This window comes from Hemiscyllium ocellatum, chromosome 11 (genome assembly GCF_020745735.1).
Source record: "Hemiscyllium ocellatum isolate sHemOce1 chromosome 11, sHemOce1.pat.X.cur, whole genome shotgun sequence".
In the NCBI taxonomy this organism is placed as follows: domain Eukaryota; kingdom Metazoa; phylum Chordata; class Chondrichthyes; order Orectolobiformes; family Hemiscylliidae; genus Hemiscyllium; species Hemiscyllium ocellatum.
Genome location: NC_083411.1, coordinates 44,781,198 through 44,853,286, shown reverse-complemented (window position 1 = coordinate 44,853,286; position 72,089 = coordinate 44,781,198).

Below are 72,089 nucleotides of genomic sequence, written 5' to 3'. Positions count from 1 at the left end.
ACAGTATGACATTGTGGGCAGTGGCAGGACTCCATGCAGCTCAGTATGACATGATGGGCAATGCCAGGATTCCATGTAGCTCAATATTACACGGGGAGCAGTGGCAGGATTCCTTTTAACTCAGTATGACATGGTCTGCAGTGGCAGGATTCCATTTAATTCAGTATGACATGGTGGGCAATGGCAGGATTCCATTCAGCTAAGTATGACATGGGGGGCAGTTGCAGGATTCGATGTAGCTCAATATTACACGGGGAGCAGTGGCAGGATTTCCTTTTCGCTCTGTATGACATGGTGGGCAGTGGCAGGATTCCATTTAATTCAGTATGACATGGTGGGCAATGGCAGGATTCCATTCAGCTCAGTATGACATGGTGGGCAGTTGCAGGATTCGATGTAGCTCAGTATGACATGGTCGGCAGTGGCAGGATTCCATGTAGCTCAGTATGACATGGTCGGCAGTGGCAGGACTCCATTTACCTCAGCATGACATGGTGGGCAGTGGCAGAAATCCATGTTGCTCAGTATGACATGGTGGGCCGTGGCAGGATGCCATTTAACACAGTACAACATGGTAGGCATTGGCAGGATTCCATTTAGCTCGGTATGACATGGTGGGCAATGGCAGGATTCCATTTAGCTCGAAATGACATGGTGCGCAGTCCCCTGATTCCTTGTTGCTCAGTATGACATGGTGGGCAGTCCGATGATTCTTTGTTGCCCATTATGACATGTTGGGCAGTGGCAGGATACCATGTAGCTCAGTATGTTATGGTGGGCAGTGGCAGGATACCATGTAGCTCAGTGTGACATGGTGGGCAGTAGCAGGATTACAGTTAGCTCTGTACGACCTGGTGAGCAGTGGCAGGATTGCATGTAGCACAGCACGACATGTTGGGCAGTGGCAGGACTCCATGCAGCTCAGTATGACTTGTTGGCTGTGGCAGGATTCCATTTTCCTGGTATGACATGGTGTTCCGTGGCAGGATTCCATTTAGCTCAGTATGACATGGTGGGCAGTGGCAGGAGTCGCTGTAGTTCAGTATGATATGGTGGGCAGTGGCAGGAGTCGATGTAGTTCAGTATGACATGGTGGGCAGTGGCAGGATTCCATTACGTTGGTATCACATGGTGGGCAATGGCGGTATTCCATGTACCAAAGTATGAAATGGTGGGTGGTGGCAGGATTACATTTAGCTCAGAATGACATGATGGGCAGTGCCATGATTCCATGTAGCTCAGTATGACATGGTGGGCAGTTGCTGGATTCCATGTTGCTCAGTATGACATGGTGGGCAGTGGCAGGACTCCGTTTAGCTCAGTGTGACATGGTGGGCAGTGGCAGGATTCTATTTAGCTCGCTATGACGTGGTGGGCAATGGCAGGATTCCACTTAACTCAGTATGACATGGTGGGCAGTGGCTGGAGTCGATGTCGTTCAGTATGATATGGTGGGCAGTGGCAGGTTTCCATTAAGTTTGTATGACATTTTGGGCAATGGCAGGATTCCATGTACCACAATATGAAATGGTGGGTGGTGGCAGGCTTACATTTAGCTCAGTATGACATGGTGGGCAGTGGCAGTATACCAGTTAGCTCAGTATGTTATGGTGTGCAGTGGCAGGATGCCATGTAGCTCAGTATGACATGGTGGGCAGTAGCAGGATTACAGTTAGCTCGGAATGACATGGTGGGCAATGGCAGGAATCCACTTAGCTCAGTCTGACATGGTGGGCAGTAGCAGGATCACAGTTAGCTCGGAATTTCATGGTGGGCAGTGGCAGAATTCCATTTCACTTAGTATGACATGGTGTGCAGGGGCAGGATTCCACTTAGCTCAGTGTGACATGGTGGGCAGTGGCAGGATTCCATTTAATTCAGTATGACATGGTGGGCAATGGCAGGATTCCATTCAGCTCAGTATGACATGGTGGGCAGTGGCAGGATTCCATGTAGCTCAGTATGACATGGTCGGCAGTGGCAGGACTCCATTTACCTCAGCATGACATGGTGGGCAGTGGCAGAAATCCATGTTGCTCAGTATGACATGGTGGGCCGTGGCAGGATGCCATTTAACACAGTACAACATGGTAGGCATTGGCAGGATTCCATTTAGCTCGGTATGACATGGTGGGCAATGGCAGGATTCCATTTAGCTCGAAATGACATGGTGCGCAGTCCCCTGATTCCTTGTTGCTCAGTATGACATGGTGGGCAGTCCGATGATTCTTTGTTGCCCATTATGACATGTTGGGCAGTGGCAGGATACCATGTAGCTCAGTATGTTATGGTGGGCAGTGGCAGGATACCATGTAGCTCAGTGTGACATGGTGGGCAGTAGCAGGATTACAGTTAGCTCTGTACGACCTGGTGAGCAGTGGCAGGATTGCATGTAGCACAGCACGACATGTTGGGCAGTGGCAGGACTCCATGCAGCTCAGTATGACATGTTGGCTGTGGCAGGATTCCATTTTCCTGGTATGACATGGTGTTCCGTGGCAGGATTCCATTTAGCTCAGTATGACATGGTGGGCAGTGGCAGGAGTCGCTGTAGTTCAGTATGATATGGTGGGCAGTGGCAGGAGTCGATGTAGTTCAGTATGACATGGTGGGCAGTGGCAGGATTCCATTACGTTGGTATCACATGGTGGGCAATGGCGGTATTCCATGTACCAAAGTATGAAATGGTGGGTGGTGGCAGGATTACATTTAGCTCAGAATGACATGATGGGCAGTGCCATGATTCCATGTAGCTCAGTATGACATGGTGGGCAGTGGCAGGATTACATTTACCTCGGTATGACGTGGTGGGCTGTGGCAGGATTCCATTTTCCTGGTATGACATGGTGTTCCGTGGCAGGATTCCATGTTGCTCAGTATGACATGGTGGGCAGTGGCAGGATTCCATGTAGCATAGTACGACATTGTGGGCAGTGGCAGGACTCCGTGCAACTCAGTATGACATGATGGGCAATGCCAGGATTCCGTGTAGCTCAATATTACACGGGGGGCAGTGGCAGGATTCCCTTTTAGATCAGTATGACATGGTGGGCAGTGACAGGATTCCATTTAGCTCAGTCTGACATGGTGGGCAGTAGCAGGATCACAGTTAGCTCGGAATGACATGGTGGGCAGTGGCAGAATTCCATTTCACTTAGTATGACTTGGTGTGCAGTGGCAGGATTCCACTTAGCTCAGTGTGACATGGTGGGCAGTGGCAGGATTCCATTAAGTTGGTATGACATTTCAGGCAATGGCAGGATTCCATGTATCACAGTATGAAATGGTGGGCAGTGGCAGGATTACATTTAGCTCAGTCTAATATGGTGGGCAGTGGCAGGATTCCATTTTGCTCAGTCTAATATGGTGGGCAGTGGCAGGATACCATGTAGCTCAGTATGTTATGGTGGGCAGTGGCAGGATGCCATGTAGCTCAGTATGACATGGTGGGCGGTAGCAGGATTACAGTTAGCTCGGAATGACATGGTGGGCAATGGCAGGAATCCACTTAGCTCAGTCTGACATGGTGGGCAGCAGGACGATTTCAGTTAGCATAGTATGACATGGTGGGCAGTGGCAGGATTCCATTCAGCTCAGTCTGACATGGTGGACAGTAGCAGGATCACAGTTAGCTCGGTATGACATGGTGGGCAGTGGCAGAATTCCATTTTCCTGGTATGACATGGTGTTCCGTGGCAGGATTCCATTTAGCTCAGTATGACATGGTGGGCAGTGGCAGGATTCCATGTAGCACAGTACGACATTGTGGGCAGTGGCAGGACTCGATGTTGCTCAATATTACATGGGGGCAATGGCAGGATTCCCTTTTAGCTCAGTATGACATGGTGGGCAGTGGCAGGAAACAATGTTGCTCAGTATGACATGGTGTGCCGTGGCAGGATGTCATTTAACGCAGTACGACATTGTAGGCAATAGCAGGATTCCATTTAGCTCGGTACGACATGGTGGGCAATGGCAGCATTACATGTAGCTTAGTATGACATGGTGGGCAGTTTCAGGATACCATGTAGCTCTGTGTGACAAGGTGGGCAGTGGCAGGATTCTATTTAGCTCGCTATGACATGGTGGGCAATGGCAGGATTCCACTTAACTCAGTATGACATGGTGGGCAGTGGCAGAATTCCACTTAGCTCAGTCTGACTTGGTGGGCAGCAGTAGGATTTCAGTTGGCAGAGTATGACATGGTGGGCAGTGGCAAGATTCCACTTAGCTCAGTGTGACATGGTGGGCAGTAGCAGGATTACAGTTAGCTCTGTATGACCTGGTGAGCAGTGGCAGGATTCCATGGAGCACAGTATGACATGTTGGGCAGTGGCAGGACTCCATGCAGCTCAGTATGACATGGTGGGCAGTGGCAGGATTACATTTCCCTCGGTATGACATGGTGGGCTGTGGCAAGATTCCATTTAGCTCAGTATGACATGGTGGGCAGTGGCAGGAATGCATTTTCCTGGTATGACATGGTGTTCCGTGGCAAGATTCCATGTAGCACAGTGTGACATTGTGGGAAGTGGCAGGACTCCATGCAGCTCAGTATGACATGATGGGCAATGCCAGGATTCCATGTAGCTCAATATTACACGGGGAGCAGAGGCAGGATTTCCTTTTAACTCAGTATGACATGGTCTGCAGTGGCAGGATTCCATTTAATTCAGTATGACATGGTGGGCAATGGCAGGATTCGATGTAGCTCAATATGACATGGTGGGCAGTGGCAGGATTCCATGTAGCTCAATATTACACGGGGAGCAGTGGCAGGATTTCCTTTTAGCTCAATATGACATGGTGGGCAGTGGCAGGATTCCATTTAATTCTGTATGACATGGTGGGCAGTGGCAGGATTCCATTCAGCTCAGTATGACATGGTGGGCAGTTGCAGGATTCGATGTAGCTCAGTATGACATTGTGGGCAGTGGCAGGACTCGATGTTGCTCAATATTACATGGGGGCAATGGCAGGATTCCCTTTTAGCTCAGTATGACATGGTGGGCAGTGGCAGGATTCCATTTACCTCAGTATGACATGGTGGGCAGTGGCAGGAAACAATGTTGCTCAGTATGACATGGTGTGCCGTGGCAGGATGTCATTTAACGCAGTACGACATGGTAGGCAATAGCAGGATTCCATTTAGCTCGGTACGACATGGTGGGCAATGGCAGCATTACATGTAGCTTAGTATGAACATTGTGGGCAGTTTCAGGATACCATGTAGCTCAGTGTGACAAGGTGGGCAGTGGCAGGATTCTATTTAGCTCGCTATGACATGGTGGGCAATGGCAGGATTCCACTTAACTCAGTATGACATGGTGGGCAGTGGCAGGATTCCACTTAGCTCAGTCTGAATTGGTGGGCAGCAGTAGGATTTCAGTTGGCAGAGTATGACATGGTGGACAGTGGCAAGATTCCACTTAGCTCAGTGTGACATGGTGGGCAGTAGCAGGATTACAGTTAGCTCTGTATGACCTGGTGAGCAGTGGCAGGATTCCATGGAGCACAGTATGACATGTTGGGCAGTGGCAGGACTCCATGCAGCTCAGTATGACATGGTGGGCAGTGGCAGGATTACATTTCCCTCGGTATGACATGGTGGGCTGTGGCAAGATTCCATTTAGCTCAGTATGACATGGTGGGCAGTGGCAGGAATGCATTTTCCTGGTATGACATGGTGTTCCGTGGCAAGATTCCATGTAGCACAGTGTGACATTGTGGGAAGTGGCAGGACTCCATGCAGCTCAGTATGACATGATGGGCAATGCCAGGATTCCATGTAGCTCAATATTACACGGGGAGCAGAGGCAGGATTTCCTTTTAACTCAGTATGACATGGTCTGCAGTGGCAGGATTCCATTTAATTCACTATGACATGGTGGGCAGTGGCAGGATTCCATGTAGCTCAATATTACACGGGGAGCAGTGGCAGGATTTCCTTTTAGCTCAATATGACATGGTGGGCAGTGGCAGGATTCCATTTAATTCTGTATGACATGGTGGGCAGTGGCAGGATTCCATTCAGCTCAGTATGACATGGTGGGCAGTTGCAGGATTCGATGTAGCTCAGTATGACATGGTGGGCAGTGGCAGGATTCCATTTACCTCAGCATGACATGGTGGGCAGTGGCAGGAATCCATGTTGCTCAGTATGACATGGTGGGCCGTGGCAGGATGCCATTTAACACAGTACGACATGGTAGGCATTGGCAGGATTCCATTTAGCTCGGTATGACATGGTGGGCAGTCCCATGATTCCTTGTTGCCCATTATGACATGGTGGGCAGTGGCAGGATACCATGTAGCTCAGTATGTTATGGTGGGCAGTGGCAGGATACCATGTAGCTCAGTGTGACATGGTGGGCACTAGCAGGATTACAGTTAGCTCTGTACGACCTGGTGAGCAGTGGCAGGATTGCATGTAGCTCAGCACGACATGTTGGGCAGTGGCAGGACACCATGCAGCTCAGTATGACATGGTGGGCAGTGGCAGGAATACATTTACCTCGGTATGACATGGTGGGCTGTGGCAGGATTCCATTTTCCTGGTATGACATGGTGTTCCCTGGCAGGATTCCATTTAGCACAGTATGACATGGTGGGCAGTGGCTGGAGTCAATGTAGTTCAGTATGATATGGTGGGCAGTGGCAGGAGTCGATGTAGTTCAGTATGACATGGTGGGCAGTGGCAGGATTCCATTAAGTTGGTATGACATGGTGGGCAATGGCGGTATTCCATGTACCAAAGTATGAAATGGTGGGTGGTGGCAGGATTACATTTAGCTCAGTATGACATGGTGGGCAGTGCCATGATTCCATTTAGCTCAGTATGACATGGTGGGCAGTGGAAGGATACCATGTAGCTCAGTATGTTATGGTGGGCAGTGGCAGGATACCATGTAGCTCAGTATGACATGGTGGGCAGTAGCAGGATTACAGTTAGCTCGGAATGACATGGTTGGCAGTAGCAGGATTACAGTTAGCTCTGCATGACCTGGTGAGCAATGGCAGAATTCCATGTAGCACAGGATGACATGTTGGGCAGTGGCAGGACTCCATGCAGCTCAGTATGACATGGTGGGCAGTGGCAGGATTACATTTCCCTCGGTATGACATGGTGGGCTGTGGCAGGATTCCATTTTCCTGGTATGACATGGTGTTCCGTGGCAGGATTCCATTTAGCTCAGTATGACATGGTGGACAGTGGGAGGATTCCATGTAGCTCAATATTACATGGTAGGCAGTGGCAGGATTCCATTTAATTCAGTATGACATGGTGGGCAATGGCAGGATTCCATTCAGCTCAGTATGACATGGTGGGCCATGGCAGGATGACATTTAACGCAGTACGACATGGTAGGCAATGGCAGGATTCCATTTAGCAAGGTATGACATGGTGGGCAAGTGCAGGATTACATTTAGCTCAGTATGACATGGTGGGCAGTGGCAGGATTCCATTTAGCTCAATATGACATGGTGGGCAATGGCAGGATTCCATGTCGCTCAGTGTGAGATGGTGGGCAGTTGCTGGATTTGATCTAGATCAGTATGACATGGTGGGCAGCAGCAGGATACCATGTAGCTCAGTATGACATGGTGGGCAGTGGCAGGATTCCATAGTGCTCAGTATGTCATTATGTGCTGTGGCAGGACACCGTTAAGCTCAGTCTGACTTGGTGGGTAGTGGCAGTACACAATGTTGCTTAGTATGACATGGTGGGCACTGGCAGGACTCCTTTTAGCTCAGTATGACATGGTAGGCAATGGCAGGATTATGTTTAGCTCAGTATGACATGGTGGGCAGTGGAAGGACCCAATTAGCTCAACATGACATGGTGGGCAATGGCAGGATTCCATGTCACTCAGTGTGACATGGTGGGCAGTTGCTGGATTTGATGTAGCTCAGTATGACAGGTGGGCAATGGCAGGATTCCATTTTGCTCAGTATGACACGGTGGGCAGTGGCAGGATTCCATTATGTTGGTATGACATGGTGGGCAATGGCGGTATTCCATGTACCACAGTATGAAATGGTGGGTGGTGGCAGGATTACATTTAGCTCAGTATGACATGGTGGGCAGTGCCATGATTCCATGTAGCTCAGTATGACATGGTGGGCAATGGCAGGATTCCACTTAGCTCGGAATGACATGGTGGGCAGTCCCAAGATTCCTTGTTGCTCATTATGAGATGGTGGGCAGTGGCAGGATTCCATTTCACTCAGTATGACATGGTGGGCAGTGGCAGGATACCATGTAGCTCAGTGTGACATGGTGGGCAGTAGTAGGATTACAGTTAGCTCTGTATGACCTGGTGAGCAGTGGCAGGGTTCCATGTAGCACAGCATGATATGTTGGGCAGTGGCAGGACTCCATGCAGCTCAGTATGACATGGTGGGCAGTGGCAGGATTACATTTACCTCGGCATGACATGGTGGGTTGTGGCAGGATTCCATTTTCCTGGTATGACATGGTGTTCCATGGCAGGACTCCATGCAGCTCAGTATGACATAATGGGCAATGCCAGGATTCCATGTAGCGCAATATTACTTGGGGGGCAGTGTCTGAATTCCCTTTTAGCTCAGTATGACATGGTGGGAAGTGGCAGGATCCCATTCAGCTCAGTATGACATGGTGGGCAGTGGCAGGAATCCATGTAGCTCAGTATGACATGTTGGGCATTGCCATGATTCCATTTTGCTCAGTCTGACATGGTGGGCAGTGCCATGATTCCATGTAGCTCTGTATGACACGGTGGGCAATGGCAGGATTCCATTTACCTCGGTATGACATGGTGGGCTGTGGCAAGATTCCATTTTCCTCGTATGACATGGTGTTCCGTGGCAGGATTGCATTTAGCTCAGTATGACATGGTGTGCAGTGGCAGGATTCCATGTAGAACAGTACGACATTGTGGGCAGTGGCAGGACTCGGTGTTGCTCAATATTACATGGGGGGCAATGGCAGGATTCCCTTTTAGCTCAGTATGACATGGTGGGCACTGGCAGGACTCCATTTACCTCAGTATAACATGGTGGGCAGTGGCAGGAATCGATGTAGCTCAGTATGATATGGTGTGCCGTGGCAGGATGCCATTTAACGCAGTACGACATGGTAGGCAATGGCAGGATTCCATTTAGCTCGGTATGACATGGTGTTCAATGGCAGCATTACATGTAGCTTAGTATGACATGGTGGGCAGTGGCAGGACTCTGTTTAGCTCAGTATGACATGGTGGACAGTTGCTGGATTCCATGTTGCTCAGTATGACATGGTGGGCAGCGGCAGGACTCTGTTTAGCTCAGTGTGACATGGTGGGCAGTGGCATGATTCTATTTAGCTCGCTATGACGTGGTGGGCAATGGCAGGATTCCACTTAACTCAGTATGACATGGTGGGCAGTGGCTGGAGTCGATGTCTTTCAGTATGATATGTTGGGCAGTGGCAGGTTTCCATTAAGTTTGTACGACATTTTGGGCAATGGCAGGATTCCATGTACTACAATATGAAATGGTGGGTGGTGGCAGGATTACATTTAACTCGGTACGATATGGTGTGCAGTGGCACTATACCAGGTAGCTCAGTATGTTATGGTGGGCAGTGGCAGGATGCCATGTAGCTCAGTATGACATGGTGAGCAGTAGCAGGATTACAGTTAGCTCGGAATGACATGGTGGGCAATGGCAGGAATCCACTTAGCTCAGTCTGACATGGTGGGCAGCAGGAGGATTTCAGTTAGCATAGTAGGACATGGTGGGCAGTGGCAGGATTCCATTCAGCTCAGTGTGACATGGTGGGCAGTAGCAGGATCACAGTTAGCTCGGAATGACATGGTGGGCAGTGGCAGAATTCCATTTCACTTAGTATGACTTGGTGTGCAGTGACAGGATTCCACTTAGCGCAGTGTGACATGATGGGCAGTGGCAGGATTCCATAAGTTGGTATGACAGTTTGGGCAATGGCAGGATTCCATGTACCACAGTATGAAATGGTGGGCAGTGGCAGGACTCCATTCAGCTCAGTCTGACATGGTGGGCAGTAGCAGGATCACAGTTAGCTCGGAATGACATGGTGGGCAATGGCAGGATTCCATTCAGCTCAGTCTGACATGGTGGGCAGTGGCAGGATCACAGTTAGCTCAGAATGACATGGTGGGCAGTGGCAGAATTCCATTTAACTTAGTATGACATGGTGTGCAGTGGCAGGATTCCACTTAGCTCAGTGTGACATGGTGGGCAGTAGCAGGATTACAGTTAGCTCTGTATGACCTGGTGAGCAATGGCAGGATTCCATGGAGCACAGTATGACATGTTGGGCAGTGGCAGGACTCCATGCAGCTCCGTATGACATGGTGGGCAGTGGCAGGATTCCATTTACCTCGGTATGACATGGTGGGCTGTGGCAAGATTCCATTTTCCTGGTATGACATGGTGTTCTGTGGCAGGATTCCATTTAGCTCAGTATGACATGGTGGGCAGTCGCAGGATTCCATGTAGCACAGTACGACATTGTGGGCAGTGGCAGGACTCGATGTTGCTCAATATTACATGGGGGGCAATGGCAGGATTCCCTTTTAGCTCAGTATGACATGGTGGGCAGTGGCAGGAAACAATGTTGCTCAGTATGACATGGTGTGCCGTGGCAGGATGTCATTTAACGCAGTACGACATGGTAGGCAATGGCAGGATTCCATTTAGCTCGGTACGACATGGTGGGCAATGGCAGCATTACACGTAGCTTAGTATGACATTGTGGGCAGTTTCAGGATACCATGTAGCTCAGTGTGACATGGTGGGCAGTGGCAGGATTCTATTTAGCTCGCTATGACATGGTGGGCAATGGCAGGATTCCACTTAACTCAGTATGACATGGTGGGCAGTGGCAGGATTCCACTTAGCTCAGTCTGACGTGGTGGGCAGCAGTAGGATTTCAGTTGGCAGAGTATGACATGGTGGACAGTGGCAAGATTCCACTTAGCTCAGTGTGACATGGTGGGCAGTAGCAGGATTACAGTTAGCTCTGTATGACCTGGTGAGCAGTGGCAGGATTCCATGTAGCACAGTATGACATGTTGGGCAGTGGCAGGACTCCATGCAGCTCAGTATGCCATGGTGGGCAGTGGCAGGATTACATTTACCTCGGTGTGACGTGGTGGGCTGTGGCAGGATTCCATTTTCCTGGTATGACATGGTGTTCCGTGGCAGGATTCCATTTAGCTCAGTATGACATGGTGGGCAGTGGCAGGATTCCATATAGCATCGTACGACATTGTGGGCAATGCCAGGATTCCGTGTAGCTCACTATTACACAGGGGGGGGAAGTGGCAGGATTACCTTTTAGCTCAGTATGACATGGTGGGCAGTGGCAGGATTCCATGTCGCTCAGTGTGGCATGGTGGGCAGTAGCAGGATCACAGTTAGCTCGGAATGACATGGTGGGCAGTGGCAGAATTCTATTTAACTTGATATGACATGATGTGCAGTGGCAGGATTCCACTTAGCTCAGTGTGACATGGTGGGCAGTAGCAGGATTACAGTTAGCTTTGCATGACCTGGTGAGCAATGGCAGGACTCCATGTAGCACAGGATGACATGTTGGGCAGTGGCAGGACTCCATCCAGCTCAGTATGACATGGTGGGCAGTGGCAGGATTACATTTACCTCGGTATGACATGGTGGGCAGTAGCAGAATTCCATGTCGCTCTGTGTGACATGGTGGGCAGTTGCTGGATTTGTTGTAGCTCAGTCTGACATGGTGGGCAGTGGCAGGATCACAGTTAGCTCAGAATGACATGGTGGGCAGTGGCAGAATTCCTTTTAACTTAGTATGACATGGTGTGCAGTGGCAGGATTCCACTTAGCTCAGTATGACATGGTGGGCAGTGGCAGGATTCCATGTAGCACAGTATGACATTGTGGGCAGTGGCAGGGCTCCATGCAACTCAGTATGACATGTTGGGCAGTGCCAGGATTCCATGTAGCTCAATATTACATGGGGGGCAGTGGCAGGATTCCCATTTAGCTCAGTATGACATGGTGGGCAATGGCAGGATTCCATTCAGCTCAGTATGACATGGTGGGCAGTTGCAGGATTCGATGTAGCTCTGTATGACATTGTGGGCAGTGGCAGGACTCCATGCAACTCAGTATGACATGGTGGGCAGTGGCAGGATGCCATTTAACGCAGTACGACATGGTAGGCAATGGCAGGATTCCATTTAGCTCGGTATGACATGGTGGGCATTAGCAGGATTACAGTTAGCGCAGTGTGACCTGGTGAGCAGTGGCAGGACTCCATGTAGCACAGTATGATGTTGGGGGCAGTCGCAGGACTCCATTCAGCTCAGTATGACATGGTGGGCAGTGGCAGGATTCCATGTTGCTCAATATTACATGGGGGGCAGTGGCAGGATTCCATTTAGCTCAGTATGATATGGTGTGCAATGGCAGGATTCCATTTAGCTCAGTATGGCATGGTGTACAATGGCAGGATTCCCTTCAGCTCAGTCTGACACGGTGGGCAGTGGCAAGATTCCATTTAGCTCAGTATGACATGGTGGGCAGTGGCAGGATTCCATGTTGCTCAGTATGACATGATGGGCAGTGGCAGGATTCCATGTTGCTCAGTATGACATGGTGGGCAGTGGCAGGATTCCATGTACCACAGTTTGAAATGGTGGGTGGTGGCAGGATTCCATTTAGCTTGGTAGGACATTGTGGACAGTGGCAGGATTGCATTTAGCTTGGTATGATATGTTGGGCTGTGGCATGATTCCATTGAGCTCAGCATGACATGGTGGGCAGTGGCAGGATTACATTTACCTCGGTATGACATGGTGGGCAGTGGCAGGATTCCATTTAGCTCAGTATGACATGGTGGGCAGTGGCAGGATTCCATGTTGCTCACTGTGACATGGTGGGCAGTGGCAGGATGCCATTTAACGCAGTACGACATGGTAGGCAATGGCAGGATTCCATTTAGTTTGGTATGACATGGTGGGCAAATGCAGGATTACATTTAGCTCAGTATGACATGGTGGGCAATGGTAGGATTCCATGTCGCTCAGTGTGACATGGTGGGCAGTTGCTGGATTTGATGTAGATCAGTATGACATGGTGGGCAGCAGCAGGATACCATGTAGCTCAGTATGACATGGTGAGCAGCAGCAGGATTCCATCCAGCTCAGTCTGACATGGTGGGCAGTAGCAGGATCACAGTTAGCTCAGAATGACATGGTGGGCAGTGGCAGAATTCCTTTTAACTTAGTATGACATGGTGTGCAGTGGCAGGATTCCACTTAGCTCAGTGTGACATGGTGGGCAGTAGCAGGATTACAGTTAGCTCTCTATGACATGGTGGGCAGTGCCATGATTCCATGTAGCTCAGTATGACATGGTGGGCAATGGCATGATTCCATTTCGCTCAGTCTGACATTGTGGGGAGTGGCAGGGCTCCATGCAACTCAGTATGACATGAAGGGCAGTGCCAGGATTCCATGTAGTTCAATATTACATGGGGGGCAGTGGCAGGATTCCCTTTTAGCTCAGTATGACATGGTGGGCAATGGCAGGATTCCATTCAGCTCAGTATGACATGGTGGGCAGTTGCAGGATTCGATGTAGCTCTGTATGACATGGTGGGCAGTGGCAGGATTCCATGTAGTTCAGTATGACATGGTGGGCAGTGGCAGGACTCCATTTAGCTCGGTATGACATGGTGGGCAGTGGCAGGAATCCATGTAGCTCATTATGACATGGTGGGCACTAGCAGGATTACAGTTAGCTCGGAATGACATGGTGGGCAGTGGCAGAATTCTATTTAACTTGATATGACATGATGGGCAGTGGCAGGATTCCACTTAACTCAGTGTGACATTTTGGGCAGTAGCAGGATTACAGTTAGCTTTGCATGACCTGGTGAGCAATGGCAGGATTCCATGTAGCACAGGATGACATGTTGGGCAGTGGCAGGACTCCATCCAGCTCAGTATGACATGGTGGGCAGTGGCAGGATTCCATTTTCCTGGTGTGACATGGTGTTCCGTGGCAGGATTCCATTTAGCTCATGTATGACATGGTGAGCAGTAGCAGAATTCCATGTAGCACAGTACGACATTGTGGGCAGTGGCAGGACTCCATGCAGCTCAGTATGACATGGTGGGCTGTGGCAGGATTCCATTTAGCTCAATATGACATGGTGGGCAATGGCAGGATTCCATGTCGCTCAATGTGACATGGTGGGCAGTTGCTGGATTTGTTGTAGCTCAGTATGACATGGTGGGCAGCAGCAGGATACCATGTAGCTCAGTATGACATGGTGAGCAGTAGCAGGATTCCATTCAGCTCAGTCTGACATGGTGGGCAGTAGCAGGATCACGGTTAGCTCAGAATGACATGGTGGGCAGTGGCAGAATTCCTTTTAACTTAGTATGACATGGTGTGCAGTGGCAGGATTCCACTTAGCTCAGTATGACATGGTGGGCAGTGGCAAGATTCCATGTAGCACAGTACGACATTGTGGGCAGTGGCAGGGCTCCATGCAACTCAGTATGACATGTTGGGCAGTGCCAGGATTCCATGCAGCTCACTATTACATGGGGGGCAGTGGCAGGATTCCCTTTTAGCTCAGTATGACATGGTGGGCAATGGCAGGATTCCATTCAGCTCAGTATGACATGGTGGGCAGTTGCAGGATTCAATGTAGCTCTGTATGACATGGTTGGCAGTGGCAGGATTCCATGTAGTTCATTATGACATGGTGGGCAGTGGCAGGACTCCATTTAGCTCGGTATGACATGGTGGGCAGTGGCAGGAATCCATTTAACTCAGAATGACATGGTGGGCAATGGCAGGATTCCATGTCGCTCAGTGTGGCATGGTGGGCAGTAGCAGGATCACAGTTAGCTCGGAATGACATGATGGGCAGTGGCAGAATTCTATTTAACTTGATATGACATGATGTGCAGTGGCAGGATTCCACTTAGCTCAGTGTGACATGGTGGGCAGTAGCAGGATTACAGTTAGCTTTGCATGACCTGGTGAGCAATGGCAGGATTCCATGTAGCACAGGATGACATGTTGGGCAGTGGCAGGACTCCATTCAGCTCAGTATGACATGGTGGGCAGTGGCAGGATTACATTTACCTCGTTATGACATGGTGGGCAGTGGCAGGATTACATTTACCTCGTTATGACATGGTGTTCCGTGGCAGGATTCCATTTAGCTCAGTATGACATGGTGGGCAGTAGCAGAATTCCATGTAGCACAGTACGGCATTGTGGGCAGTGGCAGGACTCCATTTAGCTCAGTATGACATGGTGGGCAATGGCAGGATTCCATGTCGCTCAGTGTGACATGGTGGGCAGTTGCTGGATTTGTTGTAGCTCAGTATGACATGGTGGGCAGCAGCAGGATACCATGTAGCTCAGTATGACATGGTGAGCAGTAGCAGGATTCCATTCAGCTCAGTGTGACATGGTGTGCAGTAGCAGGATCACAGTTAGCTCAGAATGACATGGTGGGCAGTGGCAGAATTCCTTTTAACTTAGTATGACATGGTGTGCAGTGGCAGGATTCCACTTAGCTCAGTATGACCTGGTGGGCAGTGGCAGGATTCCATGTAGCACAGTACGACATTGTGGGCAGTGGCAGGGCTCCATGCAACTCAGTATGACATGTTGGGCAGTGCCAGGATTCCATGTAGCTCAATATTACATGGTGGGCAGTAGCAGAATTCCATGTAGCACAGGATGACATGTTGGGCAGTGGCAGGACTCCATCCAGCTCAGTATGACATGGTGGGCAGTGGCAGGATTCCATTTAGCTCAATATGACATGGTGGGCAATGGCAGGATTCCATGTCGCTCAGTGTGACATGGTGGGCAGTTGCTGGATTTGTTGTAGCTCAGTATGACATGGTGGGCAGCAGCAGGATACCATGTAGCTCAGTATGACATGGTGAGCAGTAGCAGGATTCCATTCAGCTCAGTCTGACATGGTGGGCAGTAGCAGGATCACAGTTAGCTCAGAATGACATGGTGGGCAGTGGCAGAATTCCTTTTAACTTAGTATGACATGGTGTGCAGTGGCAGGATTCCACTTAGCTCAGTATGACATGGTGGGCAGTGGCAGGATTCCATGTAGCACAGTACGACATTGTGGGCAGTGGCAGGGCTCCATGCAACTCAGTATGACATGTTGGGCAGTGCCAGGATTCCATGTAGCTCAATATTACATGGTGGGCAGTAGCAGGATCACAGTTAGCTCAGAATGACATGGTGGGCAGTGACAGAATTCCTTTTAACTTAGTATGACATGGTGTGCAGTGGCAGGATTCCACTTAGCTCAGTGTGACATGGTGGGCAGTAGCAGGATTACAGTTAGCTCTCTATGACATGGTGGGCAGTGCCATGATTCCATGTAGCTCAGTATGACATGGTGGGCAATGGCATGATTCCATTTCGCTCAGTATGACATTGTGGGCAGTGGCAGGGCTCCATGCAACTCAGTATGACATGATGGGCAGTGCCAGGATTCCATGTAGCTCAATATTACATGGGGGGGCAGTGGCAGGATTCCCTTTTACCTCATTATGACATGGTGGGCAATGGCAGGATTCCATTCAGCTCAGTATGACATGGTGGGCAGTTGCAGGATTCGATGTAGCTCTGTATGACATGGTGGGCTGTGGCAGGATTCCATGTAGTTCAGTATGACATGGTGGGCAGTGGCAGGACTCCATTTAGCTCGGTATGACATGGTGGGCAGTGGCAGGAATCCATGTAGCTCATTATGACATGGTGGGCACTAGCAGGATTACAGTTAGCTCGGAATGACATGGTGGGCAGTGGCAGAATTCTATTTAACTTGATATGACATGATGTGCAGTGGCAGGATTCCACTTAACTCAGTGTGACATTTTGGGCAGTAGCAGGATTACAGTTAGCTTTGCATGACCTGGTGAGCAATGGCAGGATTCCATGTAGCACAGGATGACATGTTGGGCAGTGGCAGGACTCCATCCAGCTCAGTATGACATGGTGGGCAGTGGCAGGATTCCATTTTCCTGGTGTGACATGGTGTTCCGTGGCAGGATTCCATTTAGCTCAGTATGACATGGTGGGCAGTAGCAGAATTCCATGTAGCACAGTACGACATTGTGGGCAGTGGCAGGACTCCATGCAGCTCAATATGACATGGTGGGCAATGGCAGGATTCCATGTCGCTCAATGTGACATGGTGGGCAGTTGCTGGATTTGTTGTAGCTCAGTATGACATGGTGGGCAGCAGCAGGATACCATGTAGCTCAGTATGACATGGTGAGCAGTAGCAGGATTCCATTCAGCTCAGTCTGACATGGTGGGCAGTAGCAGGATCACGGTTAGCTCAGAATGACAAGGTGGGCAGTGGCAGAATTCCACTTAGCTCAGTATGACATGGTTGGCAGTGGCAAGATTCCATGTAGCACAGTACGACATTGTGGGCAGTGGCAGGGCTCCATGCAACTCAGTATGACATGTTGGGCAGTGCCAGGATTCCATGCAGCTCAATATTACATGGGGGGCAGTGGCAGGATTCCCTTTTAGCTCAGTATGACATGGTGGGCAATGGCAGGATTCCAATCAGCTCAGTATGACATGGTGGGCAGTTGCAGGATTCAATGTAGCTCTGTATGACATGGTGGGCAGTGGCAGGATTCCATGTAGTTCAGTATGACATGGTGGGCAGTGGCAGGACTCCATTTAGCTCGGTATGACATGGTGGGCAGTGGCAGGAATCCATTTAACTCAGAATGACATGGTGGGCAATGGCAGGATTCCATGTCGCTCAGTGTGGCATGGTGGGCAGTAGCAGGATCACAGTTAGCTCGGAATGACATGGTGGGCAGTGGCAGAATTCTATTTAACTTGATATGACATGATGTGCAGTGGCAGGATTCCACTTAGCTCAGTGTGACATGGTGGGCAGTAGCAGGATTACAGTTAGCTTTGCATGACCTGGTGAGCAATGGCAGGATTCCATGTAGCACAGGATGACATGTTGGGCAGTGGCAGGACTCCATCCAGCTCAGTATGACATGGTGCGCAGTGGCAGGATTACATTTACCTCGTTATGACATGGTGGGCAGTGGCAGGATTACATTTACCTCGGTATGACATGGTGTTCCGTGGCAGGATTCCATTTAGCTCAGTATGACATGGTGGGCAGTAGCAGAATTCCATGTAGCACAGTACGACATTGTGGGCAGTGGCAGGACTCCATTTAGCTCAGTGTGACATGGTGGGCAGTGGCAGGATTCCATGTCGCTCAGTGTGACATGGTGGGCAGTTGCTGGATTTGTTGTAGCTCAGTATGACATGGTGGGCAGCAGCAGGATACCATGTAGCTCAGTATGACATGGTGAGCAGTAGCAGGATTCCATTCAGCTCAGTGTGACATGGTGTGCAGTAGCAGGATCACAGTTAGCTCGGAATGACATGGTGGGCAGTGGCAGAATTCCTTTTAACTTAGTATGACATGGTGTGCAGTGGCAGGATTCCACTTAGCTCAGTATGACATGGTGGGCAGCAGCAGGATACCATGTAGCTCAGTATGACATTGTGGGCAGCGGCAGGGCTCCATGCAACTCAGTACGACATTGTGGGCAGTGGCAGGGCTCCATGCAACTCAGTATGACATGTTGGGCAGTGGCAGGACTCCATCCAGCTCAGTATGACATGGTGGGCAGTGGCAGGATTACATTTACCTCGTTATGACATGGTGGACAGTGGCAGGATTACATTTACCTCAGTATGACATGGTGTTCCGTGGCAGGATTCCATTTAGCTCAGTATGACATGGTGGGCAGTAGCAGAATTCCATGTAGCACAGTACGACATTGTGGGCAGTGGCAGGACTCCATTTAGCTCAGTATGACATGGTGGGCAGTGGCAGGATTCCATGTCGCTCAGTGTGACATGGTGGGCAGTTGCTGGATTTGTTGTAGCTCAGTATGACATGGTGGGCAGCAGCAGGATACCATGTAGCTCAGTATGACATGGTGAGCAGTAGCAGGATTCCATTCAGCTCAGTGTGACATGGTGTGCAGTAGCAGGATCAGTTAGCTCAGAATGACATGGTGGGCAGTGGCAGAATTCCTTTTAACTTAGTATGACATGGTGTGCAGTGGCAGGATTCCACTTAGCTCAGTATGACATGGTGGGCAGCAGCAGGATACCATGTAGCTCAGTATGACATGGTGAGCAGTAGCAGGATTCCATTCAGCTCAGTGTGACATGGTGTGCAGTAGCAGGATCACAGTTAGCTCAGAATGACATGGTGGGCAGTGGCAGAATTCCTTTTAACTTAGTATGACATGGTGTGCAGTGGCAGGATTCCACTTAGCTCTGTATGACCTGGTGGGCAGTGGCAGGATTCCATGTAGCACAGTACGACATTGTGGGCAGCGGTAGGGCTCCATACAACTCAGTATGACATGTTGGGCAGTGCCAGGATTCCATGTAGCTCAATATTACATGGGGGGCAGTGGCAGGATTCCCGTTTAGCTCAGTATGACATGGTGGGCAATGGCAGGATTCCATTCAGCTCAGTATGACATGGTGGGCAGTTGCAGGATTCGATGTAGCTCTGTATGACATGGTGGGCAGTGGCAGGATTCCATGTAGTTCATTATGACATTGTGGGCAGTGGCAGGACTCCATGCAACTCAGTATGACATGGTGGGCAGTGGCAGGATGCCATTTAACGCAGTACGACATGGTAGGTAATGGCAGGATTCCATTTAGCTCGGTATGACATGGTGGGCATTGGAGGATTACAGTTAGCGCAGTGTGACCTGGTGAGCAGTGGCAGGACTCCATGTAGCACAGTATGACGTTGGGGGCAGTCGCAGGACTCCATCCAGCTCAGGACATGGTGGGCAGTGGCAGGATTCCATGTTGCTCAATATTACATGGGGGGCAGTGGCAGGATTCCCTTTAGCTCAGTATGTCATGGTGGGCAATGGCAGGATTCCATGTACCACAGTATGAAATGGTGGGTGGTGGCAGGATTACATTCAGCTCAGTATGACATGGTGGGCAGTGCCATGATTCCATGTTGCTCAGTATGACATGTTGGGCTGTGGCATGATTCCATTGAGCTCAGTGTGACATGGTGGGCTGTGGCAGGATTACATTTACCTCGGTATGACATGGTGTTCCGTGGCAGGATTCGATTTAGCTCAGCATGACATGGTGGGTAGTGGCAGGATTCCATGTTAAGCAGTATGACATAGTGGGCAGTGGCGGGACTCCATTTAGCTCAGTATGGCATGGTGGGCAGTGCCATGATTCCATGTTGCTCAGTATGACATGGTGGGCAGTGGTAGGACTCCATGCAGCTCAGTATGACATGGTAGGCAATGGCAGGATTCCATTCAGGTCAGTGTGACATGGTGTTCCGTGTCAGGATTCCATTTAGCTCAGTATGACATGGTGGGCAGTGGCAGGATTCCATGTACCACAGTTTGAAATGGTGGGTGGTGGCAGGATTCCATTTAGCTTGGTAGGACATTGTGGACAGTGGCAGGATTGCATTTAGCTTGGTATGATATGTTGGGCTGTGGCATGATTCCATTGAGCTCAGTATGACATGGTGGGCTGAGGCAGGATTACATTTACCTCGGTATGACATGGTGGGCAGTGGCAGGATTCCATTTAGCTCAGTATGACATGGTGGGCAGTGGCAGGATTCCATGTTGCTCACTATGACATGGTGGGCCGTGGCAGAATGCCATTTAACGCAGTACGACATGGTAGGCTATGGCAGGATTCCATTTAGCTCAGTATGACATGGTGAGCAGTGGCAGGATTCCATGTAGCACAGTATGACATGGTGAGCAGTGCCAGCATTCCATGTAGCTCAATATTACATGGTGGGCAGTGGCAGGATTCCATGTAGCACAGTATGACATTGTGGGCAGTGGCAGGACTCCATGCAACTCAGTATGACATGGTGGGCAGTGGCAGGGTTCCATTTAGCTCAGTATGACATGGTGGGCATTAGCAAGATTACAGTTAGCTCGGAATGATATGGTGGGCAGTGGCAGGATTCCATTTAACTTAGTATGACATGGTGGGAAGTAGCAGGATTACAGTTAGCTCAGTATGACATGGTGATCAGTGGCAGGATTCCATGTAGCTCAGTATGACATGTTAGGCAATGGCAGGATTCTATTTAGCTCAGTATGACATGGTGGGCTGTGGCAGGATTACATTTAGCTCAGTTTGAGTTGGTGGGCAGTGGCAGGACTCCATTTAGCTCAGTATGACATGGTTGGCTGTGGCAGGATTACATTTAGCTCTGTATGACATGGTGGGTAGTTATAGAATTTGATGTAGCTCAGTATGACATGGTGGGCAGTAGCAGGATTCCAATTAGCTCAGTATGACATGGTGGGCAATGGCAGGATACCATGTAGCTCAGTATGTTATGGTCGGCAATGGTAGGATTACAGTTAGCTCAGTATGACATGGTGGGCAGTGGCAGGATTCCATTTACCTCAGTATGGCATGGTGAACCTAACTGACATTGCTGCTAGACTGGGTCTGTGGCTAGTTCTGATGCAATTAACAAGAGGGAAAAACATACTTTACCTCATTCTTACCAATCTGCCAGCTGCAGATGTATCTGTCCGTGAGAGTATTGATAAGGGGGACCACCACAGTCCTTGTTGTGAGGAAATCCTGCCTTCACATTGAGAGTATTCTCTGAGGTGTTGTGTGGTACTATCACCTTGCTAAATGGGACAGACTTCAACTAGATCTAGCAACTCAAATCTGGGCAACCATGTGATGCTGTGGGTCATCAACAGCAGCAGAATTGTATTCCAGCATAATCAGTAACTTCATGGCCCAACATATTCCCCCATTCAACTATTACCATCAAGCCAGAAGACTGACCCTGGTTCAATGGAGAGTGTCAGATGGCATGCTCGGAGCAGTACCAGGCATACCTGAAAATGAGATGTCAACCTGGTGAAGCCACCAAACAGGCCAAGCAGCATAAGCAGCAAGTGAGAGACAGAGCTAAGCGATTCCACAACCAACAGTCCTGCCACATTCAGCCGTGAATGGTGGATGATTAAAAAACTCACTGGAGGAAGAGGCTCCACAAACATCCACATCCTCAAAGATGGAAGAGTCCAGCATATCAGTGCAGAAGATAAGGGTGAAGCCTTTGCAGTAGCCTTCAGCCAGAAGTGCAGAGTGGACAATCCATCTTGGCCTCCTCCAGTGGTCGCTGCTGAAAATGTGTTGCTGGAAAAGCGCAGCAGGTCAGGCAGCATCCAAGGAACAGGAAATTCGACGTTTCGGGCATAAGCCCTTCTGAAGAAGGGCTTATGCCCGAAACGTCGAATTTCCTGTTCCTTGGATGCTGCCTGACCTGCTGCGCTTTTCCAGCAACACATTTTCAGCTCTGATCTCCAGCATCTGCAGTCCTCACTTTCTCCTCCTCCAGTGGTCCCCAGCATTACAGATACCAGTCTTCAGCCAAATCAATTCACTCCATGTGATATCAAGGAAAAGTTGGAGGCACTGGATATTGTAAAGGTCATGGACCGTGACAATATTCCAGCAACTGTACTGAAGACTTGTGCTTCAGAACTTGCTACTCCCCGAGCCAAGCTGTTCTAGCACAGTTACAACACCAGCTTCTACCCAACAATGTGGAATATTTCCCAAGTATATCCTGTACATAAAAAGCAGAACAAATCCAACCTGGGGTCAATTATTGCCCCATAGGTTCACACTCAATCATCAGGAAAGTCATGGAAGGTGTCATCAACAGTGCTATCAAGCAGCACCTGCTCAGCAATAACCTGCTCAGTGATGTCCAGTTTGGGTTCCACCAGGGCCACTCAGCTCCTGACCTCATTGCAGCCTTGGTTCAAACATGGATACAAGAGCTGAAATCCAGAGGTGAGGTGAGAGTGACAGCCCTTGAAATTAAGGCTGCATTGAACTGAATGTGGCATCAAGGAGCCCTGACAAAACTGGAATCAACGGGTATCAGGTGGAAAACTCTCCAGTGTTTAGAGTCATACCTGACACATAGGAAAATGATTGTGGTTGTTGGAGGTCAGTCGTCTCAACTCCAAGACAACTCTGCAGGAGTTCCTCAGGGTAGTGGCCGAGGATCAACCATCTTGAGCTGCTTCATCAATGACCTTCCCTCCATCATAAGGTCAGAAGTGGGGATGTTCGTTGATGTTTGCACAATGTTCAGCACCATTCGCGACTCTTAGACACTGAAGCAGTCAGTGTCCAAATGCAACAAAATCTGGACCATATCCAGGCTTGGACTGACACTTGACAAGTAACATTTGCGTCACACAAATGGTAGGCTATGACCATCACCAATAAGAGACAATCTAACCACCACCCCTTGACATTCAATGGCATTATGTGATGATGATGCTCCTTTGACAAGGTTATGTTGCCTTTGGCTTTTTATTCAGGTGGTTGTAAAAACATAGGTTCTGAAAAGTCTGGGCTTGGAAGGGTTTTAGGGCTGATTTGATTATAGCTAATAGATAGCGACTCAGACAAAAGGCTTTTAAGTATTTAAAAACAACACTTGTACAATGGAAGGGGAGTGGCCGGTTCTCCCAACTCAGTTTCGCTCTGGTTTGTTCTGGCTATTCACTGAAAGCAGCCAGGCAGTTTTAAAAGCTACTGGACCTAAAGGAACAGGTCCTATCTCTCTAACATCTCTCCTGTAAGATCCTGCGTTTGATTTTACCTTCTGTGCCAAGGAGTGTTTTTGGGAATTGTTGCAAATATTTGGAACAGCATCATTAAGTTGTGATGACCTGTTGGGTTCTTGGAGAGGTTAAGTTATTCCGTATTCTGTTCTCTTTTGGTTGTGTTTAATTTGGTAATCCTGTAAATAAATTCTGCTTTGTTAAAACTAAGTGATTTGACCAGCTTCATCCCTCCTGGAATATCCACGTTACACATCCTCAATACAACTCGCAAAGTTAGGTTCTGAGTTACTTTCTTGAAATGTTTTGAGGGTGTCTGGCTTGGTCCAGAACAGTTATCATCACTGAATCCATCACTATCAACCTCCTGGGAGTTATCATTGATTAGAAACTCAACTGGGCTCACCAAATGAACGCAGTGGCTACGAGACAAGGTCAGAAGCTCGGAATACTGCATCGAGTAATTCATCTCCTGATCCCCGAAAATCAGGAATGTGATGGAATACTCCCAACTTGCCTGGATGGGTGCAGCCCCATTATCCAGGACAAAGCAGCTCACATGACTGGTGTTGCATCCATAAGCATGCACTCCCTCCACCACAGTAGCAGAAGTGTGTACGATCTCCAAGATGAACCTTAGAAATTCATCAAACATCCTCAGACAGCACCTTCCATACACACGACCACTTCCGACTAGATGGTCAAAGGCAGCCAATATATGGAAGCACCATTGCCTTCAGGTTCCCCTCCAAGCCACTCAGCATCCTAACTTGGAAATATAATGCCGTTCCTTCACTTTCACTGGGTTAAAGTCCTGGAATTCCCTCCATAATGGCATTGTGAGTCAACCCGCAGCAGGCGGACTGGAGCGGTTCAAGAAGGCAGCTCCACTCCCACCTTCTCAAGGGCAACTAGTGATGGGTAATAAGTGCTGGCCAGCCCACATCCCACAAAATGAATAAATGTTTAAAAAGGTAAAGATTAAAGAATGAGTCAGCCGAAAGCTTGTCAAGGTTCAACATGGAAGAATCTACAGTCAATGTGAAAGCTTGGAAAGAGATTGGCAGCACTGGGAGAGTTTGTAGCTGCCTGGAGAAAGGGGATTGGTAACTCCGAGACAGAGGCAGACTGCACAGGGTGGCTGTAGGAGGAATTTCAAGTCAGGCTGTAGCTGGAACCTGAATGGACATCAAAGTCCCTTGCAGGACAAGGGAAACTTTAAACACTTTAAAATGGTCTGTTATTGCAATCTGGGAAAGCAAAATGCAAGGGAAACATTATAGCCCAGATGGAGAGTTCTGTCTCTAGTGACTGGCCATCACAAGATTCCCCAGTATCAATTTAAAGCAGAACTCACAAAGCTAGGCATATTTTGAATTAAAACGATAAAAGACAGATTAACAGCCTAAGCAGCCTCAGTTTAATGGAAGAGGGAGGTTCAGAAACGTTAATGAAGCCACAGAAAAGACAGGAGTTACTTCATTAAAACTGTTAAAGGAGGAAGCATTTATTTAAATTGTGGGGAACAAGAATCATCCAGGGAAAAAAAAATTTGAAAGAAACAGGGATCATCATTATAGATTCAGACAGTGGGAATAATCCAGAAACATTTACCAAAGAAGCAGCATTAATCTCTTAAAATCACAAATAACAGGAATCATTTAGTAAACCCATGACCAAAGCAGATGTCATTAATCAAAGCCACAGGCAGCAGGACTCATTCACTCAAGCAACTAATGATGTGGATATCATTAATTAAGACCATAGCATTCTTATTGATCCAGTGAATCTGTCAGAAAGAGAGGACTCCTTTATTTAGACATTTTAGATTGTGGGAGTCCTCCATTTTTGCTGCAAAACAGGGAAAACCTTCAATGCAACCGGACAGAGCAGCAACACTGTTATTACAACAAAATAAAAGTATATTTTGTGAGAAAAATAAATAATCACATTTGGATGACACGACATCAGGAAGATTTTAATTCAGAGACATGCCACATAGAGCATAGAATTGGACATCTTTGAGAAAACAACTCTTAAGATACAGATTGGTTTCCAAATTAGATACAGTACTAAATTAGAAGGTGAACAAGTTAACACACTTCTTTACACAACTGGGTGTCAAGTAGATGATGCTGTAGCTCATTAAGGGCTAAAGAAAGCTACAGATACTTTTTCAGAGGTACTGAAAATTATTAGCAACCACTTTAAGTTCTGAATGAATGAAATACTTGAAAGAGCAAAAGTTAATTGCAGTGTTGCACATCCAAAGGAAGCCATAAATAGCTTCATAAATGATCTCTACAGACTTGTGGTAAATGGTATTATGGTAATTTGAATTATGCCAAATTCATAATTGACAGAATTGCTGATGGAATTGATGATGACTCTTTGTCAGATTTATGACAGTCAAAAGAAGATCTAACTTTACAGCAAGCCATTCAAATGGTGAGTGAAACAGAAGCCCAGAAGCAACACAGATCAATCCTAAGAGGGGCAGATCAACTTGGTCATTGGTGATTAGCAGGAACCATTCAGATCTTAAGGCATAAAACCACAAATGATGTGTATGAGGAAGTAGTTCTGTGAGTTGTAGAGATACCAGACACTAAAACCTTGTCAGCATTGTCAATCAAAGAAGCCTCACACACACAGATAGTATTCAGCTATTTAACATGAATATTTTACACAATATGTGCAACACATATTCACTTAATAAGTCACTTTTGAAAAATGATGTTGAAGTAGGACACTGTTATAAGGATACCAGAAGTCAAACAGCTTCTCACATGAAGAAATTAATGAGAAAAAACAATTGATAAAAGAGGGAATCCCAGAAGTATTATTCAAGGAGGTAGAAGACAGAGTCCTAGTTTTTTTTTTGACGAGATGTTGGGGGAACCCAGTCCAGGGTCATAGTTTATGCATAAGGGGTGCACTTTTAAGACCACAAAAAATGTCTTCATCATGAGATTGTTGAGTGTGTGGAATTCACTATCACAGGAAGTGGCAGAGGCCAAAATATGATGTGTTGTCAAGAAGGAAGTAGACATTGCTCTTGTGGCTAAACAGATGGAGGGATATAGGGTGTAGGTGGGATTAGAGTTTAAGCTCAATGATCAGCCATCATCATGTTGAATGTCAGAGTAGGCTTGAGGGGTCAAACTGCCTACTCCTGCTTGTATCTTCTCTGTTTCTATATGATTCTATGTTTCTGTGTCTAAGAAGCTTTTTACATCGTGTTCTGATGCAGTTCAAGTTAGATACTAGAGAAAATGTCACTGCATTATTAGCTAGTGAGCCATGCCTGAGAAAACACTATCTACACTCAATAAAAGTGCAACAGTATGGTCTAGGAGGCATAACAATTAAGATTAAACCTATACTGTAGGGTCCACTCTAAAGGAAAGCAAATAAGAATTCTTATTCTTGAGTAGGATTGTGTGTCTCACCTTCAGCCGTCTTTGAAAGATTAGACAGTAAAAGCTAATGAGCTCCTTTAAACAGGAATAACCAAAATTAGTTAATGGGTTTTCATAAAATCCATACAGTGTGGGAACAGGCCATTCAGCCCATCAAGTCCACATCAACTCTCCACTGAGCATCCCACCCAATCCCTGCAACCCTGCATTTCCCATGGCTGATCCATACACTACAGGCAATTTGGTATACTCAATCCACCTAACAGGACTGTAAGGGGGTGGGAACACACACAGACATGGGGAGAACATGCAAACTCCATACAGACAGATGTCCAGTGGTGGAATTGAACTCTGGTCCTTAGTGCTATGAGGCAGCACTGCTAACCACTGAGCCATTGTGTCAAGTTAGAAATGTGTGAAGCTGAATACAGCATCACACTAAAAAAAGACACAAAATCATTAGATCTCTGTACACCCAAAGAGATCATTAAACAACTTGCAGAGATTACCAGAATGGCCTTCATAGAAAACCCAAGCATAATGAATCTATCTGAACATTTATTGACCTTACACAACTCTACAAAATAACACCAAGACAAATACACCACATATCTATTGTTGATATGAGTTTAGATAAATGGTGGAGTTCACATGAAACCCAAAATAAACAGTAGATTTTGTTAGGTCCCATTGTGATCAGCCAAAGTGCCGACTCCATTAATAATTTCATTTGGGGAAATTTTGATTCAACACGTAGATTGTTACAGCCCCTGAGACTTTGTAACAGATCATGTTGAATATTCTACAAGGTCTTCACATACCATATACCAGATGGATGACGTTTTGATGTGTAAAGAGCATGACCAAAGACTGCATTAGAGCAAATAACATTAGTAATGGGGGAAAAGGCTTGGGGGAGATGTTGTACAGGGCTATAGGGTCTGAAAGGCTTAATGTTGAGAACTGTATTACACACCACCCATTATGATGATATCATATGGACTTATAGACAGAAGAGAATCTCCAAGGAATAAGACCTAACAGCCAGGCCCCCAATCGTAGTCTCTGTAACAATGTTTACAATATTAGTGTAACCTGTAGTTAGTTGCTAATATGCAATCAATGATTTCTTGTTCAATACAAGAGCCTCTTGATTTTCCTCCACAATAGACCAAGCAGGCCCTGTAAGTCTCTATGCTTAAAGAAGGTGGTGGCAGATGATCTATCACATGGTGAGGTCCAGGCTTAGTTTACCCACCCATCCAACAGATTAGAGAAAGGTCAACAACATTTGTTCCAAAATGTCATCCTTTGTACTTCATCAAGTTTTCTCTCCAATGTGGTTGATAGGGCCCTTTCCTTCATATTGCTCTCATCCCTTCCCCTCCCACTATAAATGTAAACATATTCCCCTCCAGTTTACCAACAACCCCTCTATCCTCGATATACAAATAACATCCTCCTGTAACTTGCTTTCCTCTCAGCATTCTTTCCCCATGCTACTCTGGTCCACTACTCAATCATCCCCAACACATCATCCTTTCCAACATTGCCACAGAAAAGCGAGAAATGCAATGCCTGATCTTTCAGTTCCTCTCATCTTGCCATCCAAGGTCCCAAATACTTCTCCCAGGTGAAACAATGATTTGGTTGAGCTTCTTTAAACCTAGCTGATGGAGTTGCTGTTTCATAATGTGGCCTCATCTGCACTGGGGACAGCAAACACAGGTTGGGTGACCACTTTGCAGAGCACCTCTGTTTAATCTGTGAGCATGACCCTAAGCTTTCAGCAGCCAATGGTGCAATGGCCAGCAAAATACTGGACATCTCTTCTGGCATGTGCAGCTGAAAGGGTTTACTGTCTAAAACAAGAAGTTGTCAGAGTAAAAATAGGCCATTTAGCCTATCCAGTCTGCTCCACCTTTCAGTTATTCATAGCCAATCTGGTAATCCTCAACTATCTTCCCACTGCATTGAGTTCTCAGTTTCTTTTATCCTCTTGGGATGAGTACTGCTCCATTATATAGTTCCAACTTTACCTTTGAAGGACTCATTTTCGGGGTTGCCCCTGCAGCCTCTGCACAGCTCTGTGAAGCACATGATATTGCATGAGATGCTGGTGCTCATCTGACTCTCTATGTTTGCTCAATGCTCTCCTTCAACATTCATAATTTTAACAGACACAAACTATGAATCTCTTTTAGTGATGCCCACCTGTTGTATGGTGCAGAGGGATTAATCAAAAGCACCATCTGATTTCTCTTCAGCAATGATCTTTATCAATTACTTTGCTTCTTTCTAGTTAAACATTTACGTTGAACGTGATCCATGTTTTGCAGTTAGAACATTACTTTCCCATGTTGGGTATGCTTCTTTTTCTCTAATGTGCTGACTCCCTCAATACTTACATCCTGTACTCTGATTTGGTTTTTCTGCTTGCCATTCTGCAAATATTTTTCCCTTTTCTTAAGTATGTTGTTTTTGTTCAGCTTGGGCAGTCTGTCAGCATGATGAAACACCTCATCCATTAGTATTCTCCAGTTAATGATTGACAACCTCAAAGCTTCTGCACATGGTTCTAGCTTTCTGAAAAATATGTTCCCCCCTCCCTCAGCAGATGTGCTCCCATTACAGGCTGCGTTATACCTAGGGCAATTCTATTTCTGATGATATTATTTTCCCATTACCCATGATTATCAATCAGACATTTGAGACCTGTCATACAGATCTATATTTTCCCTTTCCTCTTAAGCTCTGATATTTACCTGTTCACAAGTAACATTAGCAGGGGGCACAAAATATACCTTCAAGACTTTCAAAATATCTCCAGTTTGACTTTTCTGCTCCTCAGTGAGAATGAGACCTCAATAAAGCTGGTAGCACTATTTCTCCACACTGATTAACAGAATTAGAGTTAGAGAGACATACTGCATGGAAACAAACCCTTCGGTCCAATCAGTCCATGCCAACTATAATCCCAAACTAAACTAGTCCCACCTGCCTGCTCCTGGCCCATATCCCACCACACCTTTCCTATTCATGTACTTGTCCAAATATCTTTTAAATATTGTAATTGTACTTACATCCACCACTTACAGTCATAGAGATGTACAGCATGGAAACAGACCCTTCGGTTCAACCCGTCCATGCTGACCAGATATCCCAACCCAATCTAGTCCCAGCTGCCAGCACCCAGTCCATATCCCTCCAAACCCTTCCTATTCATATATCCATCAGATGCCATTTAAATGTTGCAATTGTACCAGCCTCCACCACTTCTTCTGGCAGTTAATTCCATACACATACTACCCTCTGTTTGAAAAAGTTGCCCCTTAGGTCTCTTTTATATCTTTCCCCCATCACCCTAAACCTATGCCCTCTAGTTCTGGACTCCCCCACTCCAGGGAAAAGACTTTGTCATTTATCCTATCCATGCCCCTCATAATTTTGTAAACCTCTAGAAGGTCACCCATCAGCCTCCGACGCTCCAGGGAAAACAGCCCCAGCCTATTCAGCCTCTCCCTATAGCTCAAAATCCTTCAACCCTGGCAACATCCTTGTAAATCTTTTCTGAACCCTTTCAAGTTTCACAACATCTTTCCGATAGGAAGGAGACCAGAATTGCATGCAATATTCCAACAGTGGCCTAACCAATGTCCTGTATAGCCACAACATGACCTCCCAATTCTTGTACTCAATACTTTGACCAATAAAAGAAAGCATACCAAATGCCTTCTTCACTGTTCTATCTACCTGCGACTCCACTTTCAAGGAGCTATGAACCTGCACTCCAAGGTCTCTTTCTTCAGCGACACTCCCTAGGATCTTACCATTGAGTGTATAAGTCCTGCTAAGATTTGCTTTCCCAAAATGCAGCAACTCGCATTTATCTGAATTAAACTCTATCTGCCACTTCTCAGACGACTGGCCCATCAGGTCCAGATCCTGTTGTAATCTGAGGTAACCCTCTTCGCTGTCCACTACACCTCCAATTTTGGTGTCATCTGCAAACTTACTAACTGTACCTCTTATGCTCACATCCAAATCATTTATGCAAATGACAAAAAAATAGAGGACCCAGCACCGATCCTTATGGCACTCCACTGGTCACAGGCCTCCAGTCTGAAAAACAACCCTCCACCACCACCCTCTGTCTTCTACCTTTGATCCAGTTCTGTATCCAAATGGCTAGTTCTCCCTGTATTTCGTGAGATCTAACCTTGCTAATCAGTCTCCCATGGGGAACCTTGTCGAACGTCTTCCTGAAGAAGGGCTCATGCCCAAAACGTCGACTCTCTTGCTCCTTGGATGCTGCCTGACCTGCTGCGCTTTTCCAGCAACATATTTTCAGAACATCTTACGGAAGTCTATATAGATCACATCTACTGCTCTGCCCTCATCAATCCTCTTTGTTACATCTTCAAAAAACTCAATCAAGTTTGTGAGACATGATTTCCCACGCACAAAGCCATGTTGACTATCCTCAATCAGTCCTTGTCTTTCCAAATACATGCACATCCTGTCCCTCAGGAATCCCTCCAACAACCTGCCCACCACTAAGGTAAGGCTCACCAGTCTATAGTTCCCTGGCTTGTCCTTACCGCCCTTCTTAAACAGTGGTACCACGTTAGCCAACCTACAGTCTTCCAGCACCTTACCTGTGACTATCGATGATACAAATATCTGAGCAAGAGGCCCGGCAATCACTTCTCTAGCTTCCCACAGAGTTCTAGGGTACACCTGATCAGATCCTGGGGATTTATCCATCTTTATACATTTCAAGACATCCAATATCGCTAATCTGGCTTGTCTAAAGTCCCTTGCTTAATTATGTAGCTTTTTCATAATTTTGTCATTCAAACTGGAAGAAATTCCAATTCTGTCTCATATCATCTTTCATTTCCACAGCACTAGAAGCCATAAAAAACACAGTCATTCAATAGTTCAAAGTTACAGATGATAGTACTAACTTTTCTTTGTTATTTCTTACAGTCTCTTTTACAGCTTTGAAAAACTCCCCAGTCTCAGCTGCTCACTCTGACACCCTGATTCCTGTATTGTGTTGGCCACTCGCCCTAAAATGAAAGTAATGAAAGTAATTATAGTTGAGTTCATACGAATGTGGCAAGTCAGAAGCATTTGGTGCCCTCCCTAATACATTTCTGCATTCACCTGGCAATTCTCGAGTAACTGAATTTCTAGGTAGTGTTTCCCCCTCCTGGATTTTGCTGACAAGTAGCATGCAGTGTGCCATGGAGAGATTAGATGGCTCTCTTTGACCAGCAGAAGTTTTAAATGGACTGTTAGCTGCAATTCTAATTCCACGCAATATTAAAGAGCAAGCTTCAGTAATGCTTTTGTTTGTATAACCCCATGCTCTGGGTAGGCTGTAATGGAAAGAAGGTAGGATTTAACTTGACAAAAGGAAGCTGAATAGTACTAAAATATTAAAACAAGGGAATAAAGTAAAATAAATAAACCATGTGAGACACCACCTGGAAGTTGAGGTAGGATAAACAGTAAGGTGAAGGCACAGAATATCAGACCAGGAGAGTGAAAAGGGAGGCACACAAGAATGATAGTATCCAGAAAAGTTACAGGGACACTTTACAAACATAGGAGAGTAGTGACACTTCAACCACAAACCAATTCTGATAATGGTGCTGCCAATGAGTCAGAGTGGTGATGAATCAGAGTCTGGACGCCTGGTCCGTGAACAGAGCAAAATGTGAATCTCCCCCAGATGGGTCAGTGCTGATTTCAATTCCACAGTTTTGCTGTTGGCGTCAAGCTGATTCCCAGACTGGGTCCAGACTTCTTAGAATAGAATAGGATAGACTGGAATTGACTTTATTGTTAGCGAGTTTTTGTATCAACAAACACATCGAGTTAGACCCCATCTACCAACCCCTGAGAAAAAGAACAGGAAATGACATCACCACAGGAAATGACATCGCCAACCCAAAGAAACCCAAACATATAAATAGAAAGCAGGAATCATGTACAGTGCTTCGCCTGAGGCCCACTGAAGATGTTGCCTAGTAGGGTGACAAAACATCTGGAAATAAACCATCCAGCTCAGCGAGCAAACCTACATCCAGAGCCTTTATTGCCATGTACACTTGAATGAGTGCAGTGAGAAGTTTGTGATGTTGCCTCCCTGCACCACTTGAGATACAGAGTACCTGGATACAGATACCTTAAGTGTTGCTGCAGAATTGAAATAGTTTTAAAAAAAGGCTAGCATGAGAATACTGAGTTTAAATAGTCCCATTTAAGAGACTAAGAAATGTCTATGAAATACTTAAACTATAGGACTTTTGTCACTGAGTCCGTGCTTACCTGGCTTCAAACCATGAGGCCTTGCTGCCTCCATGTGCTGTCCTCTGACCAGGATCCATCCCCCCAGGCCTCCGCGCACACTGCTCCCACTCCAGCTCCAGTTGCGACCTGTCTCCCAGCTCGGCTCACGCTCGCTCCGTTTCCACTCCGGGCTCTGGCTTGCGATTCGCTTTGGGACTCAGCCTACAAGCGCTTTGCTCCCATTCCGGCCGCGACTCGTCTCCCACACCGGGCTGGTCTCAGATTCCATTCTCCCTTCCCTCCAGGTAAGGTACCTCAAGAAGTTAAAAGTGGGAGGAGGAGGGGGGGGATGGTTGGAGGTGGGAGGAAGAAAGACTGCAGCAAGAGGGAATAAAAGAAGGCAAGAGAATAAGTAGTTGGTTAGCAGAGGAGCTCTAGCTGGAGTGATTCACTCTGTTGCCATCTTAACCAGAAGCATTGGCATGAATGTGAAGGCAGTTTTACATGTTCTGTTAATCTCAGACATGTTGTCCCCAGATGAGAACCCCAGAAAGCTGTCAGTCAGAAGGAGATTACTGAGAGAAGTGCTATAGGTATTTATTTATTATAGCATAAAATAGGTGTAGACCATTGAGCCCTTTTAATCCATTCCACTCTTCGATAAGATCACAACAGATGTGTCTATAACTCGATCTACTGTTGTTATTAACAGCGCAGTGATTTTGACCAGCTTACATACACAGATCATCTGTCTGCTCACTTTTCTGACCTGTGTGATGATCAAAGACGCCGTCAATATTTACTGCGGATATTCTTTGCATTTTCTAGAGGTCGCAAAGACCAAAAGGAGGTGTAAATGTCCGCATTCTTCCCTTCACAACCTAACGGCCATGTCTTCTCATTCTGAGTGCAGTGTGAAAGGGCAAATGTTCTCACAGTGAACAGAACAAGGTCATGTGACCCTAGGTCATGTCATGGTTCTCCCATTCAGTGGAAGATCAGGCTCATTACTTTGGGCCTGAGCTGCAGTTACATCAGCAGAGTTTGATTTTTTTTGGCAATGGGCTTTGAAATAATACAAATGCAAACAACAAGATGATTGGAACTGAGCAGAACCAAATGGAAAAGATATTTATTTCTTCCAATACAATAATCTACACCACGACACTAGGCCAGGGATCTAGGGCTGAGAATGAACCCTCCATTTTAAATGAAACTCTACAAAGCTGGTAAAACTGGACCCTATTCAAAGGCAATTCATATGAATGCCATTTTGCTGAGAAAATGTTGTGGTTAGTTATATAAGTTGTCATGTGCAGATGGCTGACTGCACAGAGCTAATCTTGTGAATCAGATGAATTATCATAACTGCATGATTAGAGCAGATACTGGTGGGAAGGAATCCTGGAACAGGCAGTCACTTGGAGCTCAGCTTTGGCAGAAGCAGATTGTGCCTGACTTCATATACTTAAACAGCACATTTAGCAGAGGAAAATATCTAAAGGCACATCGGAGCATATAATGTGACACTGAGCCACGTAAGATCCTATCAGGACAATTCACCAAAGGCTTGGACAAAGAGGTAGGTTTTAAGAAGAAGATGAAAGCAGAGACAGAGTGGTTTTGAAAGGGAATTCCACAGTCAACAGCATGGACAGCTGATGGCAGGTCCACCAATTATAGAGGGAAAAAAATAGGGATACCTGAGAGTCCACAGTTTAGAGAGTGAAGAGGCCAGGGAGGGTGCTGGTGATGCTCCTTTACAGAGCTAGAATTAGAATTTGAGTTAGATTCATTGTCACATGTTGTCAAGTTACAAAAGAACAGGAATATAGTGAAAAGTGTACAATTTTTGCGAACATATAGCGCCATCTTATGTATAAAGTACACATGTACACATTTTAGGTAAAAAATAGAGAAAATAAAGAAAAATAGTTACTCAATATACGTAGTATATGTTTGTTAGGAAAGTAAGAAATGAAGCTAAAAAGATAGATATTGCAGCCTTACTATAAGGGCTTCCTTGTGGTCTGAGCAGGTGCCACTGGTTCCTAACCAGTAGCCATCCCTGATTCAGACCGGCTGGCTATTCCTGACTTCAGGCTCACTGGCCAGCCCCGACTCCAGGCACACTGGTCAGCCCAACTCCAGGCTCACTGGTCAGCCCCGACTCCAGGCCCACTGGCCGACCCCCACTCCAGGCCCACTGGTCGGCCCACACTCCATTCCCACTGGCCACTCCCCACTCCATGCCCACTGGACCACCCTTCTCCAGGTCCACTGGCTGGCTCACACTCCATGCCCACTGGCCACTCCCCACTTCTGTCCACTGGCTGCCCCACTAGAGAAGGGAAGGAGCATGGAGAGATTTGCATAATAATTTTAAATGTAAGGCAGCGATGGACTGGAAGCGTGTGTGGGCCTGTGAACATGGGCTGATGGGTGAACGGGGCCATGTTTCGAAGCAGATCACAGCGTTTTGGATGAGCTCTAAGCTCACAGCAAGTGCAAGATGGGAGGTTGGTCACAAATAATCACGTGGATCAATCAGAGGATGTGGATTAGGATTTCAGATCCAGAGTAGCTAGGGCAAGGCGGGAATCCATGTTTAAGGTCTGAACAAGCAATCTGGGCGATGGAGAGAAGCTAGATTAAAGCTGAGCTTAGATCATTGAGGTGGAGGTGCTGGTGTTTGACTGGGATAGACAAGGTTAAAAATCACACACCAGGTTATAGTTCAACAGGAATATTTGTAATACTTCCAAATAAACCTGATGGACTAAAACCTGGTGCTGTGTGATTTTTAACCCAGACCACTGAGGTTACTGCAGCCTGAGACAACCAGCATGTAACATAACATTGTGAATTGCAAAAACTGAGGAAAGGGAAAGGTGGATGAAATGGGATGAGGGCCAGAGTGGGACGGAGGGGCTGAAGGGGGTTGTAACATTCATGTAGGACTTTTGCCCGAAATATCGACTCTCCTGATCCTCGGATGCAGTCTGACATGCTGTGCTTTTCCAGCTCCACACTTTTTGATTCTAAGTTTCAAACATCTGCAGTCCTCACTTCTCCCAGTATGTTGACAGGGGACAATTTTAACATGCCAATTCGGTATAGCAGGGTCTAGGGGCATTTACAAATTCACAAGACATGAATTATAAAGGCAATGAAAACTTGTTCTCTGCTCCTCCTCAAGTTGTCTCTGGCCACCTCACTACTGTTACCATAGAGACAGTAGCTTCATATCTGTAGCCAATGCCACTTATACAGCAGTGGTACACCAGATGCACAACTGGAAACTCTCCAATGCAAAACTGTGAGCGGTAACTACTTTTTGCTCTGTTACATTGAACCTATTCTGTAGAATGAACTCCTTGTTCCATGTGGAAAACAAAGGAGTTATAAACTGCCCGTGCCCATATCACATAGCACCAGCTTTATTCACCATGGCCTTCAGAGCTGCCTTTTACTGAGCTGATGTCTTTATGCAGTCAAATGATGGCAAAAACAAACTCCTGCCCAGGATTTGAAGGTAATAGTGATCCTTGACTGTTGATCACTTTCGTCGAATGGCAGAGATAAAGCAACAATTCTGTTAAGGTTGGGAGTTCCGCACTTTGTGAAGGTTTTAGGTGACTGAATGGTTTATTAGGCCATGTCAGAAGGCAGTTCAGAGTCAATCACACTGACCCTGTGATTAAAGTGTGGTGTCATGGCAAGGTCAGCAACTGGTAACTTTCAGCAGTTTTCACTGCTTGGTAAAAACAATGACTGCAGATGCTGGACATGGAGGTCCTGGGCCTCCTTCACCGCCGCTCCCTTACCACCAGACGCCTGGAGGAAGAACGTCTCATCTTCCGCCTCGGAACACTTCAACCCCATGGCTTCAATGTGGACTTCACCAGTTTCCTCATTTCTCCTCCCCCCACCTCACCCCAGTTCCAAACTTCTAGCTCAGCACTGTCCCTATGACTTCTCCGACCTGCCAATCTTCTTTTCCACCTATCCACTCCACCCTCCTCTCTGACCTATCACGTTCATCCCAGCCCCATCCACCCATTGCACTCCTTTCTACCACTCTCCTCCCTAACCTATCACCTTCTTCCCTTCCCCCACTCACCTATTGTACTCTGTTACTTTCTCCCCACCCCCACCCTTCTCTCATTTATCTCTCCACCCTTCAAGCACTCTGCCTGTATGCCTGATGAAGGGCTTTTGCCCAAAACATTGATTTTACTGCTCCTCAGATGCTGCCTGAACTGCTGTGCTTTCCAGTTTTCACTGCTTACCATAAAGCAGGCGGTAGCAGGCCTCCCTCGATGGTAAGGTGAACTATTCATTCAACAACCAGACCTGCTACAGTGTGCATGGTGGTGATGCCACCAGGAATACATCTGTCAGGACAGAGGTTCATTATGTGGGGCTGGTCTGTTTTTGTACAGCTACTGTCAGAATTTGAGTCATTCCTTATATTCTACTTCGGGATCAAGTGTCCTCCCCTTCCCCTTCCTGCCCTCCCCTTACTCTCCTCTTCTTCCTGACCCTACCATTCCCTTTCCCTTCCTGCCCTTCCCTTTCCCTCCCTGCACTCCCCTTCACATACCTCTCCTCCCATTCCCCCTCCTTGCTCTCCCCTACCCCTTGGCTGCCCTCCCCTTCCCTGACTACCCTCCCATTTCCCTGCCTGCTCTCCCCTTCCCCTGCCTGTTCTTCCCTTCCCTTGTCTGCCCTCCCCTTCCCCCTCCCTGCCCTCCTGTTCCCCTGCCTGCTCTCCTCTTCTCCCCAGCCTCCCACCTCCTTCCCCTAGCCTGCCATCCCCTTCCCCCACCCTGCTCTCTCCATCACTTGTCTGTCCTCCCTTCCCTCTGCCTGCTCTCCCCTTCCCCCTGCCTGCCTCCCCTTCCCCCTGCCTGCCTCCCCTTCCCCCAGCCTGCCTCCCCTTCCCCCTGCCTGCCTCCCCTTCCCCCAGCCTGCCTCCCCTTCCCCCTGCCTGCCTCCCCTTCCCCCTGCCTGCCTCCCCTTCCCCCTGCCTGCCTCCCCTTCCCCCAGCCTGCCTCCCCTTCCCCCTGCCTGCCTCCCCTTCCCCCTGCCTGCCTCCCCTTCCCCCTGCCTGCCTCCCCTTCTCCTGCCTGCCTCCCCTTTCCCCTGCCATTAGACTTCAAGTGATGTTTTTGAGGTCTACTGTCAATGGAAGTGTTGTGTTAGCTGTCAATTGGTATTCTTTAATGCTTTTCCTGTGGACATCAGGTGGCTGCAGCCACATGAAGCCTCAAACTGTGTTGATCACAATGTTCAAGAAATAATCCTTGGAATTGTCAGAGGTGGGAATCCACCACCTTGTAAGCTTCCACTGTACTCTGCAGGATGTTTCTTTAGGGTAAGAGGGGAAAGACATAAAAGAGACCTACGGGCAACTTTTTCACACAGAGGGTGGTACGTGAATGGAATGAGCTGCCAAAGGAAGTGGTGGAGGCTCATACAATTGTAACATTTAAAAGGCATTTGAATGGGGATATGAATAGGAAGGGTTTGGAGGGATATGGGCCAAGTGCTGGCAGGTGAGACTAGATTGGGTTGGGCCAAAGGGTCTGTTTCCATGCTGTACATCTCTATGACTCTATGACTCTACCCTTGGTGAGGCCAGGACAGTGAAACAATGTGCAGTGCGTGTTAACTCTCCTGCCCAAGGTGATGCTCACAAGTTATTGCACTGTCGTCTTGAAATTGGGTCTGGACAGAAGATTAATGTGCAGCTAAAGGTGATGCAAAGTCTTTTAACATTGGTTAGTCACAGAAATGGGCATGAAGGTCTCTTCCCCCTGGCTTTGTATTCTTCAGGCTGCACAGTCAGGCTTGACTGTCTTTGATTAAAGGCTTCCATTTTGTGAAGTTGGTTTCCAGAATACATAGACTCTTCAGTGTTTCCCCAATGTCCTGATGTTCTGTAGCCCTAGAAAACCAGGTCCCCATCATCAGTGTGCATGAAGATTGAAGTCATTGAGGGGTGAAAGTCTTCGGTATGTGTGTTCAGGATGGTTTGATGCCTATGAGAGCCTATTGGTTATACATGGAGGGCTGATTGCCAAGGTGTACACTGAACTGTCAGTTGCTGATCAAAGGGTTGATTAGTTTTGTGGCTTTTGCACAGCAGTTAACTTTAAGTTCGGAGAGTTCTCATAGCATGACTCTGCATCACACTGTGCTGTAGGTGCAGGATAACTCAATAAAGACTGCTCAGTACTTTCTGGAATCCAGCCTCAGGGTGTGGCGTTGTGTTCTGACGTTATGCTCTGAGCAATTGCAACCTGAGAGAAAACCTGTCTGTTTGGGAAGAGGGAAGGTAGCTTTGTTTAGAATGGGCTGCAATCTGTTTTGCTGGAGGCATTCCAGAGTCTTGAATGAGAGAAGGGAAATGGAGCAGTTAACGTGTGCTGATGATCAAGTCGTCATTCAGGTTTGGCAATGGTCACCATCTTGGATTGGTCCAAGACGTTTGGAAGGAAGGCCATGTTTTGGATGCGAGTGAAAAGCTTTAGCAGCCACATCCTTCCTTGTGACCCAATGTCCTTCAGGAATTCTGGATCGACTCCATTGACTGTTGATGCTTTGCCTGACTTGTTCACTTCCTCTTGTATGTAGAGGTTTGAGAAGTCTGCCTAAAATGTTTGTGTAAAATTAGTTCATGGGATGTGGGTGTAGCTGGCTAGTTATTGCATTTCCCTAATTGCTGTGGGTCTGGAGTCACATATAGGCCAGACCAGGTAAGGATGACAATTTCCTTCCTTCAACAATGGCTTCCTGGTCATCATTAGTCCCTTAAATATAATTTTTTTAGAAATTGAAGTCAAATTCCACTAAGGTTCAAATTCCAGCAATTCAAATTTAACCAAGTCCTCAGAACAGTTTGAGACTCTGGTTTAACAACCCAGCGATAATACCACTAGGCAGTCACCTCCCCCACCCCTCCCCCTCGCTGGGTTGTGTACCAGGTACTTTGAAGAAGTTCAAAGTTCAACAGGATACATGCAAATGGGAATGCTTGGCAGAAAAACAGAGAGAAATGTATTTAGGAAAGGATTTTATTGAAATTGGTACAGTTTACAATCACAGATGCAGATATTTACAGTGATCTTAATGTTTAATAAATAAAGGGACCATAAGCAGACCCATTGAGACAGTTTGTAAATGCAGAATATAGCGGATGTTGTTTCAAAATTTTCTTCAGTCTGCTGGAGCAGTTAGCTGTGAGTGATCCATGCTCGATGCTACTTTGACTGACCTGAATGACAAATCAGCAAATATCACGGTGCAAGCAACCTTTCGGCCCATCAAGTCTGTGCCAAACAGCAATCCAGTTTGTCCCATTCCTTCGCTCTTTGTCACATCCAAGCAACTGTCTCTCTGTTGAGTGTTTCTTCGATTCTCTTTTCGATACTAATACTGAATTGGTGTCCCCTACAGAGTAAACAACTTCGAAATCCCAAAACAAAACAAAGAACCGTGGATGGCACTTGGAGACCCTGAAACAAACAAAAACAGAAAGTGCTGGAAAAACTCAATAGGGAATGGCAGCATCTGTGGAGAGAGAGAGAGAGAGAGAGAGAGAGAGAGAGAGAAGTCCTGTAATCCTTCCTTAGAATCCTTCTTTTAAGTCCTGAAGAGGAGTCCTGGACTTTTCTCTCTGGAGAGAAGGAGGAAGAGAGGAGACCTGAACAAGGTGTACAAAATAATGAGTGGAATAGATAGAGTCAATAGCCAGAGATTTTTCCCTAGGGCAGGATTAACTGGTACAAGGAGTCATAGTCTGAAGATTTTAGGAGGAAGGTATAAAGGAGATGTCAGAGGTAGGTTCTTTACGCAGAGAGTTGTGAATGCATGGAATGCGTTGCCAGCTGTGGTGGTGTAAGCAGAGTCACTGGGGACATTTAAGCGACTGCTGGACATGCACATAGAGAGCAGTGAGTTGAGGGGTGCATAGGTTAAGTTACTATATTTTACATTAGGATTAAACCTCGGCACAACATTGTGGGCTAAAGGGCCTGTTCTGTGCTGTACGTCTCTGTGTTCTATGTTCTATAAAATGTTAACTCGGTTTTTCTCTCCGCAGGTGCTGCTGAGTTCCTCCAGCAATTTCTGTTCTTGCTTGATCCATTTCAAATCCAAACCAGTTACCATGCAAAAGAACCTGTCTCATATTACTTCTGCCTCTTATGCAAATCTTCTCGAATTTGAGCCTTGAGCTCATTGACTCTTCAGTAAAGTTTCTTTTTGGACTGTGAAACTTTGCAGAGGAACGTAGATATTATGAGCGACTGGGCAAAAGCCTGGCAGATGGAATAAATGTTAGTAAACGTGCAATTATACGTTTTGGTAGAAGTAACAGCAAAATAGATTATTAGTTGAATGGTAAAAAGTTGCAGCATGCTGATTTGCAAAGAGACCTGGATGCATGAATCGCAGAAGGTTGGTCTGCAGGTATAACAAGTAACTAGGAAGGCAAATGTAATCTTGTCCTTCATTGCTAAAGGGGTTGATTTTAAAAGCAGAGAGGTAATGTTACAGCTGTACAAGAGGCCACACTTGGGGTACTGTGTGCAGATTTGTTCTCCTTGCTGAAGAAAGGATGTACTGACACTGGAGGGGGTGCAGTGGAGGTTCACGAGATTGATTCCGGATTTGCGGGGGTTGACTTATGAGGAGAGGCTGAGTCGACTGGGATTATATTCTTTGGAATTCAGAAGAATGGGGGGGGGTGGGATCTTATAGAAATATATAAAATTATGAAGGGAATCGATAAAATAGAAGTTGAGAGGATGTTTCCCCTGGTGGGTGAGAATAGGATAAGAGGGCATGGCCTCAACTGAACTGAGAAGGAACTTCTTCATCCAGAGGGTTGTTAACCTCTGGAATTGCTTGCCCAGGTAAGTAGTTGATGCTACTTCAGTCATCACTTTTGAAGCTAAAGTAGATACTTTTTTTGGAAAATGAAGAAATTAAGGAATTTGGTGAAAAATGCAAGTAAGTGGAGCTGAGTCTACGAAAAGATCAGCCACGATCTCATTGAGTGGTGTAGCAGGCTCGAAGGGCCGGAAGGCCTACTCCTGCTCCTAGTTCACATGTTCTTAGTTCTTATGTTTTCTTTATTCCCTCCATCTAAATCCTTTGTGATTTCAAACACTTCCATCAAATCCTCTTCAGGTCTTTCTGCTTGAAAAGAACAACCTCAGGGCAGGTGAGAGTTAAACACCTTGTTGTGAACCTGGAGTCCCATGCTGACAAGGCCAGATTTCCTCCAGTGAACCAGATGGCTTTTTATGGTGATCAGTGATTGTTGCTGTAGCCATTATTACTGACACTAGTTTTCAATTCCAGATTTATTAACTGAATTCAAATTCCACAAGCTGCCATGGCGAGATTTGAACCCGTGTGCCTAGAATGTCAATCATAGAATCCCTACAGTGCAGCAAGAGACTGTTTGGCCCATCAAGTCTGCACTGACTCACTGAGGTACAGAAACTTCAGTTCAACTGGCCCTCGCTGTTTACCACTGGGATGATGACTCCCATTGGCAGACAATATGCACACTCAGCTGGGGGTTGGGGGAGGGGGGTGCGGGGCGGTGTTTGGGGTGGGGGGGGAGGAATGGCAATGCAACAGAAACCACTGCCTCCAACACAAAATGGCCCATAAGCGAAGTCCTGATTACTCAAATTCGCTGTAACCTGTAATCTGCTGTATCCTGTGCTCCATCTGGAGAAACGTCCCTTGGAGGTGAGGACACCTCAGGACTAATACATCTGCTGTTCTTGTTCTCCCTAGATGGTGGAGATTGTGGGTTTGAAAGCTTCTGTCCATTGGTGGTGGAGTTTGATGATTTGTTGCCGTGCATCTAAGGGATAAGAGATCAGAGGCTCTTCTATTTATAGAGAGCATCAGCAAACTTTGTATGGAGTGGCATTCACTGAAAACATTGAACAGGGAGTGAGACCAGTACCAGTTAACTGCATAGGTCAGAGTGTTGCACCATTGGTCCCATGGAGCTTATTTTGATTGCCTCTAATGGTCAAGAGAGGAAATTTCCCAGAGATGCATCTGACCTTGGCTCTCTGTTATTTTTGATATTAGATGGTCACCAGTTGTGATGGAATCCTGCTGGTAATCAGGATGCTTCCAGACTGGAATGGGGAAGCTGTTGATCTGTTTCTCTCTATGATATAAGCACAATTTTAAACAGTGTCAAGCAGTGGCGAGACAAAGAAACAAACTGATGCTGAGTCATTTCCGTCACATCAGGACATCCTAAATCAGCTGAGTCATGGCGACATCATACTGCAAAGCTACCACACACCATCGTGTTACAAGTAAGATGTTTGAAGGTTGCTGTATTTATTTAGGTTAAAATGAAAGTATGAAGGGAGTTTATTCAGAATTCGCCCAGAGACAAGTTTGGGTTAAAATTAAAGGTTGTTTCTCTGGAGAGAAGGGATAAGATATTTACTCCTGTAACAATGACTGGCTTACTCAGCGAGTAGATGGTGAACAGACGGTTAGGTTGCAATCTTACGGAGGCATAAATAACGTGGGCTATCATGAAAAATGTGGGAAAATTGAGTGAGAAATCCACTGAGTCTCATCTCCAGCGCAGGAATAACTCCCTGCCTTTTTTCACTTAATACTTTTTGTATTCATTCACAGGATGTGGGCATCACAAACTATTTCTACATTGTTTGTGCAGGGGTTAAGAGTTAACCACATTGCTGTGTGTCTGGAGTCACATGAAGGCCAGACCAGGTAAGAGCAGCAACTTCCTGACTATTGATGATGGCTTTATGGTGATCATTAGACTCCAGACTTTTTAATGGATTCAAATTCCAAGATGAAATTTGAACCCAGGTCCCTAGAACATCAGCTGAGTTTCTTGGATTGCATAGTCTAGCAGCAATATCAGAAGGCTACCATCTCCCCCTGGTGTTGAGGTGCAAGTCTCACTCAGCAGGAATGAGTGCATTTTAAGGGGGAATTAACCTGGCAACTTCAACTCACTCCTGACTGTAAGGGGCATCCATGTTGGTGACTACCAAAGTCATCTCAGGACATCTCAGCAGCCTTTCAAGACTGTTCATTTGGTCTTTTTGTTCTCTTCCTTTCTTGATAACAGATTGTTAAATCAAAACCCGAAATTCAAGGAACATGAAAAACTCTACAGATAAATCCCACAGCTTAGGTCACAATCAGAGCAGTCATCTCAGCAGCTCATGCCTGGCTTAACTAGTGTCATCCAGATGAAAGTTGACACAATATGGATATATTCAATGATGCTTACACAACTAAAGCAGAGCTGAAAATGTGTTGCTGGAAAAGTGCAGCAGGCTAAAGCAGAAGCAGGAACATGGGTGGGAGCTCACAATCAAATCGAAGATACCTTGGTTGTGAGGATTGAAATGAGTTTGGACAACTCACCTAACTTTTGCTAGAGGGAGGGAGCTCCAGAGTAAATCTCATCATGACATGTAATTTTAGATGTTACCCAGCTAGAAAAGGAAATGGGAAGCCATCAGGGACTGAAATAGCTTCAGACTCGTTCCTGAATAATGAAGTGTCAACTTAAGGGACAGCATGAAGTCTAATTGTGGAGGGAGATTTTGAAGGGTTATTCAACCCAAAACATGAACTCTGACTTCTCTCCACAGATGCTGCCAGACCTGCTGAGCTTTTCTATTACTTTCTGTTCTTTTTTTTCTAAGGGGGATTTTTTTTTGTTTCTTTTAAAGTCTTCTGTGTTTTAGAATAAACTTCTATTCTGTCCAGTGAACAGTGTTTAGGAAACATTGCCTTTAATTGGTTTCTTACAGTTCTTGTCTTGTGATCCTTTCAATCAACCACTGGGAACTCAAATGCCTTTCTAAAAAATATCAAGCTTCATAGGGACTGTAACATCTCGAGTTCTTTGTACTTATTGCTGTGCATTTTCAGATTGTGCACGCTGTAAATGAAGTGGAGAATCTTAACTCCTAGTGTTGGAGGGACAGTTTTGAGGAATGAGTTTGTAAACAGACTCCTTCAAGCCCACAGAAGATATTTTTGAAATACTAAAGCTATTTCATAATAGAGAGGAGGTGTACTTCTTAGAGATAGGCCAAGAATGTACAGGTTGACATTTGTGATGGGAAAGTTTCTCATGGCCATCAGGAAATGAATCTTAGCAAAGACTGTGATGGAAAAGATGGTATGCGATGGACAATGGACTCATTAATTGGGGAACATTGGCGTTGTCAGATAAGATAATGAGATCAAACGGGCCAAAAAGTTACCTTACCTGAAACCATCCAGATTTTTCCGGGAATCATCACAAATACATATTAGTTTGGTGAATCATTAACCGAAGCGCTAAATCAGAATGTTAAAAGTTTCTCAACACAAGGAAACATATAGAAAATATAATTCAGGAAAAGGCCACTGGGCCCGATCAGCTTGCCCTGGTGCCAACATGGAATTTGCAGCATGGGAACATCTGATCTAGTCTAAGCAGCTCCTGTTAGAAATAAAAATGGGCAATGGAAATGCTTATCAGGTCTGACAGCATCTGTGGAGAGAGAAACTGAGTTAATGATTCAGCATTACGATTTATGCAAATAAATAATTCTGAATGCATTTGCTCAGTTAGTTCTCTTCAAAATCTCCACCTTCATTGTGATCCTAAGCATTAACATTATTTTTGTTTAAAACATAGAATATAACAGTACAGTACAGGCCCTTCAGTCCTCGATGTTCCTCCCACCTGTGAAACCAATCTAAGTGCATCTAACCTACACGATTCCATTTTCATTCATATTCCTTCCCAATGATTATTTAAATGCCCTTAAAGTTGGTGAGTGTACTACTGTTGCAGCACTGCGTTCCATGCCTTTACTACTCTCTGAGTAAAGAAACTACCTCTTACATCTGTCCTATTTCAATCACACCTCAATTTAAAGCTATGTCCCCTCGTGCTAGGCATCGTCAACCGAGGAAAAAGGTTCTCACTGTCCACCCTGTCTAATCCTCTGATTATCTTATATGTCTCTACTAAGTCACCTCTCAACCTTCTTCACTCTAACAAAAACAGCCTCAAGTCCCTTAGCCTTTTCACAAGACCTTCCTTCCATATAAGGCAACATTCTGGCAAATCTCCTCTGCACCCTTTCCAAAGCTTCCATATCCTTCCTGTAATGCAGTGACCAGAACTGTACGCAATACTCCAAGTATGGCTGCACCAGAGTTTTGTACAGCTGCAACATGACCTCATGGCTCTGAAACTCAATCCCACTACTAATAATACCTAACACACCGTACGCCTACTTAACAACCCTATCAACCTGAGTGGCAACTTTCAGGGATCTATGCGCATGGACACTGTGATCTCCCTGTTCACCCACACTGCCAAGACTCGTATTCACTGAATAGGACACTGTTGCTGATGTGAATATGGAGTCACAAATGATTAGAATGGATGGCCTGGAAATATGCAGGGAAGAGGTTCTGGGAATATTGGAGAGGATGAAAATAGATAAGTCTCCTGGGCCTGATGGCATTTACCCTAGGATCCTATGGGAAACTAGGGTGGAGATAGCAGAGCCATTGGCCTGGATTTTTATGTCGTCATTGTCAACGGGAATAGTACCAGAGGACTGGAGGATAGCGAATGTGGTCCCCTTGTTCAAGAAAGGGAGTAGGGATAGCCCTAGTAACTATAGGCCAGTGAGTCTGACTTCAGTGGTGGGCAAAGTCTTAGAGAGAATGGTAAGGGATAAGATTTATGAACATCTGGATAGGAATAACGTGATCAAGGATAGCCAGCATGGTTTTGTGAAGGGCAGGTCGTGCCTCCCAAACCTTATTGAGTTCTTTGAGAAGGTGACTAAGGAAGTGGACGAGGGTAAAGCAGTAGATGTTGTGTATATGGATTTTAGTAAGGCGTTCGATAAGGTTCCCCATGGTAGGCTAATGCTAAAACTACGGAGGTATGGCATTGAGGATACATTAGAGGTTTGGATTAGGAATTGGCTGGCTGGAAGGAGACAGAGGGTAGTAGTTGATGGACTATGTTCATCTTGGAGTGCAGTTACTAGCGGTGTACCACAAGGATCTGTTTTGGGACCATTGCTTTTTGTTATCTTTATAAATGATCTAGAGGAAGGGCTTGAAAGCTGGGTAAGCAAGTTTGCGGATGACACAAAAGTCGGTGGAGTTGTGGATAGTGAGGAAGGAAGTGGTAGGTTACAGCGGGATATAGATAAGTTGCAGAGCTGGGCAGAAATGTGGCAAATGGAATTCAATGTAGCTAAGTGTGAAGTCATTCACTTTGGTAGGAGTAACAAGAAGATGGATTACTGGGCTAATGGTAGGCTACTTGGTAGTGTGGATGAGCAGAGGGATCTTGGTGTCCATGTACACAGATCTCTGAAAGTTGCCACCCAGGTAAATAGTGCTGTGAGGAAGGCATATGGTGTACTGGGCTTTATTGGTAGAGGAATTGAGTTCCGGAGTCCTGAGGTCATGTTGCAACTGTATAAGACTCTGGTGCGGCCTCATCTGGAGTATTGTGTGCAGTTTTGTTCGCCATACTATAGGAAGGATGTGGAGGCATTGGAACGAGTGCAGAGGAGGTTTACCAGGATGTTGCCTGGAATGGTAGGAAAATCTTATGAGGAAAGGCTGAGGCACTTGGGGCTGTTCTCATTGGAGAAGAGAAGGTTTAGGGGAGATTTGATAGAGGTGTATAAGATGATTAGGGGTTTAGATAGGGTTGACACTGAGAACCTTTTACCGCTAATGGAGTCAGGTGTTACTAGGGGACACAGCTTTAAATTAAGGGGTGGTAGGTATAGGACAGATGTTAGGGGTAGATTCTTTACACAGCGGGTTGTGAGTTCATGGAATGCCCTGCCAGTAGCAGTGGTGAACTCTCCTTCTTTATGGTCATTTAAGCGGGCATTGGATAGGCATTTGGAAGTTATTGGGCTAGTGTAGGTTAGGTAGGATTCGGTCGGCGCAACATCGAGGGCCGAAGGGCCTGTACTGCGCTGTATCTTTCTATGTTCTATGTTCTATGTATCATTAGCCCAGTACTCTTTAGTCCTTCCAAAAGGAATCACCTCACACTTTTCTGCATTAAACTCCATTTGCCACCTCTCAGCCCAGCCCTGCAGCTTATCTATGTTCCTCTGTAACCTGCAACATTCTTCCGCACTATCCACAACTCAACCAACCTAAGTGTCATCTGCAAATTTACTAACCCTTCCTTCCACGCATCCAGGACATTTATAAAAATGACAAACAGCAGTGGCCCCAAAGCCGATCCTTGCGGTTCACCATTGGTAACTGAACTCCAGGATGAACATTTGCCATCAACTACCACACTCTGTCTTCTTTCAGCTAGCCAATTTCTGATCCAAACTGCTAAACCACTCTCAATCCCATGCCACTGTACTTTGTGCTATAGCCTATCATGGGGAACCTTATCAAATGCTTTACTGAAATCCATACACACATCAACCGGTTTACCCTCATCCACCTGTTTGGTCACTTTCTCAAAGAATTCAGTAAGGTTTGTGAGGCATGGCCTATCCTTCACAAAACTGTGTTGACTATCCCTAATCAAATTATACCTTTCTAGATTATTATAAATCATATTTCTTACAATTCTTTCCAACATTTTACCAATAACCGAAGTAAAGCTCACTGGTCTGTAATTATCAGGGTTGTTTCTACTCCCCTTCTCCAACAAGGAGAGAACATTTACTATCCTCCAGTTTTCTGGCACTATTCCTGTCGACAATGACGACATAAAGATCAAACCCAAAGGCTCTGCAATTTCCTCCCTGGCTTCCCAGAGAATCTTGGATAAATCCTATTTGGCCCAGGGGATTTATCTATTTTCACACTTTCCAGAATTACTAACACCTCCTCTCTATGAACCTCAATCCTGTCTAGTCTAATAGTCTGTATCTCAGTATTCTCCTCGACAACATTGTCTTTTTCCTGTGTGAATACTGATGAAAAATATTCATTTAATGCCTCTCCTCTCTCCTCGCACTCCTTGCACAACTTCCCACTACTGTCCTTGACTGGTCCTCATCTTATTCTAGTCATTCATTTATTGCTGACATACTTACGGGGTTTTCCTTAATCCTATCCACCAAAGACTTCTCATGTCCCCTCCTAGCTCTGCTTAGCTCTCTCTTGAGGTCTATCCTGGCTAACTTGTAATTCTCAAGCACCCTAACTAAACCTTCATGTCTCATCTTTACATAAGACTCCTTCTTCCTCTTGACAAAAGATTCAGCTTCTATAGTAAACCGCGGCTTTCACGCTTGCCTGACAGGTACATACATAAAACAGTCAATCTTCCGTAATTACACCGGCACCACTCCCCACCTCTTCCTCCGCTACATTGGTGACTGCATTGGTGCCACCTCGTGCTCTCACAAGGAGGTTGAGCAATTCATCAACTTCACCAACACATTCCACCCTGAACTTAAATTTACCTGGACCATCTCTGACACCTCCCTCCCTTTCCTGGACCCCTGCATCTCCATTAATGACAACCAACTTGACACCGACATCTTTTACAAACCCACCGACTCCCACAGCTACCTGGATTACACCTCTTCCAACCCACCTCCTACAAAAATGCCATCCCGTATTCCCAATTCCTCCGCCTCCGCCGTATCTGCTCCCAGGAGGACCAGTTCCACCATAGAACACACCAGATGGCCTCCTTCTTTAGAGACCGCAATTTCCCTTCCCATGTGGTTAAAGATGCCTTCAAATGCATCTCGTCCACATCCCGCACCTCCGCCCTCAGACTCCATCTCTCCAACCATAACAAGGACAGAACGCCCCTGGTGCTCACCTTCCACCCTACCAACCTTCTCATAAACCAAATCATCCACCAACATTTCCGCCACCTCCAAACAGACCCCACCACCAGGGATATATTTCCCTCCCCACCCCTTCCGCCTTCCGGCAAGTCCGTTCCCTCCGTGACTGCCTGGTCAAGTCCACACCCTCCTACAACCCACCCTCCCATCCTGGAACCTTCCCCTGCACCGCAGGAATTGCAAAACCTGCACCCACACCTCCTCCCTCACCTTCATCCAAGGCCCTAAAGGAGCCTTCCACATCCATCAAAGTTTTACCTGCACATCCACCAATATCATTTATTGTATCCGTTGCTCCCGCTGCGGTCTCTTCTACATTGGGGAGACTGGACGCCTCCAAGCAGAGTTCTTTACAGAATATCTCTAGGACACCCGCACCAATCAACCACACCGCCCTGTGGCCCAACATTTCAACTCCCCCTCCCACTCTGCCGAGAACATGGAGGTCCTGGGCCTCCTTCACCGCCGCTCCCTCACCAGCAGACGCCTGGAGGAAGAGTGCCTCATCTTCCGCCTCGGAACACTTCAACCCCAGGGCATTAATGTGGACTTCAACAGTTTCCTCATTTCCCCTTCCCCCACCTCACCCCAGTTCCAAACTTCCAGCTCAGCACTGTCCCCATGACTTGTCCTACCTGCCTTTCTTCTTTTCCACATATCCACTCCCCCCTCCCCCCTATCCTATCACCTTCATCCCCTCCCCCACTCACCTATTGGTACTCTGTGTTACTTTCTCCCCACCCCCACCCTCATCTCACTCATCTCTCCACCCTTCAGGCTCTCTGCCTGTATTCCTGATGAAGGGCTTTTTGCCCGAAATGTCAATTTTACTGCTCCTCGGATGCTGCCTGAACTGCTGTGCTTTTCCAGCACCACTCTAATCTAGACTCTGGTTTCCAGCATCTGCAGATCAGGCCAGAGAGGTAGCTTCTTTCCTCAAAGGGCATTAGTAAGCCACATTGTTTTCTTCCCAATTATGGTCATCAAGCACGGTGGCTCAATGGTTAGCACTGCTGCCTCACAGCGCTAGGACCTGGGTTTGATTCCAGCCTCGGGTGACTGTCTGTGTGGAGTTTGCACGTTCTCCCCATGTCTGCGTGGGTTTCCTCCGGGTGGTCCAGATTCCTGTCACAGTCCAAAGATGTGCAGGCCAGGTGAATTGATCGGGGATAAATGTGGAGTAAAAGGGTAAGGGAATGAGTCTGGGTGGGATACTCTTCAGAGGGCCAGTGTGGGCTTGTTGGGCTGAAGGGCCTGTTTCCACACTGTAGGGATTCGATGATTAGACTCTTAATTCCAAATATTTTGTTTACCCCCCAATCCCGGAATTCAAATTTCACTATCTACCGTGACAGGATCTGCACCCAGATCCCCAGGATATTACCAGGGTCTCCGGATTAATAGTCCAGTGATAATACCACCAGACTGTCGCCTCCCCGGTGCTTCACTATATCTCATGGGTATATGAAGGATATTCACTTGCACTTACAGAGCCAGTACTGGTTTGGGAACACACTTACCAGTTTCAGTTGAACTCAACAGCGTTAGCATCTCACTTTCCAGACTGGTCACAAGAGACTGGGTATGTTGACGACCTACACCCAATCAATGGATGGCTCTGAGTTTGGAGGGAGCCCGACAGAGCTCAAATTGAGTGTAACCAGAGAGGAGGCATATCAAAAAAGCAGACACAGAATAGCTGTCCCTGGCTTCAGATTGGTTTTCTCCTCATTTAAAGGCAGAGTGTAAGTGCATTAGGAGAGCAGTCAGAAGAGGTTTATTACAATTGATCATTGGAATAAGTGAGCTGTCTGATGGGGAAGGGTTGTACAGACTGGGCCATTTTCTGCAGTTCTCCACATACATGTCCACTTTGATCCTAGAGGGGTCCTATTCTGTCTCTAGTTATTGTTTTTCCTTTAATATAACCTCTTTGAATTCACCATAATCTCATGTCCCTTTTTCAACCTTCTGATTTCCTCCATTCAGTAAACTCCTGTGACCTCTATATACCTCCAGGGATTCCCTTGATCCCAGCTGCCTATCCATGAGCTGTGCCTCCTCTTTTTTTCTGATCAAAATCTCAATATCTCATGTCACCCAGGGTTCCCTATTCCTGCCAACCTTGCCTTTCACCCTCACAAGAACACATAAACCTCGACCTTTAGCTATCTCACTTTTAAAGGCCTCCCACTTGTCAGAGGTCCCTTTCCCTGCAAACAAACTACTTCAATCAACCCCTGCAAGCTCCTGTCTAATTCCATCAAAATTCACCTTGCCCCACTTTAGAACTTGAAACTGTGGACCAGTTTTGTCCTACTTCATAACTATTTTAAAATGAATAGAACTACGGTCACTAATCCCAAAGTGTTCCCCTACTCTCAACCCTATCTCCTGTCCTGCCCTGTTTCCCAAAAGCAGGTTGAGTTTTGCCCCTTCCTGATTAGGACCCTCGATATACTGCTAGAGGAAATTTCCCTGAATGCACTTAATACATTCCACCCCATCCAAGCCCTTAACACTTTGGCAGTCCCAGTTAACGTTAGGAAAATCAAAGTCCCCTACCCTAACAAGCCAACTGTTTTTGCAAGTCTCCCCAATGCATATTTGGTCCTCTAGTTCCTGTTGACTATTTGGGGGCCGATAGTACAACCTCAATAATCATCCCCTTCTTTATTTCTCAGCTACACCCATAAAGCCTCACCAGATGATCCTTCAGTTGGCTCAGCAGTTAGCACTGCTGCCTCACAGAGCCAAGGACCTGGGTTCGATTCCAGCTTCGGGTGACTGTCTGTGTGGAGTTTGCACATTCTCCCCGTGTCTGCGTGGGTTTCCTCCGGGTGCTCCAATTTCCTCCCACAATCCAAGGATGTGCAGGTCCGGTGAATTGGCCATGCTAAATTGCCCATAGTGTTCAGGGATGTGTAGGTTAGGTGCATTAGTCAGGGGTAAATGTAGGGTAGGGGAATAGATCTAGGTGGGTAACTCTTCGGAGGGTCAGTGTGGACTAGTTGAGCCGAAAGGCCTGTTTCCACACTGTAGGAATTCTATCTATCTAGTTATTTCATCTCTGATTACTGCTGTGAGACTTGACTTAATCAAAAATGCAACTGCCCATCCCCTTCTTCCACCTCCTCCATCCCGCCTAAAGTACCTGTACCCTGGCACATTAAGCTGCCAGCCTGTCCCTCCCTTAGCCATGTTTCTGTAATGGCTATAATATTGTAGTCCCACGTAAATATTGACACCATGAGTTCATCGGCCTTACCTGTCAACTCTCTTGCACTAAAATAAATGCAATTTAATTTAACAGGCATTCCTTGCTCCTTGACATGTTACAGCCTAACTTGTCTCTTCATTCATTATTTTTGATTACTGTGTCTCCTTCCACACATCCACCCCCTGCCAATCCAGTTTAAACCCTCCCTTGTAGCACTAGGAAACTTGGCCGCCAAAATATTGTCCCCCTCTCGAACAGGTCACCTCTGCTCCTGAGTAGATGCCAATGATCTAAAAGTCTGAATCCCTGCCCCCTGCACCAATTCTTTAGCCACACGTTCATCTACCATTTTTATCATCACTAGCGTGTGACATTGGAAGTAATCCAGAGGCTATCACCTAAGAGCTCCTGGTTTTTAACCTTTTTCCTCACTCTCCATAACCAGTCTGCAGAACCTCATCCCTATTTCTACCTCTGTCATTTGCGTTAACGTGCACAGTGACACTTGGCTGCTCCCCCTCCCCCTTGAGAACATTCTGCAGCTGCTCTGAGACATCCTGGACCCTGACACCTGGGTGGCAACACATCATCCTGGATTCCCATTTGTGGTCACAGGATCTCCTGTCTGTCCCCCTAACAATCGAGTCTCCTATCACGAAGACCCTGTTTATCTTTACCCTTTCCTGCTGTGCCCCAGAGCCGATAGTAGTGCCAGTAACCTGGCTACAGCTGCTTTCCCGGAAAGGTCATCTCCCCCAACAGTATCTAAAGCAGTACACAGGGGATTCCTGCACTCTCTGCCAACTCCCTTTGCCTTTCCTGATGGTCACCCAGCCACTCTCTGCCTGCACCTTAGGTGTGACCACCTCACTAAAACTCTTAACCATGATGCGCTCAGCATCTCAGATGATCCTGAGTGCATCCAGCTCCGACTTCCTAACACAGTCTCCCACACATGTAGTTATCAGGAACAATGAGTTCCCGAATCCTGCAGAAGGAGCATCCAACTGCCCTAACTGCTGTAAATCTGATCAGGAAATTTAAAAGGACTTTACCTGAGTTTACATGTACTTTTTGCTGAGCTACTGTTCTCCAAAGCCTCTTTAGCCAGAGCCTTACTTCTTACTCTGCTACCAACTAATCTTGCAATAGCATACCCCCCCCACTGTTCTTTTTTTGGTTAGAGTAGGAAAAGAGGGAAACACTGCACTGATGCAGTGCTTGGGCCTTAAGTACTATTTTTTATTTCAAAAATATACTTTATTCATAAAATATTTTGATGATCTGTACAATGGTGGTGCCATTCATAGGGGCACCTTGCATTTCTTTACATACAGAGATCGGAATTAATCATTCATATATACAGGTCTGTACGTTTACCATCCATATATTTAGCTGAGGCATCCGTGGACCCTACTTATTGCATGGGCCCCCTGTTCTTCTATCGCAGGCAGACGGTACATGGTGCTCTTTCCCCACCACGCCTTGGTGGCAGCTGCCCCAAACTTCAACGCGTCCCTCAACACGTAGTCCTAGACCTTGGAATGTGCCCGTCCGCAACACACAGTCGGGGTCAACTCCTTCAGTGGAAGACGAAAAGGTTTCAGACAGACTGAAGAGCACCTTTCACCGAGTTGATGATCCTCCATGCACAGTTGATGTTTGTCTCGGTGTGCGTCCTGGGGAACAGATCGTAGAGCACGGAGTCCCGTGTCACGGTGCTGCTCGGGACAAGCCTCGACAAACACCACTGCATTCCTCACCAGACTTCCTTTGTGTAGGCACATTCTAAAAGGAGGTGTGTGACAGTTTCGTCCCCCGCCCCCCCGCAGCTGCTTCGGGGGCAGCATGCGGTGCGGCTGAGAGTCCGGGCGTACATAAAGGATCTCACAGGCAGAGCCCTTCTCACCACCAGCCAAGCCATGTCTTGGTGCTTGTTGGAAAGTTCTGGCGATGAGGCATTCTGCCAAATGGCTTTGACAGTCTGCTCAGGGCACTGCTCGACAGGATCCTCCCTCTCCTTTTCCCGAAGGGTCTCAAGGACACTATGTGCTGACTACTTCCTGATGGACTTGTGGTCAAAGGTGTTTTTCTACATAAACTTCTCCACGAAGGACAGGTTATTTGGAACGGTCCAACTACTCGGAGTGTTCCGTGGCAGTGAGGCCAGGCCCATCCTTTGCAACAACAGGGACAGGTAGAACCTCAGTACGTAGTGACACTTTGTGTTTGTGTACTGGGGATCCACGCACAGCTTGATGCAGTCACACACAAAGGTGGCCATCAGGGTGAGGGTAGCATTGGGTGTGTTTTCTCCCCCCGTTGCCCAGAGCTTTGTACATCGAGTCCCTTTGGATCCAGACCATCTATGATCTCCATATAAAATGGAAGATGGTCCGAGTGACTGCGATGGCACAGATTCTGGGAATAGGCCAGACCTGTGCCACATATAACAACACTGACAATGCCTCACACCTGATGACCAGGTTTTTACCCGTGACGGAGAGCGAATGTAGCTTCCTTCTGCCTCACTTTGCTAATACGTTCCTCCCAAGACTTGGAGCATGCCTCAGCCCCCCCAAACCAAATACCCAGCACCTTCAGGTGGTCAGTCCTGATGGTGAAGGGGATTGAGGATTGGTCAGCCCAGTTCCCGAAGAGCATGGCCTCGGTCTTGCCTCGGTTGACCTTGGTTCCCGAGGGTGTTCGAACTGGTCACATATGCACATGGGTCTGTGCATGGACAGTGGATCCAAGCAGAAAACAGCGATATAATCCATGTTCAGGGAGGCCTTAACCTGTAGGCCCACATTGCCAGGAATAGTCACCCCTCTCAGGCTCGCATTCTTCCTGATGGACTCGGCAAATGCCTCTATGGAACACACACACAAGGCTGGAGAGAGAGGGCAGCCCTGCCTGACTCCAGATCTGACTGGGAAGCTATCTGAGTCCCAACCATTGATTGAGATGCACTGACAATGTTGGTGTAGAGCAGTCTGATCCAATTGCAGATTCCCTCCCCAAAGCCCATTTTGGAGAGAACATCTCTCATATACGTGTGCGATATTCTGTCAAAGGCTTTCTCCTGGTCCAGGCTGATCAGGCAGGCGTCCAACCCTCTATCCTGCACATAGGCGATCGTATCCCTGAGGAGTGCGAGACTCTCAGCAATCTTCCTGCTCGGTACAGCATAGGTTTAGTCAGGGTGGATCTCTGATCCCAGAGCAGAGCTGACCCGGTTGGCAATGATCTTTTAGCAGGATTCTCGCCCACCCTCTGACGACCCCTTCTCCCACCTCCAACACACCCCATCCACCTGGATACCCCGTGCTGGCCTCTTACCTGGCCTCGATCTCTTCATAGCCAACTGCCACCATGACATTAACCGCCTCAACCTCTCCACCCCTCTCACCCACTCCAACCTCTCACCCTCGGAACTTGCAGCCCTCCACTCCCTCCGTTCCAATCCCAACCTCACTATCAAACCGGCAGACAAGGGAGGCACAGTAGTAGTTTGGCGCATCGACCTTTACACACTGAGGCTAAATGCCAGCTCGTGAACACTTCCTCCTACTGCCCCCTTGACCATGACCCCACCTCCCACCACCAAACAATCATCTCCCAGACCATCCATAACCTCATCACCTCAGGGGATCTCCCATCCACCGCCTCCAACCTCATAGTCCCACAATCCAGCACCGCCCGTTTCTACCTCCTGCCCAAAATCCACAAACCTGACTGCCCCGGCCGACCCATTGTCTCAGCCTGCTTCTGCCCCACCGAACTCATCTCTGCATACCTCGACATGGTCCTGTCCCCCTTAGTCCAAGAACTCCCCACCTACGTTCAGGACACCACCCACACCCTCCACCTCCTCCATAATTTTTGCTTCCCTGGTCCTCAACGCCTTATCTTCACCATGGACATCCAGTCCCTGTACACCTCCATCCCCTATCATGAAGGACTCAAAGCCCTCTGCTTCTTCCTTTCCCGCCGTACCAACCAGTACCCTTCCACTGACACCCTCCTTCGACTGACTGAACTGGTCCTCACTCTGAGCAACTTCTCTTTCCAATCGTCCCACTTCCTCCAAACCAAAGAAGTAGCCATGGGCACCCGCATGGGCCCCAGCTATGCCTGCCTCTTCGTAGGATATGTGGAACAGTCCAGCTTCCGCAGCTACACAGGGACCACCTTTTCCTCCGCTACATCGATGACTGTATCGGTGCTGCCTTGTGCTCCCACGAGGTGGTTGAACAGTTCATCCACTTTACCAACACCTTCCACCCCGACCTCAAATTTACCTGAACCGTCTCAGACTCCTCCCTCCCCTTCCTAGACCTCTCCATTTCTATCTCGGGCAACCGAATCAACACTGACATTTACTATAAACCGACCGACTCCCATAGCTACCTAGACATCCCTTCCTGCCCCCTGTAAAAACTCCATCCCATATTCCCAATTCCTTCGTCTCTGCTGCATCTGCTCCCAGGAGGACCAGTTCCAACACCGCACAGCCCAGATGGCCTCCTTCTTCAAAGACCGCAGATTCCCCCCAGACGTGATTGACGATGCTCTCCACTGCATCTCCTCCACTTCCCGCTCCTCTGCCCTTGAGCCCCGCCCCTCCAACCGCCACCAGGACAGAACCCCACTGGTCCTCACCTACCACCCCACCAACCTGCATATACATATCATCCGTCGTCATTTCCGACACCTCCAAATGGACCCCACCACCAGGGATACATTTCCCTCCCCTCCCCTATCAGCGTTCCAAAAAGACCACTCCCTCCGTGATTCCCTTGTCAGGTCCATACCCCCCACCAACCCAACCTCCACTCCCAGCACCTTCCTCTGCAACTGCAAGAAATGCAAAACCTGCACCCACACCTCCCCCCTTACTTCCCTCCAAGGCCGCAAGGGATCCTTCCATATTCACCACAACTTCACCTGCACCTCCACACATATCATTTACTGCATCCGCTGCACCCGATGTGGCCTCCTCTATATTGGGGAGACAAGCCGCCTACTTGCGGAATGTTTCAGAGAACACTTCTGGGACACCCGGACCAACCAACCCAACCACCCTGTGGCTCAACACTTCAACTCCCCCTCCCACTCCGCCAAGAACATGCAGGTCCTTGGATTCCTCCATTGCCAGACCATGGCAACACGATGGCTGGAGGAAGAGCGCCTCATCTTCCGCCTAGGAACCCTCCAACCACAAGGGATGAACTCAGATTTCTCCAGTTTCCTCATTTCCCCTCTCCTCACCTTGTCTCAGTCCCAACCCTCGAACTCACCACCACCTTCCTAACCTGCAATCTTCTTCCTGACCTCTCCGCCCCCACCCCCACTCCGACCTATCACCCTCACCTTAACCTCCTTTCACCTATCGCATTTCCAATGCTCCTCCCCCAAGTCCCTCCTCCCTACCTTTTATCTTAGCCTGCTTGGCACACTCTCCTCCTTCTTGAAGGAGGGCTCATGCCCAAAACGTCGATTCTCCTGCTCCTTGGATGCTGCCTGACCTGCTGCGCTTTTCCAGCAACACATTTTCAGCTGGCCATAATCTTTGCCAAGATTTTGTAATCCGCATTCAATAGTGAGATTGGTCTTCAATTTCTGAGTTCTTCCCTCTCTCCCATCCGCTTGTAGATGAGGGTGATGATGCCTTTCCTCATGGATTCACTCATGGTACCTGCCAGAAGCATACTGACATACACCTCCAGCAGGTCCTGGCCAATCAAGTCCCACAGAGCGGAATAGAGCTTGATCGGTAAGCCGTTGCTTCTGGGAGTTTTATTCTTTTTGAAGGACGCGAGGGCCTTGGTGAGCTTGTCCAGAGATAGCGGCTGGTCCAGCCACTCCCATGTTTTGTCGTCTAAGACCTCCCTGATAAAGGACAGGAACAACGGAGGCCGCGGTGTCGGTCGGCTTCGCGTCATACAGACTGGCATAGAAGGATTTGCTGATCCTCATGATGTCAGCCTGAGATGACGTTATCGAGCCGTCTTCTTCCTTCAGGCTGCTGAGCACGGAGCTCTCTTTGTGCACCTTCTGGAAGAAGAAACGTGAGCACGTCTCGTCCTGCTCCACCGAGCGGACCCTGGACCGGAAGATTATCTTGAAGGCCTCCGAGCCAAAGAGCGAGGCTTGCTGACCCTTCACCTCCTAGAGGTCCTCTGTGACATTGACTCCCATCGTCTGCAGCAGGTTCTGCATACTTTCCTGGAGCTGGGACAGTTTTCCTTGCCACTCTCTCGCCTCCTGAACACCTTTGAGGATGAAGAACCACTTGATGTTCCCTTTGTAATTAAATTGTTCTGTCCCTGATCACTTTTCTGATCCTCATTATTTTGATCTCCTGCCTCCTCTGCTCATGTCGAATTAGTTTGGTTTCTCCTCAATAACATTCATTAACCTGTCAGTGAGACTATGCTCTCAGCTTTGTTCAGGGATAACAACGGCTCTGTGGCTAGCACTGCTGCCTAACAGCAGCAGAGACTCAGGGTCTGATTCCACCCTCACGTGATTTTCTGTGTGGAGTTTGCATCTTCTCCCCATCTGTGTGTGAAAGTGTTTCCTCTGGGTGCTCCGGTTTCCTCCCACAGTCTGAAGCAATGCAGATTAGGTGGATTGGCCATGCTAAATTGCCCATAGTGTTCAGGGATGTGTAAGTTAGGTAGACTAGCCATGGGAAATGTGGGGTTATGGAGATATGGTAAGGGGTTGGGTCTGGGTGGGATGCTCTCCAGAGGGTCAGTTTGGATTCGTTGGGACGAATAACTTCTTTCTGCATTGTTCTCCCTGTGTCTGCGTGAGTTTCCTTCGTGCGCTCCGGTTTCCTCCCACAATCCAAAGATGTGCAGGTTAGGTGAATTGACCATGCTAAATTCCCCATAGTGTTCAGGGATGTGTAGGTTAGGTGCAATAGTCAGGGGTAAATATAGGGTAGGAGAATGGGTTTGGATGGGTTACTCTTCAGAGGGTCAGTGTGGACTTGTTAGGCCGAAGGGCCTGTTTCCACACTGTAGGGATTATTCTATATCTGAATCTCTCTTCGCTCCCCATGTCTCCAGCCATAGTTTTCTACTTGGGTTTAAAATGATAGAAATGATTTGACAGCGTTGATACAAGGAAGGCATTTTTGCTGGTGAGAAGGTTTGAAAAATCATTGTGAGTGAATTCACTATTAAAATCTCAGTCATCTCTGTTACACTGCTCTCAGATGACTTTAGATACAGATTTATGCCAGCTTGTAGGAATATTGAAACTTGCTTGAGATTCTCCTCAGCATAGCAGGGAGAGCATAGGAGCAGGAATAGTCCATTCAGCCCCTTGAGCCCGTTCCACCATTCAATGAGATCCTGACTGAACTGGGGTCTAGCTCCATCTACCTGCCTTTGACCTATACCCCACAATACACGTGCTTAACAAAACATTATCTATTCAGATTTAAAACTAACAACTGATTTATCATCAACTGCTGTTTGTGGAAGAGAGTTCCAAAGTCTACCACCCTTTCTGTGTAATAGTGCTCCTTAATATCTCTCCTGGATAGTCTGGCCCTAATTCTCAGTCTATGCCCCTAGTTCTAGAATCTAAAACCAGTAGAAATAGTTTATCTTTATCTCCCCCTTCTTTGTCTGTTAATATGTTGATGACTTCAGTCAGATCACCCCTGAACCTTCTAATTCTGGGGAAACCAGGCTTAATTTGTTGAATGTCTCCTCATAACTTAGCCCCCGAAGTCCAGATATTGGTTGGAGCTTTCTAAGTGTGTGGACAATGGTTTGTGTTGGTGAACTGAAGAAGTGGCTCAAAATGACCAAGGAGGTTTGGACCAGTGATGTTTCATTAAAACCTTTCATCTTGAATAAAATGGCACTTTGAATGGAATAATTTCTAGGAAATTCTGCACCCCAAACCCATAGCTTCTGTTCTGTTCTGTTTAATTTAACATGTGAATCTGAATGCAGCCCATTCCATATCAACAGCCCAAGACAAACTCATTATGACTCATTGCTTGCTGAACTGATAACTTCACAAAGAATGTATTTACACCACCTACAAATAGTTCCAAAGCCAAATTCATTTCTGGTAAATGAAGAGGAAGGGAGTTTTATTTTTCATATGCTTAAAGCAAAGGTGCACAATATGCCTTATACAGTGTGTTTACTTTGTTAACACATTGTATTTGAACCATGTCACAATACAGTAGCACTTATTTGCATTTTATTTGTATAACAACATAAATGAGACCAAAGTCGACATTGTATAACTGAATGCCAACAGCTCCTTATCTTAACACATTTGTGAATCCAGTTCATCGGCTTTTCTTGAGTTGCACAACAACAATGAAATGGAGACAAAGTCCAAGTTGACTGGGAGAGCCTCACCCCTCAGCGACCCAGATTCACAGTCTCTGCCTCCCCCATTGACTAGCTTGCCAGCCAGGATTTCTTCTGACATGGAAACCTGTGCTGTATACAAACAAACTCCTCAACTACCTGAAATTCTGCTGCCTCCTGCTTAACACTTTTCCCCAAACACTCAGGATGAAGCTGTTCACCGCACACGAATTGTGTTGAATTGTATTCAGATGCTTGGTATTAACTGGTATTACGTGTGACCCATTGCAAATTGAGAAATTGTTGCTGTTGACTAAGTTGGTGTCTGTCTAGAATGAGCATCTCCGTAAATAAATGCTCATTAGAGTACTAAAGTTTGGTCTGGTTGTATCCTTCATCCTTCTGGAGCATAACATCATAGGAAACAGGGAGATCCAAGATGGCGGCAGTCTGAGTGGTCTGCTGTGCTGGGCTCTGTGCCATACCCCTGGCCAAGATGGACCTTTACCAAGCCCCCTCCCCTTATCAACCACCCCTAGGAGATGAAAGTATTAATTTAAACTTGCTGACTATTCGGAGCTGCTAAAATTGTATGGGACAACTTAAAGGACAGGATGACGTCAAATAAAAGAAAGGGGCCTAAAGGAGAACAGCAGACAGGGCACTCCACTACTGCATCAGGGGTGCCTGCAGCCAGTGTTCACACTCCCGGGGTGGCCCCTTAGGATCCAGCAGAACAGCAACATTTACTCTCGGAGTTTGCCAAACGCTGAGGGTGACTCAAGCAGCAGTGGAGCCACTGTCTGCCACGCTAAAAAAAGCATGAGCAGGAAATCCAGCTGCTGGATTGAAGACTGGAGGCAGTGGACCGCGGCATCGAACACTGTAGCTGAGGTCTCAGGAGGAAGGATCTGAACGCTGGAAGACCTGCTGGAAGACCAGGTTTGGGTCTTTCAGGATCAAGTCGTCGACCTGGAAAATAAAAATAAAAGGAAAAACCTACGGATCATGCGTCTCCTGGAATGCGAGGAGAGCAAGAACCTCATTGGCTTTTTGCAAGGGTGGCTCCCGAAGTTCCTGGGGTTCGAGTTGGAGTCGGGCCTGGTAAGGGTGGAGCGGGCCCACCGGATCACCATGCACAGGTCCAGGCTGGACCCATGCCCCCGCATGGTCCTAGTGCAGCTCCTGTATTATAAAGAAAAACATTTAATAGTTGAAACAGCAAGAAGACTGGGAATGAATTCACAAGCTTTAATGTATGAAGGCTCAGAGATAATGCTTTTTCAGGCCTTTTCAGGAGCCCTAATTAAGAAGAGAAGGACATTTGATGATGTCAAGAAAGAATTAAGAGACCTAAACATTCAATACGCCCTGAGATAACCGTGTTGTGAGGAGTCAAAGTTATACACCGGCCATGTTGTGTTTCACCCATGGGGGCCGGTGTATAACTTTGACTCCTCAGAAAAGGCGAAGGACTTTGTGAAGTCTTTGAATTGAAGGACCTGAGTCGGGGTGGGAGGGGAGGGGGCATCACTGCAGACAATGGTTTGGGGTTTTTTTTCTATTAGCCCCTTTTTTACTTCTCTCTCCCCCTTTCTTTTTTTGTGGGTGTACAGTTTTGTTGAAAATTCGTAAAATTGGAATTATTTTAGATATCGGTTGGTTGGGTAGTATCTAGGACTCCTTTTTTTACTGATGTCCTTTTGATTTTGAATTGGGGGTGGCTATATCTGCAGTTAAGATGAGTGGAAGGGGGGATGGGTGTCCATTGTTAGCTTTCAGAATGTAAGTAACAGGATTTCCTCATTTGTGAATTGCCTGGGGCTAGGGCATGGCCTCAGCGAGAAGGAGTTAAGATGGCAGTAAGGATTGGGAGGGGTGCCCCCTATAGGCAAGGGGGAAGATCTCGAGCAAAATGGAGACTATTTGGATGTTTACTTCAGTTAAATGTAGTACTTTATTTTAGTTGTAGTTGTTTTTATAGGAATAGTTTTTAGATCTCATAGAGTTAATATCTTTGTAGCTCATCACACCTCAGATAAGTTTCCTCCCCCTATGAAACCATAGGTTGCCCTAGGTGACCATGGCTAGTGATTTGTTCGGGTGGTGCACCTGGAATATAAAAGGGAGCCATTCTCCTATAAAAAGAAAGAAGGTCCTGTTGAGTCTCAAGAAGGGAAGGGTGGACATTGCCCTGCTGCAGGAGACACATCTAACTGACAAGGAACATCAGGAACTGCAGCAGGGGGGTTATGACAGGGTATTTTTCTCACCCTTCAGCTCTAAGAGTAGAGGAATGGCTGTACCGATAAGAAGGAACCTCCCTTCAGGTAACAGAGCAGATTAAGGACGAACATGGATGGTTTATCATTCTTAAAGCCCTAATTCATGGAGAAGAGTATGGCATTTTGAATGTACACTGTCCCCCGGTGCACCCTCTTAAATTTCTAATTGAAACAGTGGCTAAATTAATTAATCTTGGGGTATGCCATACAATTATAGGGGGTGGGGGGGATTTTAATTGCCTAATAGATCCAGAGATTGACAAGGTGCCAAAAGCCTAGCAGGTTCACCCACACAGTCTAAACAGTTGGTGGACATGTGCAATGAGTTGGGACTAGCTGATGTGTGAAGGTATCTCCACCCTAATGGAAGAGACTTCACGTTCTATTCCAACAACACAAGTGCCATACACAAATTGATATTTTTTATGCCAACTGAAGGTTTGGACAGAACATTGGCATGCAAAATTGCGAATATAACTGTTTCGCATGATGTGCAGTGTATTTAGATGTTAAAGTCAAGGGTAGTGAAATGGATGCATGTCACTGGCACATGGATCTATTTTTGTTCGGGGATACAAATTTGTTGAATATATTGCAAGTGAGTTTTTTGGTACGGCTAATAATCCGGCAATACTTTGCGAGGCCACTAAGGCATATTTGCGAGGTCTGATCATCTCTTATTCGACGACTGGAAAGAGGCAGAGGGAGGAACAGCAAACGATGCTGAAGGCCTGGCTGAAGGTAGCTGAGAAAACACATTATAAAAGCCGTCATTGGTTAAACGTCAACGGGGGGATTTCGGAATCAATTTGGCTTGATATTGAAGCCTTGCAGTCAAGATGTCCTTTAATTAATTTATTATTCATGGACAAGATGAAATCCGTGACCCAGTAATGTAAAAGTCCAATTATTTTAAATACGGTGAAAGCTTAGAGGATAATGAGGCAAGATAAAGGCAATTGGTCTAAGACTTCACCATTTACCCCGTTGGTGGGAGCCCAAGGATTTAAACCTGGGACAATGGACTCCGGCTTTTAGGCATGGGAGAATAAGTGAGTCTTTTGAGTGGGAGATTTATTCAAGGGGGTGGCCCTGATGTGATTTAGTCAGTTAAGTCTGAAATATGGATTGTCTAATAGGGTCCTTTTCTGATATTTCCAGATAAGGGACTATATACAGAGGAAGACCACACTCCTGGTCCAGTGTCACAAATCAGATGTGGAAAAAAGAGTACTCTGGTGTGCGGGTACTCTTTCACTCAGTATGTTATATCATTTACAGAAAGGTCGCACCCTAGGGGACATGGAAGTACTGTCTAGGATGTGGAATGGAGAGTTAGGAGATGATATTTCATCGGAGGTATGGGAAGACATCCGGGGGAATGTAAGGAAAATCTCAGTATGTGACAGAGCGCGGGCCATGCAATTGAAGACCTTACTCAAAGCTTATATGGCGCCAGTCATCAGGGTGTCCCCAATGTAACATTAGTACAGGGGCACTCTTACACACTGCTACTGGTCATGTTGTAAGATGCAGAGATACTGCAGTGCTATAGTAAGGGAGCTAAAGGACATCCTGGGGATTGAAATTAACGTGGATCTGGTATTTCTTCTTTTGGGGTTGTCAAATTTGCTCTCTCTGGGGGAACACGGGAAAAGATTATGCAACATTCTTACCCATTGTGAAAGGAAGAACATTCAACTGAATTGGATATCAGAAAAACCACCAGGTCTTATCGGATGGCGTAAGCTGGTGATGGTGCATCTCCTCCAAGACTATCTCACAAATATGGTGCACCACAAAACGGAACAGTTTTATGAGATGTGGCAACTTTTCCTAAATTGTATTGACGCTGACTTATCAGCAATATTAATTAGTATCATGGTAGAGCCGTGGGAATCAGTATGGGAGGAGGAGACTGGGGGATAAAAAATATGGGTACTGTAGATGGTGCTCCAAGGTCTGGAAGCCTCAGTGGAGATGTGATGAGTGAGATGGAATAAAGTAGTGAGATATTATTTAAGTTATTTGAATTTAGTTTAAGCTGGTATTTATTTAATATGTTTGTAGTTTAGTTTTATTAAGTAGATGTGTTTGTTTTGGTAGAAAAGTGGGTCATTCATTGACACTAGTACTGTGTTAGGGCTTTGTTGTACTGCCTTTTTTTCTGTTTTGATGGTGTTATTCTTTTATTGTATATAAATGTTTTGTAACAGGTTTTAAAAGGTTTTCAATAAAATTTTTTTAAAAAACCATCATAGTAAATGGGAACATTGGAACAGGAGTAGGCCATTCAGCCCATTGAGCCTGTTCTATCATTCAATGAGATCATGAGCTGGTCTGTGCCCTGACTCCACACGTCTGCCTTTATTCCATATCCTTAATACCTTTGATTTAGAAAATTGATCCATCTCAGGTTTAAAATTAACAACTAATCCCACATCCATTGCCATTTGTGAAACAGAGTTCAAAACATCTACCACCCCTTCTGGGTCTACCTCTCCTGAGGTCAAGTCACAGAGATGTACAGCACGGAAACAGACACTTCGGTTCAACTCATCCATTCAAACCAGATATTCGAAACCAATCCAGTCCCATTTGCCAGCACTTGGCCCATATGCCTCTAAACCCTTCCTATTCATATGCCCATCCAGATGCCTTTTAAATGTTGTCATACTACCAGCCTACATCACTTCCTCTGGCAGCTCATTCCATACACGTACCACCCTCTGTGTGAAAGAAGTTGCCCCTTAGGTCCCTTCTAAATATTGCCCCTCTCACCCTAAACCTATGCCCCCAAGTTCTGGACTCCTCTACCCTAGGGATGATACTTTGTCTATATACTCTATCCATACCCTTCGTGATTTCATAAACCTCTATATGGTAACCCCTCAGCCTCCGATGCTCCAGGAAAAACAGCCCCAGCCCATTTAGCCACTCCCTAAAGCTCAAACCCTCCAATCCTAACAACATACTCATAAATGTTTTCTGAACCCTTCAAGTTTCACAATATCCTTCTGACAGGAAGGAGACCAGTACTGCACACAATATTCCAAAAGTGGCCGAACCAATGTACTGTACAGCCACAATATGACCTCCTAACTCTTATAGTCAATACTCTGACCAATGAGAGAAATCATACCAAATGCCTTCTTCACTATCCTATCAACTTGTGACTCTACCTTCAAGGAGCTATGAACCTGCACTCCAAGATCTCTTTATCCAGCAACACTCCCTAGGACCTTGCCATTAAGTGTATAAATCCTGCTCTGATTTGCTTTTCCAAAATGCAGCACCTTACATTTATTGAAATTTAACTCCATCTGCCACTTCTCAGCCCATTGGCTCATCCGTTCAAGATCCTGTTGTAAGCTGAGGTAATATTCTTCGCTGTCCACTACACCTCCAATTTTGGTGTCATCTGCAGATGTACTAACTATACCTCTTATGCTCACATCCAAATCATTTATATAAATGACAAAACGCAGTGGACCCAGCACTGATCCTTGTGGCACACCACTGGTCACAGGCCTCCAGTCTGAAAAACAACCCTCCACCACCACCCTCTGTCTTCTACCTTTGAGCCAGTTCTGTATCCAAATGGCTAGTTCTCCCTGTATTCCATGAGATCTAACCTTGCTAATCAGTGTTACCAAACACCTTACTGAAGTCCATATGGATCACATCCACTGCTCTGCCCTCATCAATCTTCTTTGTTACTTCTTCAAAAAAAGTCAATCAAGTTTGTGAGACATGATTTCCCATGTACAAAGCCATGTTGACTATCCCCAATCAGTCCTTGCCTTTCCAAATACATGTACATCCTGTCCCTCAGGATTCCCTCCAACAACATGCCCACCATCGATATCAGGGTACACCTGATCAGGTCCTGGGGGTTTATTCACCTTCATTCATTTTAAGACATCCAGCACCACCATCTCTGTAATATGGACAATTTTCAAGATGTCACCTTCTATTTCCCCACATTCTATATCTTCCATGTCCTTCTCCACAGTAAACACTGATGCAAAATACTCCTTTAACATCTCCCCATCTCCTGTGGTTCTACACATAGGCCACCTTGCTGATCTTTGAGGGGCCCTATTCTCTCCCTTGTTACCCTTTTGTCCTTAATGTATTTATAAAATCCCTTTGGATTTTCCTTCTATCCAAAAGGTCAAAGCTATCTCATATCCCCTTTAAGCCCTCCTGATTTCTCTCTTAAGTATGGTCCTACTGTCTTTATACTCTAATGATTCACTCGATCTCTGCTGTCTGTACCTGACGTATGCTTCCTTTGTTTTTTTGACCAAAAAGTCAACTTCTCTCAACATCCAGCATTCCCTATACCTACCAACCTTTCCTTTCACCCTAACAGGAACATTGTCTCTGGACTCTCGCTATCAGATTTTTGAAAGCTTCCCATTTTCCAGCCGTCCCTTTACCTATGAACATCCTCCCCCCATCTTTGGAGGTTCATGCCTAACACCATCAAAATTTCCTTCCTCCAATTTAGAACTTTAACTTCTAGATTGGGTCCATCCTTTTCCATCACTATTTTAAAGCTCAGAATTACGGTTGCTGGCCCCAAAGTGTTCCCCCACTGACGTCTCAGTCACTTTCCAAGTCTTATTTTCCAAGAGTTGGTCAAGTTTTACACATTCTTTAGTAGGAACATGCACATACTGAATCAGAAAATGTTCTTGTACACACAGGTAACAAATTCCTCTCCATCTAAATCCTTAACATTATGGCAGTCCCAGTCTATGTTTGGAAAGTTAATAAATGCAGTTTAATTTGTCAGTCCTACTTTGTTTTCTGCTTTATTTCTGCCTGCCCTGACTGTTTGACTCACTCCTTTTCCCAAATGTACCAGTCTCAGATTGATTTCTGTCCTCACTATCTCTCTGAGTCCCACCATACCTTCTTACCAATTTAAATCCTCCTGAGCAACTCTAGTAAATCTCCATACCAGTATATTTGTCCCCTTCCAATTCAGGTTGAATCCGTCCTTCAGTTCACTTCTACCTCAGCAGAGAATCCAATATCCCAAAAATGTGAACCCTTTCCCCCTGCACCAGCTCCTCAGCCATGCATCCATCTGCTCTATCCTCCTATTCCACCCTCACCACCTTGTTACACCAGACGTGATCCAGATATTTCTCCCCTCGAGGACGTCCTTTTTTTAAAATTCCTGCCTAACTTTCTGTATTCTCACTTCAGAATCTCATCCTTATTCCTTCCTATTGTCACTAGTTCCAATGCGCACAACAACCTCCTGCTGGTCCCTCTACCCCTTGAAAACAATCTGCACCCTCTCCGAGATATCCTTGACCCTGACACCAGGGAGGCAACACACCATTCTGATTTCTTGCTGTCTGCCAAGAAACATCTGTCTGTGCCTCTTACTAGACAGTTCCCTATCGCAATAAATCACTTGGAACCTGCCTTACCCTTGTCACACTAGAGCCATTGTTGGTATCAGAAACTTGGCTGTTCATGCCACATTCTCCTGAGAGTCCATAAACCCCCGATAGTTTCGAAAACAGCACACGATGGGGTTAGCCACAGGAGACTCCTGCAATATCTCCCTCCCTCTCCTCCTTTTTCTGGCAGTAATCCACCTACTGGTCTGTATCTGCAGTTGTTCTCCCTTCTTATAACTGCCATCCATTACACCCCCTAGATCCTGTAGATTCCTCATTGCCTTTAACTACAGCTCCAACTGATCCATGCGACATGATAGGATTCACAACCAAAGAAACATCCTGCAGACATAATCATCTGTCACATGGAAACACTTCCTAAATTCCCACATCCAACAGATAGAGCACATCACTCTACTGAAGGCCATATTTGTTCCTTAACAATCTACAGACCCACTAAATAGCGCCCGTCTTACTGCTCAAAAAAAACCCACTGCTCCGGGTTAATTTAGCCCTATGTTTTATATTTTAAAATGTAATCAGGAGATAAATCTCAATAAAACATATAATCAAAAAAGAACCCACTGTACTCAGTATTGTAGATTTGCAGCAAGGTTACACTTAAAAACTATGCATTTAGCTGCTCCTGCGCGGGTTCCTCCAAGGTCAGCTGTGAATTTCGCTGTTTGTTAATTTTTCTAAGACACATTCTGATGTCCAGTGATACGTGAACTCAAACAGTAAAGGCAGTAGCTGTGCAGATTCACTGTTGTGTCAGACAGCAGTGTAGGTTTCTTTCTCTGACCATGTGGTCTCTGACCTTGCCTCTCTTCCTCGTTTTTAAAGTGCCGTTGGGTTTTTTTTAATGTTTTCTTCCCCGAAAGTTCCAAAACAATGCCACATCTTATAAAACAATAATTACTGCTCCTGGAATTTGAGGAAATCACCTCCAACACCTAAAATACCTCTAAAAATGAGTGGTTCTTATAGCCACAACTTTTCCCCATCCTCCATTTTATATTACCCAGAATCCTGTCCCAAATTCTCAGACTGTGCACACTAGTTCTACATTCTCCAACCAGTGGAAAGAGTTTATCTTTAACAATACTGTCGTTTGCTGATTATATGTCAAAGACTTCGAGCATATCTGCCCTTAACCTTCTAAATTGACCATAATATGATAGAATTCAACTTGCAGTTTGAGAGGGAATGGCTGCAATAAGATGTAAGGTATAACAATTGAGCAAAGGTAACTACAAAGACAAGAGGAAGGAGCTGACCAGAGTTGATTGGTAGGGGAGCCCAGCAGGGAAAACATCAGAGCAGGAGAAAGTGAGGACTGCAGATGCTGGAGATCAGAGCCGAGAGTGTGGTGCTGTAAAAGCACAGCAGGTTAGGCAGCATCCAAGGAGCAGGAGAATTGACATTTTGGGCATAAGCCCTTCATCAGGAAAGCTCCTCCTGATGAAGGGCTTATGCCCGAAACGTCGATTCTTCTGCTCCTCAGATGCTGCCTGACCTGCTGTGCTTTTCCAGCACCACACTCTTGAAACAGTAGTGCAGCAATGGCAGGCGTTTCTGGAGATAATTTGGGAGGTACAGCAGAAATTCATCTGAAGAAAGAGGAAACATACTAAAGGAAGGACGAGGCAACCATGGCTGACAAGGGAAATCAGGGACAGCATAAAAGCAAAAGAAAAAGCATGCAATGTGGTGAAGTTTAGTGGGAAAGGAGAGGATTGGGAAGCCTTTAAAAGCTAGTAGTAGATAACTAAAAAAGCAATAAGATGGAAGAAGATGAAATATATGGGCAAGCTGGCTCATAATATAAAAGAAGATTGCAACAGTCTTTTTAGATATCTTAAAGGTAAGCAAGAGGCAAAAGAAGACATTGGAGTGTGGGAAAATACACTTGAGAAGCAATAATAGGGAGAAAAAGAAATGGCAGAGGAACTGTACAGGCACTTCAGATCAGTCTTTATGGTGGAGGGCACTAGTAGTATATCAGAACTTCAAAGAGTCAGGGGAGAGAGGAGAGTGTAGTGACCATCACTAAAGAGAATGTACTAGGGAAGCTGAAAGTTCTCAAGGTGGATAAATCACCTGGATCAGATGGATGATGCACTAGTGTCCTGAAGGACATTGTGGAGGCACTGGTAATAATCTTTCAGAAAACACTAGAGTCAAGGAGGGCCACAAAGCACTGGAAAATGGCTTGTGTAACGCCCCTTTTTTTTACAAAAGGAGGGAGGCAGAAGGTAAGAAACTATAAGCCAGTTAGTCTGACATCAGTAAGATATTAGAGTCTATTATGAAGGATGACATTGAGGAACATTTGGAAATTCATGGTAAAATGTATGGCTTCATCAAAGGGAGGTCATGTCTGACAAATCTGTGAGA